Source organism: Enhydra lutris, unplaced genomic scaffold, assembly GCF_002288905.1.
Source record: "Enhydra lutris kenyoni isolate GAN:26980312 unplaced genomic scaffold, ASM228890v2 scaffoldscaffold8, whole genome shotgun sequence".
In the NCBI taxonomy this organism is placed as follows: Eukaryota; Metazoa; Chordata; class Mammalia; order Carnivora; family Mustelidae; genus Enhydra; species Enhydra lutris.
In genome coordinates this window covers 6218993-6291081 of record NW_019154092.1, presented here as the reverse complement: position 1 = coordinate 6291081, position 72089 = coordinate 6218993, and the positions used below count along the sequence as shown (strand labels likewise).

General features: G+C 40.2%; 1 protein-coding gene across 1 annotated transcript; it reads right to left on the bottom strand.

The window, feature by feature from the left end:
* Positions 1 to 34308: 34308 nt before the first annotated feature.
* Positions 34309 to 69537, bottom strand: LOC111142677 (eukaryotic translation initiation factor 3 subunit H-like). Its single transcript, XM_022495978.1, has 4 exons — positions 69440 to 69537; positions 68047 to 68137; positions 64383 to 64543; positions 34309 to 34892 (listed from the first exon to the last, which is right to left on the bottom strand). The coding sequence occupies exons 1-4, from the start codon at positions 69535 to 69537 to the stop codon at positions 34436 to 34438; spliced, it is 807 nt and encodes a 268-aa protein (XP_022351686.1). The 3' UTR covers positions 34309 to 34435.
* Between the last annotated feature and the right edge of the window lie 2552 nt (positions 69538 to 72089).

Genomic DNA, 72089 nt, shown 5'->3' with positions numbered 1-72089 from the left:
CCACCAATCTAAACAATTAATGGCAGGAAAGAATTGTCAAAGAGTATTTCTAATCATCCTTCTGAAGAACAAACTTTCATTGGTTTGTCGCTCAACATTCCTGTTGCCATTCACCTAAACATGTTTCATAAACCTATTTTCTATATGTAGAATATAAAGGAAAATTTACTGCTAGAAAGATGGTATAAATATCTGAATATATACAAATAAAATACCTCCAACTGATTGAAAATGAAATTTTTTTCTATTTCTTATAAAAATTCAAATCAAAACACTAATATTTAGCTTAATTTGTGAGTCATACCTCTACAGTTTTACTATGGCAATTATAACTGGAGATCCCAGGTCCATTTTGATCATCACTGTCACTTCTTCCCAGGTAGGTTCTGGCCTCCGTAAGTGAATAGTTCTACTCTGATCCCATCCTTAAAGTTGTTCAGGCAAGCCCAACCGCCTGTATTCCACAACTAATAAATCTCCCAGAGTTCATGGAAACTCCATCTACAAAGCATCTCATCTCTAAAGCTGGACTGCAGATAAATTTTTTTATTTGCAATTAATTGTCTCCAGCTGTTGGAGAGCAAAGAAAGAACACTCCAACTTAAAGCATCAAATGAATATTTTTCCTGCCCTATCGGGTACAAAGTTCATTTTGCTCATGTGAGCCCCACAGAATGGGAAACGGCATTAAAAAACATTTATTGTAACACTTTTAGCTCTATGGGAGAAGAGTGAGGCTCAGATAGTGTGAGTTCTATACCCAAGGTCAAATTTTTAATAAGTGGTTGATCCAGAATGTACTCTGAGACTAGAGATTTTGTATAGTATATTTTTCAAACATTAACATTTTTCTACTTTCTTAAGGAGGAATCCTAAATACTATGACCTACCCTCAACTGTACATTGCAAAGAAATGTGTGTATGTGTGTTGGGTGGGCACAGGGAAAAGTAGGAGAGGGAGGAGGGAAAGAATAAAACAAGAGCAGCATGAATAAAGCTAAACTCTAAGAAGCATGTTAGCCAATAGGTATGTGTTCTATCAAATTATTTACCAGAGCTACTAAAGGAGAAAACAACATGGCCACTTTGTTCTTCCTGCTCTCACTGCAACCTCCTATGGAAATGATGTCATGCGATGAATCGGACAAAGGATGAGCAGCTGGAGGGAAAAACAAGAGAGAGAAAGAGATTGGAATCCATAAAGTGCAGCCCCTCAATTATTGAGCATTGACTGCAGGATTACATTTGGAGAGTACTGGAATGCCATCAAACTTTTAGTTGATAGAGTCAGGAATTAATAATGTAAGCATTTTGCTCACTATCATAATCATAAGGTACCAGGTAACAACTAACCTTGTCTCAGGAAACCCTTTTAGGGTACTGAGACACACCCTCTCATTAAGAATCACGAATAAGTGGAGACACCCACCAAAACCATGGGATCACTGCAGGTCACTTTGTATACAGTAAGAAGCATTGTTCCTTCCATTTATAGCCTTATCTCTTTCTTCCAGCCACTTGGCAGCAGCACAGTTGAGCCAATTGATTACTTGAAGGGATCAAAGGCAAATCCCCACACTGCTCTCCAGCACAGAACCACTGTGAAATTATGGTAAATTATGTCAGCACCTCTCCGTGTTTTTCCAAGTTCTCATCTGTAAAATGTTAACTGTAATCTGTGAAATGCAAACCCTGCATTTCCTTGTGTTTTAGAACATAGTGACGATGTGTGAGATCATGGCTACCCACATGGCACGGTGATTGTGGTGCCTCTGGTTGGGAATCTGTCATCCTGGCCAGTGGTGATAAGGCCTGTGGCTCTTGAGAGGATCCCCAGTCCTAGCCCTCCACAACTCTTGCTGGCAGAGACTGCCTGAAGGCCCATAAGTGATCACACACACACACACACACACACACACCCCAGACTGAGCATTGTACACATGCTGAAATAGCCTGTGTGTTACCTCTGAGACTTCACACATGCTGCTGCCTTTACTTCCCATGCTCTCCCTTCATTCAGGCCCTGGATGATTCCTCATCATCTTCTAGAATTCATGTCAGAGCCAAACTCTCCATTAGGCCTGCTCTGTTCCCTCCAGAGCTTAACTGGGGCTTTCTTAAGGCCTTTTGTAGAATCTTTATGCATAAGTCTCTAAGCCCTTAACTTTTGTATTGAAATTAGATGTTTATGTGTCTGTTGTCTTCACTACATTGTCGTTATCTCAAGAATCTAGCACTTAATTGGTACCCAGTGAATGAAATAATAAATGAATGGTGAGTGAGTGAGTGGATTTGGCACGGAAACAATTACTTGAGGAGAGATATTGTATAAATTTGGGATAGGCTGACTTTAATCAGAAAATTCCCAGATTTGATGCTTTGAACAGTTTTTTTTAAATAGTATTTATTTGTTTTAGAGAAAGTTGGTGGGGGATGCACAGGAGAGGGAGAGAAAGTCTTAAGCAGACTCCTCACTGAACATGGAGCCCAAGGTGGGGCTCGATCCCATGACCCTGAGATCACCACCTGAGCCGAAACAAAGAGTCGGATGCTCAACTCACCGCACAACCATCCTTTGAACAATTTATCCACCATCTAGTGAAAACAGCAAGCTTTGGTGAAATTGACACCTACATGCTTATTAGCATGTGGAACCCACACACCCTTATACAACACACATACATCCCGTTTCCTGGGACGCCCTGTATGGTTATCAGCAGTCTTTGCTTTTATACACATGTCCACAGACCACACAACTACTGTGAAGTATGTAACACACAGATGGACTTATAAGTAGCAAAATGAATTGGAATTACCCTCACCCCACAGCCTGGGGAGCCACTACTTTTGAGCTGAAATCTGTGGCCCTCTTCTTTCACATTGTCCACACTTTTCTTCATTCTGAAGAAATCTCTTACTCTGCTTCCTTGCTTGAGAATTTACTTTTAGTTTCAGAGCTCCTCATATGAAGTCTTAACTGAGGGTTTTTTAATTCTACTTTCTTGGCAAACCTGCTTCTTTTGCAAAATGCTTACTTATCGGGTCCAAGAAACCCTTTAGCCAAGAATCATAAATTTTCAGTATTTCTTGGGCTCTTTTTTGTTAAGATACCAGAGAATTCACTTCCCATTTTCATCATTCTTATACAGGAGGCCCTGCCCTGCTCCAGGCAATTTCAAATTATGGATTTTCTTACATGTGAGAACATTTAGGAGTCCCCCCCCCCTTTTTTTGCTTAGTGTGATCATTTGGTACAAATGGTGGCCAAATGGAATAAATACAAGCGTGACAATAACTGACGTGTTGATTTCCCCCACCTTCCCAGGAGAGTACCCACTCACTTCTGGCTGCCCCCCTCTCACCATGGTCTAAAAATAGCTAGGAGATCAAGATCACATTCTTTCACCTCTGAAAGTATACCCATTAGTTAAGACTCCCATTTTTTCAATAAGACAAACTCACTTCTGACTCTATGAAGCAAAACAGCATGCTTATGATTAAGATATTAGGGTCAGAGACTGAGGAAAGGACTGTGGTTAAGCTTCAGGCTCAACTGGGACCAGACTCATCTGACGTCAGGATTTTCTCTCCTTCTCATCTCTCTACATTTTGGTGTGTCTGGATTATTCATTCTGTCCACAGTCATCCCCCTCTGCTTCTTTGGTCAGCTTAACCCTCATCTGTCCCTGACCTTTGTATCATAAATTGAAGGCACCCAAAAGAGGCTGATTTATTCTTTTCTTTTTTTCTTCTAAAATTCTTGAGGGTTTTTTTTTTTTTTTCAATTAACCTTGAATCTCATGTCCACCTGTGGTCAAATAAATGATGGCCTCAAAGTGGGGTCACCTTACTAATAGTCATATGAACAGAGATTGAGGAGGGCAATTTTTAAAGGGATGCTGAATTCAGATTCCTGCTGGTCTTCATTATAGTAGTTGTCGATATATCTTGGACAAAACACTGTCTATCTCTGTGTGTCTCAGATATAACTAAAGTATATTGTTAGTTATATTTTATCTTTCTCCCTTGACCTTGCTTATACCTAGCCTATTCTTCCCCCCACACACACATACACACACACTTGACGCACAAAGAATCCATTCCCATATACAGGCTGGAGAGCACGTCTTAGGAAATTATTGATCTGGATCATGAGATAAATGTTATCAAGTGAAATTTTTTTCCTAAAAATGTGAGCAAATGAAGTTCGTTTGGGAATGTTAATCCTTGATCTCTAGGCTAGCTGAATATTTTGTTTAAAACTTCATTACGATCTCATCTTGCCTCCAAAGCTGACTTCATTATTTCTTTTGTCAAATATGCCTAAAAGCTGATAGAATAGTGTTTGTGATTTCTGGAATCTTCTCTCAATATTCTTGTTTCTTCTCTCAATATTTTCTGTCGCTGGAACAACTTCCATTAAGTCTTCTCTGTGCACAGTTTACCCAACCAGAGTTAGAGATAGGTGTGGCAGAATATTTGCTACCACAGCAGAACCACCAGTGAATAATGTTTTATGTTAAGGGTGGGCTTACGTTGGTGACATATTCCATTATTCTCAAGTAGATCATTTGTGAATATAGGAATACAACTTTTATTATAATTCAGGTCCTCTCATAAGACAATAGTTCACATGGGAAAGCATGGAGGATATTCAGGGGTTGAGAGAGTTGTGTTGGAAGCAGGGAGAAAAACAATGGTACTCAGCCAGGCAAGGGAGAGATGTAGATCTAATAATGTGATACTTACAGTAATTTTTCCTGCTGTTCTATTTGTGGCTAAGACCCCAAAGTCTGAGATCATTACATTAGATGCCAAGTCTGATCACATGATGAGAGGCCACTAGACCACCTGCAAGTCTCTCACTTAGAGAATGCTCAATGAGTTCTTTACAGGGCTAGCCCACCACCCGCCTCCAGACAGTGCGAGATGGTAAATCACTCACCATGGAGCCTGAAGAAAGAGCAATTAAGAATCCTTTGAAGATCAACGTGACTGGACCCTCTGTTTTCCTCCCCTAATAGGCACAGGGATATGCTCCATGTGAAGGTGGAGCTTCCAGAGAGCTACAGCTTGTACCTGCTCCCTAGAATCTGAAAGACCTAGGACTTGTGTCTAGCTCAGATCACTGAACTGTGAAGGTAGCTGTCTGGATGGCTGCCTCAAGATGGCAGAGGAGGAGAGGTGGAAACTCTGTGATGGCAGAGTTAAGAGGAAAGGTAGTGCAGGTTCTATGAGCCTGATGAGAACCCTACCATGGAGATCCAGGCTGAGATCTTGAGAGAAACTCTACCCAAGAGGACTACTTGAAAGGTGAGTTGAATTCAAAAAGGGGTGAATCACAAGAAATAAGAGTCAAACAAGGAAATCATAAGCAACCAACTGGAGAAGGAAGGTCACACCTAAGATAAGAGAACCCCATTGATGGGTTCAGTCTTCGAAAAGAATCCACAGGGTACCCTAAGAAAGTAAGAGTCAGCTCTTGGAATCCATGAGACCCAAAAGGCAATTTTACCAGATAAGGAAAACAGTGCTTGTTCCTCACCTTTCTTCTCAACTTCTTAACTAGAATTTTGTATAGTTACCAAAATAACAACCATTGAGGAAGTAGGCAGAAAGAGAAAACAATCAATGGTGCCCCTTCCTACAGAGGCTTCCCTGAGTCTGGCTCAATGTGTGAATGAAATCAAGATCCGAGGGTTGACATTACACTGACCTGGAATTTGGTACTTGGAAAACAGAAACCATTTTGTTTTTCACCTAGTAGCAATTAGAAAATACTAAGAACTGCCTGAAATTGCATCCAGGAAATGGGTGTGAAGGGATAGTGATGAGAAAGAACAGTTTCTACTTGTCTCTTCCCCAGTTCTGTCCAGTTAATTGGTTACACTGCAGATGACTTATTCATCCCCTGCCTGCATTTTTATAGTCTCCTACAGCTCTTCAAGGACGTTCTAGGAGTTGTGCTTGCACTCCTATGGCTTATCCCCTACATGCAGAAAAGGATGGAGGTGTCTCCCTAATAATTGTTTGGAAAGTAGCAAATACTAAATAATATCAGGAAGCAATTTCAGAATACCTCCATTAAGAAATTATCTCAAGTTGTCACCTATGTGACAGTGTCACAATCTGGATTTCCAGTGTCACAATCTAAATAATCTTTGAAAGATCAATTTAAAATTGACCACCAAAAAAACTTCATTCCAGATTTTCCAATGCTCTGTTTGAACCATCTTGAAGTTAAAGGGGGACTACACCCCGACCCATTCATGACTCAATAGTTTAATTAACATCACCTAAATTTGCATGATCTTTGGGGACAGTCACATCACACTACTGACGTGGAGCTAAGACCTTTAATCCTTTTTCACAAGTGACTTTACTGAACAGAGTAAGCCCCATTTGAGAGCACAAATGCTTATCTTCGTATTTGGTTCTCTTAAATGCTACTTTCTTGGCTCAGTACAGTCACAACTTTTGCCTCTTAATTATGACTTAATTTCTCTTTAGAATACACTAATGCCCAAGAAGAGAAGCATTTAACCCCTGTCTCAGCCTGTCCTTAATTCACCTCTAAGATAAAGGGTGATTGTCGAGTTAGTGAATAGGAAGCACACCCAAGAATGGACCTATCTAGCTCAAAACTTCACTAGCTGTGCAACCATGGGCAAGGTACTCAATCTCTCTGGGTTTTTCTTCCTCATCTGAAAAAGAGGAATAGTGTGTACCTCACAGTGTTCCTGTCAAGATCAAGGAAGGTGCTACATGGGCAGCAATAAGCTACCACTTGGCCTTTTACTATGAAACTCTCTCTTCATCCAAAGGACTGGGCACCAATTTCAAGGATTTTATTTATTCATTCATTCATTCATTCATTCATTCATTAGAGAGAAAGAGAGTGCAAGCAGGGTGAGGAACAGAGGGAGAGAATCTCAAGCAGACTCCCCACTGAGCATGGACCCCCCCCCCCCCCCCCCCCCCCCCCCCCCCCCCGCCCAACACAGGACTCAATCTCCTGACCCTGAGATCATGACCTGGGCCAAAATCAGGAGTCAGATGCTTAACCAACTGCACCACCCAAGCACTCCTAGGCACAATTTTAAAATTTAATTTTAATTTCATTTGGAGAATCTGCCAATTTAAATTTGGGCCTCAGAAATTCTGGTAATGAAGTTCTTGAATTTTGTAATGATTTCCCTATTCCCTGAGGTAGCATGTTGACTTCTCAGAGGTTGTCAGGGAGCTCCAGTGTGCATATATCTCAGACTCTTCTATCTCTTTTATGACTCCTGATGGCCAGATCACCAAGACCTGAGTCATGTGAAACATGAGGAGAGGGGATCTGGGATTTCCAAATTGCCATTCCCAGGAATGGCATTCCCAGGAATGCCAGGAATTCCCAGGAATTCCCTCTTGTCTTTCTGATGCCCATGGTCTTAGGTGTGGAGACTAGATGCTCGGCCCTGTTCCTGTTCTTGAGCTTTGGTGATTCCAAGAGCACTACTTCTTTTATTTTTCTTAAGTAAAGGAGTAAAAAAAAAGAAAAGAAAGAAGGAAAAAGAGGGAGAATGAGGTTATTGCATTTCTCCACATCTACCAAAGCAAAACCAATGAGTCCCCTTCAAGCATTTCTCAAATGCCCCAAGGCTAATTCACAAGAACTCACAGGAAGTTTTTGCACTCTCTGCTCTTTCTGATTCAGCACTCTCACCCTCAGGGAGGACTCCTAACCTCTTCCCTGCCTCCCACAACCCCCCCAGGCAGTACCTCCATTCTTGTGGTTTTCCACTCCTCTGGTCTGATCCTCCCACTCAGGCCCTGAAGCTAGGATGTGCATACTCTGCCCACTCAGTGAGGCTCTAGGGTCCTTGCATTGCCCAAAGAGCCATATGTTCTCTGGTAACCGGAGCAAATGTCCTTTACTCCAGGTTGAGGTAGAAGCAGTTTTACCTTATATTTAACGAAAATGGTTCTTCTGTTTTTACGCACATTATCTTCCTCCCTAAAACTTACAGTGAACTCATGATTACAGACCCAAGGAAAATCATCAGATGCCATGTTTTAATGAGAATCCCTTCATTAAGATTTTGCAGTGGAGTCATTATACCTGGATACAATAATAGGACCTACTTTGCTGGGTTGTAGGTGATATGGGTTAGCACTCAGGTCTTGGCACAGAGTGAGTGCTCAATAAATCTTACTATTGTTATTATTTTTTATTACTATCATAACCTCCCTTATGTTTTCTCCTAAAAAATTCCTCTTGTCCCCAGCAAGTTAACTTCTGTGGCCTGCCTCCCTGATTTTTCCAGATGTCTCTGAGTGGCTCTGGTAAATTGTCCTCCGCTTCCCTGCCCCAGCCCGGAACAAATGAGGCATAAGTCCAAGATGGGGGCAAATGGAGATCCAGAATATTTTTTTTTATTACAGATAAAGGCTATGTTAGACGATGTATCTAAAGGTGAGAAAAGAATGGACTCTTCACTCCAGACTATGGGCACCGTGTGCATTGATGATGACAATGACAATGACATTGATGGTGATAATGACAGTGATGGTGACCACAGAGGTTTAAGTGTGGAAGCAGCTATCTCTTGATACTACTTTATGAACCATGTTGGCACGCAGTTTAAATGCTTTTAAATATATGTTCCCTGTAGGAGATTAGAAAACCTATTTATTTATTTTTAAAAATATTTCATTTATTTATTTGACAGAGAGAGAGATCACAAGTAGGCAGAGAGCAGGCTCCCCACTGAACAGAGCCCGACGCGGGGCTCGATCCCAGGACCCCGAGACCATGACCCGAGCTGAAGGGAGAGGCCCAACCCACTGAGCCACACAGGCGCCCCTAGAAAACCTATTTATAAGATACAGTTCTTAATATCAAGAATCTTAGAGTATAGTAGATAAGACACAGCAAGGAAATAAATCACTACCTAACAGGGTAAAAGGGGTCAAGTTCTAAAGCAGTGTAGCTAAAATGTTAAGAGAATCCAGAGGAAGGAGTAAGTACTTCTTGCCCAGAGTTTGAGGATAGACTTCAGTGAGGAGCAGAACATTAGCCAAATCTTAAAGTGTGGGTAAAATTTGGAAGTTTATAGAGTGGTAAGGTGGTAAGTGGTAGATGGTAAATGGTAAGGTGCATCCCAGAGAAGGGAGGTGTTTCAACCAAATAATGGGAAAAGAAGTCCTGGGCAGAGTCCCAGGTGTGGAGTGTCCAGACTTACAGGAGCAGCACAGAGTGAGGAGTGGTGCTCTGATGGTTTCACTGTTGTTCATCTCAGGCTGTGCATGGGCTGTGGGCTCTTTCCACCATACCAGACACTGTCACCACTCTGGACAAACCAAAAGCACACCATGTGAGCCTTTTAATGGGTCCTCACTGAAAGTCTGCATGTCAAGAGTGCAATTTCATGAGGAAACAATGAACTAGAACAAGGCCCAAGACCTTTACTATCTCCTACTGAACCACAACCAGACAATCCCACTAGAATCTCAGTACTAATAAGAAAAGGGTCCAGTTTACTGTGTGCCCTAGAGGGTGTTCAGGTGATATATCTAATTATAAAAAGTCCCAATTTCATAAATAATATTGTCATTATTCATTTTAGAGTCCATGGTATTATTAACTATACTGTATATAATGCACACTAAATTATATATATGTATAAAACTAGGTATAAATATTACGGTTAGCCATATTTAATCATCTTGCAGTCATAAATCATCTAAAATCCCTAGGATTTTTGAGAATGCTAAAGTAATTACTGCAAATGTCCATGCATTTATCTGAAGTCATTAAATGTTTACCTTTATCCATTTAATTTCTAAAAAACTAATGCAGATTCAAGATCTATGGTAAGTATTTGGCTATTTTTTATAGTAAAATACTCATGATGATGACTAACTCAGAAGATATGACACATTTCACCAAATCTAAGACACTTCATGGTTTCAGAGATAATAAAATGAGAAAAAAATGTATCTTAGAATCAATAAAATGAGATCTGATATCTTCTTCATGTATGAGAAAGAAAATCAATTTTTTTTTCATGAAAAGGATCTGTATCCTGATACTGTTATTTCTAATGGAAAAAAAATACTTCGAAGTCAATTATTTTCTTTAAAAATAATACTATTGTACTTAAAGTGTCCCTTCAAGTGAACAACCAAGTAGTAGGGGTTTAAAAAAAGGCAGTAATAGAATAATTGCCAACAAAATATATAACGGGATGCTGGTAAATTGGGTTTTTTACTATTTATCAATACATCCATCTATCTTCCGGAAGTGTAGACAAGAGTCATGTTGAAGAGATTCTCTTCATTTTGAGGAAAGCTCTACCTTAGGTGTACCCTGAGGGAACATGAGAAGTCAGTCTTTATGTTTAGATTTGTGCTGTAACATCATCTCTCTGGTGGAACAGAGGTGTCCTTCATCTGACATGGAACTTTCTGGAGGACAGTTAGATTGGTATGCACAGGAAGGGATTGAAACTTCCTATTAGTTGTTTACAAACCTTTGAAGTTAAGACTACCAGTCCACATGGACCATGCAACCGTTGCTGCCCGTGTACCAGACCAGAGGCTCCCATGGCAATTTCTTCATTACTGATGGAGAAGTGAGAATATTCTTATTCTACATATTATTAATTCAGTCTTAACTCCCTGAAAATACAATCAGTGCTTCAGAGGGGAATTCAAATTGAAAACAAAAAGGGCATTTGAGTTGTTGAATGGAGTTCAAAAACACTATAGACCGGCAGGAGCAAGCTAGTCTCATGCATGCAGGTAAGTTTGGAAGCCTCAGTCTCCCACCACCAACCATCCCATGGCCATGGTCATCTGTGGCAGTGATGGTGAAACTCCTGCAATAAAACAAAGAAATAGTCGGAGTCAAGATGGCGGAGAAGTAGCAGGCTGAGACAACATCAGGAAGCAGGAGGTCAGCTAGATAGCTTATCTAACCATTGCGAACACCTACAAATCCAATGGGAAATCGAAGAGAAGAAGAGCAACAATTCTAGAAACAGAAAATCGATCACTTTCTGAAAGGTAGGACCTGCAGAGAAGTGAATCCAAAACGACGAGAAGATAGACCGCAGGGGGAGGGGCCAGCTCCCGGCAAGCAGCAGAGCAACAGAGCACAAAATCAGGACTTTTAAAAGTCTGCTCCACTGAGGGACATCGCTCCAGAGGCTAAACCGGGGGGAAGCCCACGCGGGGTCAGCATAACCCCACGTCCCACGGGGTCACAGAAGGACCGGGGGTGTCTGAGTGTCGCAGAGTTTGCAGGTATTAGAGTGGGAAAGCCAGCTACAGTGACATAGCCGAGGAGTGAGCTCTCAGCTCACGGTTGCCTTGAACTGGTTGCAGGCTGGGTGAGCTCGGAGCGCAGCCAGAGGCCACGAAGACGGAAGCAACCGGGCACTTTTCTCCAAGTGCGACCAATTGAGCCCTTTCCTTCAAGCGCGACCAGAGGCCACGGAGACGGCGGCAGTTGGTCGCTTTTCTCTGAGGGCGCACTGAGGAGCGGGACCCCGAGCTCTCGGCTCCTCCGGGCCGGAAACTGGGAGGCCGCCATCTTCATTCCCATCCACCGGAGCTCTGCTGAAAGTGCTCAGGGAACAAAAGCTCCCGAAAGCAAACCCGAGTGGATTACTTAGCCCAGCCCCTGGTAAGGGCAGTGCAATTCCGCCTGGGGCAAAGACACTTGACAATCACTACAACAGGCCCCTCCCTCAGAAGATCAACAAGAAACCCAGCTAAGACCAACTTCACTCACCAAGGAGAACAGCGGAATTCCAGAGGAGGAGAAAGCAAATCTTATCTGGACAAAATGACAAGGCAGAAAAACTCACCACAGAAAAAAGAACAAGAGCCAGTACCGAAGGCTGGGGACCTAAACAATACAGACATTGCTAATATGACAGATCTAGAGTTCAGAATAATGATTCTCAAGGTTCTAGCCAGGCTCGAAAAAGGCATAGAAGATACTAGAGAAACACTCTCCGGAGAAATAAAAGCCCTTTCTGGAGAAATAAAAGAACTAAAATCTAACCAAATTGAAATCAAAAAAGCTATTAACGAGGTGCAATAAAAAATGGAGGCTCTTACTGCTAGGATAAATGAGGCAGAAGAAAGAATAAGTGACATAGAAGACCAAATGACAGAGAATAAAGAAGCTGAGCAAAAGAGAGACAAACAAATACTGGACCACGAGGAGAGAATTCAAGAGATAAGTGACACCATAAGACGACACATTAGAATAATTGGGATTCCAGAAGAAGAAGAAAGAGGGGAGCAGAAGGTATATTGGAGAGAATTATTGTAGAGAATTTCCCTAATATGGCAAAGGGAACAAACATCAAAATCGAGGAGATGCTAAGAGTGCCCCTCAAAATCAATAAAAATAGGTCCAAACCTCGTCACCTGATAGTAAAATTTACAAGTCTTAGTGACAAAGAGAAAATCATGAAAGCAGCCCGGGAAAAGAAGTCTGTAACATACAATGGTAAAAACATTAGATTGGCAGCGGACCTATCCACAGAGACCTGGCGGGCCAGAAAGAACTGGCACGATATATTCAGAGCACTAAACGAGAAAAACATGCAGCCAAGAATACTGTATCCAGCTAGGCTATCGTTGAAAATAGAAGGAGAGATAAAAAGCTTCCTGGACAAACAAAAACTGAAAGAATTTGCAAACACCAAACCAGCTCTACAGGAAATATTGAAAGGGTCTTCTAAGCAAAGAGAGATACTAAAAGTAGTAGATCAGAAAGAAACAGAGACAATATACAGTAACAGTCACCTTACAGGCAATACAATGGCACTAAATTCATATCTCTCAATAGTTACCCTGAATGTTAATGGGCTAAATGCCCCAATCAAAAGACACAGGGTATCAGAATGGATTAAAAAAACAAAACCCATCAATATGCTGCCTACAAGAAACTCATTTTAGACCCAAAGACACCTCCAGATTTAAAGTGAGGGGGTGGAAAACAATGTACCATGCTAATGGACATCAGAAGAAAGCTGGGGTGGCAATCCTTATATCAGATCAATTAGATTTTAAGCCAAAGACTATAATAAGAGATGAGGAAGGACACTATATCATACTCAAAGGGTCTGTCCAACAAGAAGACCTAACAATTTTAAATATCTATGCCCCTAACATGGGAGCAGCCAACTATATACACCAATTAATAACAAAATCAAAGAAACACATTGACAATAATACAATAATAGTAGGGGACTTTAATACTCCCCTCACTGAAATGGACAGATCATCCAAGCAAAAGATCAACAAGGAAATAAAGGCCTTAAATGACACACTGGACCAGATGGACATCACAGATATATTCAGAACATTTCATCCCAAAGCAACAGAATACACATTCTTCTCTAGTGCACATGGAACATTCTCCAGAATAGATCACATACTCGGTCCTAAATCAGGTCTCAACCGGTATCAAAAGATTGGGATCATTCCCTGCATATTTTCAGACCACAATGCTCTGAAGCTAGAATTCAATCACAAAAGGAAATTTGGAAAGAACCCAAATACATGGAGACTAAACAGAATCCTTCTAAAAAATGAATGGGTCAACCAGGAAATTAAAGAAGAATTGAAAAAATTCATGGAAACAAATGATAATGAAAACACAACGGTTCAAAATCTGTGGGACACAACAAAGGCAGTTCTGAGAGGAAAATATATAGTGGTACAAGCCCTTCTCAGGAAACAAGAAAGGTCTCAAATACACGACCTAACCCTACACTTAAAGGAGCTGGAGAAAGAACAACAAAGAAAGCCTAAACCCAGCAGGAGAAGAGAAATCATAAAGATCAGAGCAGAAATCAATGAAATAGAAACTAAAAAAAAAAAAAACAATAGAACAAATCAACGAAACTAGGGGCTGGTTCTTTGAAAGAATTAATAAGATTGACAAACCCCTGGCCAGACTTAACAAAAAGAAAAGAGAAAGGACCCAAATAAATAAAATCATGAATGAAAGAGGAGAAGTCACAACCAACACCAAAGAAATACAAACAATTATAAGAACATACATACTATGAGCAACTCTACGCCAACAAATTTGACAATCTGGAAGAAATGGATACATTTCTAGAGACATATAAACTACCACAACTGAACCAGAAAGAAATAGAAAGCCTGAACAGACCCATAACCAGTAAGGAGATTGAAACATTCATCAAAAATCTCCAAACAATCAAAAGTCCAGGGCCAGATGGCTTCCCAGGGGAATTCTACCAAACATTTAAAGAAGAATTAATTTCTATTCTCCTGAAACTGTTCCAAAAAATAGAAATGGAAGGAAAACTTCCACACTTATTTTATGAGGCCAGCATCACCTTGATCCCAAAACCAGACAAGGATCCCATCAAAAAAGAGAATTACAGACCAATATCCTTGATGAACACAGATGCGAAAATTCTCATCAAAATACTGGCCAATAGGATCCAACAGTACATTAAAAGGATTATTCACCACGACCAAGTGGGATTTATTCCAGGGCTGGAAGGTTGGTTCAACATCCACAAGTCAATCAATGTGATACAATACATTAATAAAAGAAAGAACAAGAACCATACGATACTCTCAATAGATGCTGAAAAAGCATTTGACAAAGTACAGCATCCCTTCCTGATCAAAACTCTTCAAAGTGTAGGGATAAAGGGCACATACCTCAATATTATCAAAGCCATCTATGAAAAACCCACTGCAAATATAATTCTCAATGGAGAAAAACTGAAAGCTTTTCCGCTAAGGTCAGGAACACAGCAGGGATGTCCGTTATCACCACTGCTATTCAACATAGTACTAGAAGTCCTAGCCTCAGCAATCAGACAGCATAAAGAAATTAAAGGCATCCAAATTGGCAAAGAAGAAGTCAAACTATCACTCTTTGCAGATGATATGATACTATATGTGGAAAACCCAAAAGGCTCTACTCCAAAACTGCTAGAACCTGTACAGGAATTCAGTAAAGTGTCAGGATATAAAGTCAATGCAGAGAAATCAGTTGCATTTCTTTACACTAACAACAAGACAGAAGAAAGAGAAATTAAGGAGTCAATCCCATTTACAATTGCACCCAAAACCATAAGATACCTAGGAATAAACCTAACCAAAGAGGCAAAGAATCTATACTCAGAAAACTATAAAGTACTCATGAAAGAAATTGAGGAAGACACAAAGAAATGGAAAAATGTTCCATGCTCATGGATTGGAAGAACAAATATTGTGAAAATGTCTATGCTACCTAAAGCAATCTACACATTTAATGCAATTCCTATCAAAATCCCACCCATTTTTTTCAAAGAAATAGAACAAACAATCCTAAAATTTATATGGAACCAGAAAAGACCTCGAATAGCCAAAGGAATATTGAAAAAGAAAGCCAAAGTTGGTGGCACCACAATTCTGGATTTCAAGCTCTATTACAAAGCTGTCATCATCAAGACAGCATGGTACTGGCAGAAAAACAGACACATAGATCAATGGAACAGAATAGAGAGCCCAGAAATAGACCATCAACTCTATGGTCAACAAAGCAGGAAGGAATGTCCAATGGAAAAAAGACAGCCTCTTCAACAAATGGTGCTGGGAAAATTGGACAGCCACATGCAGAAAAATTAAATTGGACTATTTCCTTACACCATACACGAAAATAGACTCAAAATGGATGAAGGACCTCAATGTGAGAAAGGAATCCATCAAAATTCTTGAGGAGAACACAGGCAGCAACCTCTTCGACCTCAACCGCAGCAACTTCTTCCTAGAACATCGCCAAAGACAACAGAAGCAAGGGCAAAAAACTATTGGGATTTCATTAAGATCAAAAGCTTTTGCACAGCAAAGGAAACAGTTAACCAAACAAAAAGACAACTGACAGAATGGGAGAAGATATTTGCAAATGACATATCAGTAAAGGGCTAGTGTCCAAAATCTATAAAGAACTTAGCAAACTCAACACCCAAAGAACAAATAATCCAATCAAGAAATGGGCAGAGGACATAAACAGACATTTCTGTAAAGAAGACATCCAGATGGCCAACAGACACATGAAAAAATGCTCCACATCACTTGGCATCAGGAAATGCAGATCAAAACCACAATGAGATACCACCTCACACCAGTCAGAATGGCTAAAATTAACAAGTCAAGAAATGACAGATGCTGGTGAGAATGTGGAGAGAGGGGAACCCTCCTACACTGTTGGTGGGAATGCAAGCTGGTGCAACCACTCTGGAAAACCATGTGGAGGTTCCTCAAAAAACTGAAAATAGAGCTACCCTATGACCCAGCGATTGCACTACTGGGTATATATCCTAAAGATAAAAATGTGTGCTCCGAAGGGGCACATGCACCCGAATGTTTATAGCAGCAATGTCCACAATAACCAAATTATGGAAAGAACCTAGATGTCCATCAACAGATGAATGGATAAAGAAGATGTGGTATATATAAACAATGGAATACTATGCAGCCATCAAAAGAAATGAAATCTTGCCATTTGCGACAAGGTGGATGGAACTGGAGGGTATTATGCTTAGCAAAATAAGTCAATTGGAGAAAGACAACTATCATATGATCTCCCTGATATGAAGAAGTGGAGATGCAATGTGGGGGGGTTGGGGAGTAGGAAAAGAAAAAATGAAAGAAGGTGGGATTGGGAGAGAGACAAACCATAAAAGACTCAATCTCAAAAAACAGGCTGAGGGTTGCTGGGGGGAGGGGGGACGGGAGAGAGTGGTGGGGATATGGACATTGGGGAGGGTATGTGCTATGATGAGTGCTGTGAAATGTGTAAACCTGGCGATTCACAGACCTGTTCCTCTGGGGATAAAAATACATTATATGCTTATTTTAAAAAAATAAATTTAATTAAAAAAGAACCAAAAAACAAATATTTTTTAACGGAGAACAATAAGTAGAAAATCTGCTTTAGTTTCCATTTGACTTTGAAGAGAAGAGAGAGGATAAAATGGCAGAAATAATCCCGGCGGTGACTTTAAACAAAAGAGAATATTAATACTGTCTCTGTCAGCACTTGAGCAGATTTGCCTGAACAAGAGGAGAAGAGGTCTTGGATTGACTCTTTTCGGGGGGGAGGGGCGTGGAGAAACAGAAACAAACAAACAAACTATAATTTGAAAATTAAGCCAGTATATACAAGACAAATATTTGATACTATCACATCCTAAAGAGTCTGTCATAAACAGTGTTGGTGTGTGTAGAGCCTCTTGTCCAATGGCTGCCAGAGAGATTCCTTGGTGACCCTAGGCCATCCAGAAATGTCTAAATGTTTCTTAGGAATTCTGTAGTTGCTGTATTTTATAAAATAACTCTCACTTAGGGAAATGACTGCACTTTTATAGTTTGTTATACATTCTTGGGCCACCCAGAACCAGAAAGAATTATGTTGACAAAGGTGGTCAAAGAAATACTTTTGGGGGGGAAAGAAAGGAGTATCTTCAACTCCAAACTGAGGGCCCACTACCCATGAATTTCTAGGATGCATTAAAGTTGTTTGAAAACATTGTTTTCATGTTAATATTAGCATCAATAGATGCATATCTCCTGCACAGAGTTAAAAAATACATTTTATAAAAGTGAAATTTGGCCATTTTATCAGTAACAGCCCCCCCATCAGAATCATGATCCTCCCACATGTCAGTAGATCCCTCGTTGCTATCTTGACATCCTAGCTGATGCCCTCAGAGAACCTGAGACAGGAGAAGAAGGGGACATGAGCAGCCTGGGACAGACATCAAGGACAGGGCAAAGATGATTACCTTGTATTCTGATAACTGTGCTTCTACATGATTTTCATTCTTTAAAAATAGATATCAACCATCTTTGTTGCACTGTACATCCCAGAATCACCTAAGAGCACAGGCCATTCAGTAAGGAATTGCCTTATGAGGACTTGACATATTGGCCCATGTTGAATTAGATATCCTTTGAAAGCACTTGGATTTTATTTCATCATGGTGTAAGTCAAATTTGTTATAAGGATTTATTCCTGTGATTAAAAATCTGCCCATTGTGTTACCAAAAAAATTGATCAAGAAGACAGTGACAGGGGCGCCTGGGTGGCTCAGTGGGTTAAGCCTCTGCCTTCGGCTCAGGTCATGATCCCAGGGTCCTGGGATCGAGCCCCACATCGGGCTCTCTGCTCAGCGGGGAGTCTGCTTCCCCCTCTCTCTCTGCCTGCTGCTCTGCCTACTTGTGATCTCTGTCTGTCAAATAAATAAATAAAAAATCTTTAAAAAAAAAAAAAAAAAAAATAAAAAGAAGACAGTGACAAAGTTTATGATGTCTTAGCCAGAAAGATGATAGTAGCTGATGAAGTTGGAGCATTATGATTTTCTTCCAAGACACCATATCATCACAGTCTGACTGGCAACCTCTTCTACCTCCCACCAGTAAAATGTAAAATAGGGCCCCTGGGTGTCTCAGTCAGTTAAGCGTCTGCCTTTGGCTCAAGGTGAGATCCCAGGGCCCTGAGATCAAGCCCCACAGTAGGCTCCCTCTCAGCCGGAAGCCAGCTTCTCCCTCTCTCTGCCCTTCCCCCGACTCACGCACACACTCTGTCTCTCTCTCTTTTTGTTTTTTTTTTCAAGATTTTATTTATTTATTTGACAGACAGTGATCACAAGTAGGCAGAGAGGCAGATGGAGAGAGAGAGTGAGAAGCAGGCTCCCCGCTGAGCAGAGAGCCCAACACGGGGCTCAATCCCAGCACCCTGAGATGACTACCTGAGCTGAAGGTGGAGGCCCAACCCACTAAGCCACCCAGGCGCCCCCTTTCTGTCTCTCTTAAATAAATAAAATCTTTTTTTAAATAAAGTAAAATGTAAGATAATGTAAAATGTCAAGGACAAATGTTGATTCTGTATCAGAATGATATTTCTGGAACAAAATGGAATGGAATCCACAAAATCAAAGAAAGGAACCAAAAAGTGTTCACTAAATAAATTATTTGTAGTTTTCCTTTACATTAAGCCTTTATTCTTCATTTACATCCTTGACAACTGAGTGCCTCACCCCAGTGATACAATGAAACGTGGATATTGTCTTCCCTCAGAGGGATTCATTGCACCGAGATCCCTACAAGATTTTTCTGGACATTCCTGGTTTTTGAGATATGAGAAATGGCTCAGTTGAAACCCATCAGGAGAAGAACAGTGGGCAGGGGTTGCCAGTCTTAGAGTAAAATGTACCTTCATGACTTGATGGCAGCAGAATAAATGTTTCATACAAAATGGTAAGATTTGAGTACTTATTTGCACCTATTTTTAAAATGACCAGTGAAAATAAGGTGTATGAATCTGTTGGCAGGCACAGACCACACTCTTGCCCATGGAGTCCCTCGATCTGAACCACTCTGCCAAAGCTGAGTGGTGTCATCCCCTCCTGGCTCAAAAGAAGAATGTGAAAACCTGATGCAATCACACCATGTTCAGAAAGTGGTCACATCATGTCCAGAAAGTGGCCATAGCATGTCCAGAAAGGATGCCTGGCTGGTAGCTTTTCAGTTGTCACCAACTGTGCCATCCTTAAAGGTTCTGGTTGTGAGAAATGGAAATTGGATTTAACCAGTTATGATGCTGTTATAAGAATAGGGAATGTCACAAAAGAATGTTGCAAAGCAGCGTCACCAAAGGTATGATGAAAACACCATTTCAACTGAGACGTCTATTCAGAGGTAGTGCAATGAGTTCTAAGATGAAGCAAATTAATCACCAAGCATGGCCCAGTCCAAGAGGGATGTGGAAGGAGGCATCCCTGCCCAAGAGTCTCCTGCTATCCTGTAGTGGTCATTGGCCAGGGTGAGTGTGGATCCACAACCACTCCTCTAAAATACCCTCAGTCCAAATGGTAGGAATAAGGAAGCTGGCATTAGATCAGTCCATGTGCTAGAGACACTTCTGGGGATAGTAGAATCAGAAGAGAAGGCAGTTGACTACATATTTGTGGTTTAAGAGCCGAGATTATATGGGAATTTTTACTTCTGATGGCCAATAAGGATACATCTTCAATCATAGATATTTTTTTAATTATAATTCTTTACATTATAAGAAGATCTTTTGGAATATTGAGCTTTTCAGTAATTTACAATGGTTTTTTTCCTAGTCTTAAAATATTTAAAGACCTTTTGAAATATTGAGATTAAAGGCATTAGAATTTTTTTTAAAGCCCTTCTTAACACATACGTGTGGTTTGTCAATACATACCTGTCAGAGCAACTTGAACCAATGTTATGGGTATTATCGGCACACACAAGGGTTGTCCCTAGGATCTGATCCCGGGCCCCCTTGAAACAGACACTGGAAATATCTGCCATCTTTACACATTGTTTCTCAAGCATAGAGCCAACAAGAGGAAAAGCTGAGAATTGGAAAGTGTGTCTTTAGCACCCTTCCACCTCTTCCATCAGTGCCCTGTTCTCCCCCGGATGTGTGTGTGGCCTTACTCTCCACCTCCTCCCCAGGTGACACACCAAGACTTTTCCTTCTGAGCCACTACACAATGTTCCTTGCTGCAATTACTCTATCTCCCTCTCCATTTGGGGAAGGTGATCTTGTTCATTGGTCTATCCTCCCTGTATATCTGGAGCATGTCCACGGTGCATTTATCCTTGGTACACGCTGCAGAGAGGCCCAGTAGATGCCCAGCAAGGTTTTATTAAGGCCTGGAGGCCGCCATGACACTGCTTTCTCTTACACCAGCACCAAATATTAAACATGGGCTCCTTGGCCACTTGCAATGCCCTACCTTAAATTGCCCCCTTCAGTTTACACACTTGCTCTACAAGTCATGCCTGCCATGCCTGGTCCTGCTCCCTCTCCATCTCTCTCTCTTGCTCTCTCCCCCTTCCCCCATGTCACTCAGATCAACATATTGACTATTTTCCTCCATCAGCATCCCTAAGCAAATATACAATATATATAACTCTAAATTCACCTTCCCTTTGAGACTTTTGGACATGAAAAAGAGCAAATGTACCACTCTGCAGTGATGCAAAGTCATAGCTAGATCCATGCAAAGGACCTTTGGGAAATAAACTGAAGATTCGCTGAATTGATGCGTGAGTAAAGTGAGCTAGAATCCAGCAAGTACAGAAAGAAACCATAACTACTAGGCATTTCAACTGCAGTTAGATGGGAACTTGATTTCTGCAAAGTAGAAAGAAAACAAGAAACAGAGCAGGATACGGTTGGAGAGAGAAAACCTCACAGAGATGAAATCTTGGACGATGGCTCGTTTCCACCCAGAATTTACTGGCTAGTGCTCTTGAGAAAGCCTAAGCCAAATTAGAAGCAGAGCATGCACTGGGAAGAGTTTCCGCTGTGCTTTTTCTGTACCTGACAATATCAAAAGTCCAGTTTTCAAATGGCTGCTTCTGGTCATAGTTCTCACTGCTGTGAGCCCCTTCCAGGCTTCTAACTGCCACATCTCCAGACTCTTCACATTCGTTTTAATATTTCATTGCTCTCTTGAAAGAGGGAGGAGCAGTATCTGTGCATGTTCCTTTTAATCAATTTGTTATGGCAATTATTATTATTATTATTTTGTACTCCAGAGGCTGCTAAAGAGACTGCTACTCCCTCGAAAGGGAGGGTTTCAGAAGCGTGTGTTATGCAACTGTCATTCCCCTTGTGCCACGTGCGGGGTATTCCCGAGGGATTCTCCTGTGTTTGCACAAAGCCTTGAGTTTAATTTCTAAGACCTGTTTTAGGATGAGGCAGTCATCATCCTCTGGTGGACACATTGTCAGGTCTGCCCACTAGTGATTGAATAATATCTTAGGAAAGAGTATAGGACCACAGGTTTCCCTCAAGAGAAAGTCCTAGATAAGACCAGATTCCATGAACATGGCCTTGGGGCTTCCCATCATTCCCGACTAAAACCCCTACAGAGCACTGACTCTCTATCCCTGTCTTATGAACAGCCAATGAGCTATTCGTCATGTACATCTAATGTTTTCTTGAAGCTTGTGCTTCCAGATTTGGAAACACTTGTTTCAAGTAATGCCGATTAATTTCACATTGTTACATTCTTGCAATTTCATAAATCCAATGCGGTAATAATATGCAAAGTAGAATCCATTGATTAACTGAAAAAATATCAGATGGCGTTATACTAAACCGAACAACCTAGCAAGTATTTCTCCCTCTCTCCCTTCCTTCCTTCTTCCCTTCCTTCCTTCCTTTTGCTTTCTTTCATTTGTACTCCATTGATAAAAATAATTAATTTATTCATAAATATTAAGCATCTCTCATGTGATGGGCACTATCTGGGTACTAGAAATAAAACTGAAAGCGAAACAGATTAGGAAACAAGGAAGTAGACTGTGTCCATATCTGAGGAACAGAATTCCAGGCAGACGGAACAGTAAAGGCTCCAAGGAGGTGAGTGTGAGCTTGACAGGGTATAAGGAGGTGAAGAGGCCCATGGCCAGTGGGGTAGAGTGGATGGGGTCTGAGAGGCCACTCTAAGGGCTTTGCCTCTCACTCCAAGTGAAATAGGAAGCTGTTGACAGTCTTGGAACAGCAAAGTAACATGACATGACTTGGGTTAACAGGGTACCATGGTCGCTATGAGGAGACAAAACCAGACAGGACTGTTCCCATCACATGTTGTAACTGTCCTCATTGTCTAAACTTGAATATACCACCTATGTCGAAACGCATAGTCATATCCTGTGGACAATATCTGAAATGATACAAAGTCTAGTCTCACTGAAGAAAGTGGTGACTAAAAACAAAACCATGAATTCTCTATAAAAACAAAATGGCCACTTTCTGGGGTACAAAGTACAGCAAAGTTTTGATTAGCCTTGAGGAATGCAGTGTGCTGATTGTTCTCTGATTAACTGACAGGTTAATCTGATGGGAAAATAAGTGAGAAGGAAAACTATCAAATTTCCCTGCCCTATTAGGCAAAGCATATCAAAAATAGTGAGGTCACTTTGGGGACAATATCTCATACTTCCAGTCATGGTCAGAAATACCTCAAGCTGCAGATGGCGCTGAGCTGGGGCACTGAGAAGGTAGGCATGGGGGCAGGAAGGGAATTCCGGGCAGGAAAGACCCTGGAGGGAGCTGAGGGGAGAGTAGGAGACACAGCAAATAGCAAAGATGCTTGATGACCAATGTACCGCAGAGTCAATGCCTTTAACTGAGCTAAGTAAAAGGGATTCCGGACCTCATCAGCATGAAAGGAGATACACTTCCATGGAAGTATCCAGACTCAAGATCCTCAGCCAGCCTCGTGGGCACAGGAATAGGGTAGACACTACTCCCTGGTGTTCTTATAGGCCCTGCCTTTTACAAATCAGTGGACATCCTGGCCTGCGCCATTTTACCTGCACTGACCCATATCCCTTATCTGTTATTACCCGTCTCCTGAGCTTACTCACAGAATAAACTTGTTCTCGGCAAAAGGTTTTAGACTGTTGGCCAAATCACCCGCAAACATAGGTTGATCTTTCCCAGAACTCCTGTTATTTTAATAATTTAAGTCTCATCAGAGAGCACTGTCGGACCCTGAAAGCATTTGAAATGTTTTGTTTTGTTTTCCCAAGTGATTGAGTTGCTTCTCTGCTCCCCACAGTCCCCCAGCAGGGCAGGCTGCTGAATCCTGGGATTTAGACCCTGGAATAACATTCCTTAGCTTAGCAGCAGCTAGGGCATCCACAGAGGAACGTGGCCAATCGTCCCCTTCGCCTTTTAGAAGCAAGGGGTGTGAGCACATGAACTTGGGCTGTTGATTAGATGGACATGACTATGAATATCTCAATGACAAGCTATAAAGGCATTCACACGTGGTTCTGGAATAAGCTAACACTTTTTTCTGTCCGTTTAAGAGATCTGGGCACTGGAGCGGGAGGGATATGCGTTAAAATAGGTGTGAATGAGCAGCACAAGTATCAAATGTGTATTCACGGCCCCCAACTTCCAGCCCTCGTGGGGCTAGGGAGAGAGGCTGCCTCTGATGACACAACAAACAGTCTGCAATCTGTTAGCTTTGGGGCCCCAGTACACACAACCAGGACCAGAATACCAAGATTATCTTTTGTCATTTTTCTTACTTTAAGGTTTTTAGCTAGAAATGGGCCATTCATTCATACCTTCAACAATCACTTCCGAAACATCCATATAGAGAGAAATGCTGAGAAGTCCCAGTCATGAGAGGCACAGGAATCCTGAGGGCCCAGAAAGGGAAGAGGCCGGTGTGGGGAAAGTGCCCTTCCCCTGACCGACATCCTTTACTTTCCAGTAACGGAGCTGGGGGACATGAACACTGGGCTTGGCTGAGAATGAAGACAGCACAATAAAAATGACATGAGGGGATATTTTGACATCTGCCCACATCCCTGCCCTTATCATGTGGATTTTCTGCTCTGAATAATGTTCTGTTTATTTCCAAAAGTTAAAGAGATTGTATTACATTCTGGCTAAATGTATCTTCATGATCTGAAAGACCGACGTGATTAAGTAAGTCACAGACCTTAGGGCATAATGTTTGCTATTGTTTCTCAGATACCTTCGACAAGGCAAATGCTATGCAAGTATATCTTCATACATGTTATGTAAACATAAAAAGGCAGGAGAATGTTGTAGCTAATAGCACAGGCTCTGTGGACAAATGCCAGCTCTGTCACTTCATAGCTGTATGACCTCATCTCACTGTGCCCCACTTTCTCATTTTTAAATTGGGGATTATAATAAAACATCTACCTTGAAGGATGTCATCAGAGGTTAAATCAAGGAACATACGTAAAGCAGTTAAGAGCAGAAGACACATGAAAAATCCCAGTAAAGGGTAAGGATTGTGTACGATTGGATTTTATCATTAACAATCATCCTGTCATCAATAATCCTCACAAAAAGTATGGAGTATTATCAGCTTTTACAAATGAAGAAATGGAAGCCAGGGCTGTTACATAACATAGAGCATGAATTCATCTCCAGACAGTCTGACTTCATGGCTCGAGTTTATATAATTACACCAGTATGCTTACCCCTCAGAGTGTCCTTCAATAATAAGTTGTATTCGTAACTATTAAGATCAACTCAGCAGGCATTTATCTAATATCTGCAATGTAGACATTTTGTACAGTTGCAAGATTATGGTCCCCAAAACTTACCTTGTTGGTGTTGGGATAGAAGGATAGAGTTGGAGAAAGATCATGGGTCCTGATATGTTAAAAACAAAATGAGAGGTGTATCCCAATGATATCACATTCACAATAGACCCTGAACCAAATTTGTTGAATTTAAAAGGTTGATGAAGAAATGGTTCTAATCAAATCAAATGTGACAAGTAGGATATAGGGACATAGGCAGAGAATAATTTCAGTATTTCACTTGGGTGTGCTTTGGGGAGGGTTGGGAAATGAATCAGGGGGTACCAGCAGAGAAAGTAACATTTATACTGGCCCACAAAGACTGCTACGATCTGGAAGGATGCGTAGACTGAGGTCAAGGGCATAACAAACAGAGAAAACAGTGTGAGCAAAGACCATGAGGCTGAAAAGTAATTATACTTTCAGAAAAGTTGTGTTCAGATGGTCAGAAAAGTTCAGGGTGCATGTACAGAAGAGTGAAATATAATAGGAAATGAGGAGTGAAACTAACAAGGGTTAGTTTGGCAGGATATCGAGGCAGTTGATTCTTATGACTGTTAGGGCCAAGAAGAGAGTGACCGGCTCCTGGTGGACCCGGCAAGGGAGCTCTGCCGCCTCAGTGAGACATGGGAAGGAAGCCGGGAGGTCGGAGACAGGGAGCAAGGAGCCATTGAGAGGAGAAGCAAAGAAGCCAGCTCTAGATAGAGCTACTCCAGAGGGAAATTAATCAGTAAAGAAGATATTATCAGAGTATCAGTACAATTTAGTGATTGGAAAGGGAATGAGGGGCACAGAGGATACAAAATGGCTAAGGTTTAGAGTTAAGTGGGAGAAGACGGACCCATGTCACTGAAAAAAGAGGCATTAAGAGGCAAAAATCTCTCCCTGGTTGTGAGTAGGGAGAGAAGCAGGTCCGGGAAATATCCTGAGTGCATCATGAGCCCACTGGGTTGATGTCCGCGGGGGCATCTGGATGCCAATGCCTGACAAGCAGCTGGAAAGGTGGGGGGGCATCCAGATTCCAGCAGAGTTTTGGGGAGTTCCATATCAGAGGTGACCGTCCACGCTATGGGAGAAGATAAACTGAGAATAGACTCTTATATATTAATGTGGAGCCAAAGAAGAAAAACCAGTAGAAGAAACTATCATGGAGACAAGAGTAGAGAAAAGCATCCCAGGGACCAGTGGAAGACTGCTGAGAACGGAGATGGAAAGTGGCCTGGGGAAGGGTGCGGGAGAGGAGGGTGGACCTATGGATGGCTAGGAAAAGGACTGAAGAGGTGCATGCACAAACAAAACATGTGAGGTATGTCAAGAAGGTTGAATTTTTTAAAAAAAATTTTTTAAATTAAAAATTTTTTTAAATCCTCCCATTGTATTAACTTAAGACAAAAACTGTCAAAAAGAGCTCCAGAAGCCTGCTTTAATTGCAAACAAATGCTTTTGGGGACATGTAAATAATTTTGAATGTCATCCTGTAACTCAAACGAATAACAATACAACGTGTTTAAAATTATAGATCAGATGAACCGGTCAGATCACTCTTTTTCTTTTTACGTCTCTTTCCCCATCAACACAGATGAATTTTTGCGCTAAGTGTCTATTCACACATTAACTTAATAACAACACGTATTTTCACCAATCTCCTGGCACCCACCGTTAAAACACCAAAAGAATAATCCTTCAATTTGTTTAGCCCACTGAATTTTGAAGAGACCGAAAGAGTAAAAAAAAAGTTGGCAGTTTGGCTGAAATAAGAGTGTGCTTTTAGAAAAGAAGAGGTTCCCCAGAGAACATTTTAATACTACCGAGCGTTTAGTAAGAAAAACATTCAGAAATAAGCAACATCCGTGGAATCGTGAAGCCTGCAAATCTGTCAGGAAGTTTCAAAGGAGAGGCAGGCTCACTCCGGCGGACGGTGCATTGTGGGAGAGGAAGATTGCCTTCCTAATCAACTTCACCATTTAAAAATGTAGACACATCATTATGAATTGCTTCTGATAGCCGAGCGTTCACAGCAGAGGGTTTGTTCTTAACTATTTTTCTAGTGCCAAGTCGTGCTCAATCGCAGCATTTTAAATTATGTGCTCGTTGATGAAATTGGATGCACTGCTTTTTAGGTTTTCATCCAGCTAAGATCATGTTTGGGGAGAAGCCAACTGTAGATGCAGTTTTCTGCCTCTGAGCTGGAAACTCCAAGTTCACTAAAGTTCAGGAAGTTCAGAAAGACGACAGGGGAAGGAGAGCCCTGCCTGTTTGGTGGCTCAGGACTTTCCCAGGACGCCCTCGCCGCCCTCACCAGGTCAAGTTCAGGTCCACACGCAGCATGGTAATGATGCATGATTTTCTCCTTTGCTCAGCTGCCCTCCGTTTCCTTTCTCATGGAAGACGCTCAACAGATATGTGCGAATTTGGTTTTGTCTTCTGAAGATAGGCCATGTTTTGTTTCCAGAAATCCTATTTAAAATAACACTCTGACTTGCAAAAAAAAAAAAAAAAAAAAAAAAAAAAATTCTCTTCCCCACATTTTTATCTCTCACTACAATGTAGACATGACTCCAGGGGACTCACCGACTCCAGTTGGCCTCCAGGCGCCCAAAGAAAGAGCATTTTAATACCGCCAGTGGCCTCCCAGCAGTATCAGGGGATGCGGGCTTCAGTCCAGACTTGCTGGCTCCATGAGGGTACACCCTCTCTTCATCCTGCATTCACCGCTGGAATGCAAACCTGCAGAGTCTGAATTCAGACTTGAAAACGGAAAGGAACTTGGAAAGCAAAACATAGTATAGAGAAGCCGAGAAACTGTGACGAAAAATCTCAAATAGGAGCTCTGAATCCAAAAGGCAAAAAGCTAACTTAAAAAATTAAGTGTTCTCCAAGGTGAGAGAATGTTTTCTGGCCCAGAAGACCTGTGCCCAAGTTGGCTGGATGGGAGGAGAGAGAATTACTCTCCCAGCACTGTGCCCTGCAGTTCAGTTCCAGGAACTGATGGCCTCTCTCGTCTGGTGGGTGGCAGACTGGTTTCTGTAAAGGGAAGGATCTCAGGCCTTGTGGGCCATGTGACAGCAACTCTTCCACCCTGCCCCTGTAAGTGGGAAAACAGCAGCAGAAACCATGTAAACAAACAAGCCTGACTGTATTCCAGAAAGTTTTCTTTGCAGAATCATGCCGGGGCGCCTGGGTGGCTCAGTGGGTTAAAGCCTCTGCCTTCGGCTCAGGTCATGATCCCAGGGTCCTGGGATCCAGCCCCGCATCGGGCTCTCTGCTCAGCAGGGAGCCTGCTTCCTCCTCTCTCTCTGCCTGCTTCTCTGCCTACTTGTGATCTCCGTCTGTCAAATAAGTAATTAAAAAATAAAAAAAAAATCTTAAAAAAAAAAAAGCAAACCCTCAATCTTTGCAGAATCATGCCGACCCCATCTTGTATGTCTACCAATAAACCATTTGGTCAAGCCTTTCATCTGGTAATCATTAATAGCGTCATCATCAAGAACACCTTGAACTGAATTCTGGAAAATCTTTGACTCGTTCAGCTTCATAAGGCCACAGCATCGGCCTAAGTCCTTATCAGAAGACCAAAAATGTTTGTGATTTTTAAAATTTCCCACTGAAATTCCAACCTTGGTCAGAGATCTCTCTAGAGAATATTTTTTTTTCCCCACTAAGAAGGAACTGCAATCCTAATTAGCCAGGATCAAAGATTCAAACACAACCGTGAAAGTGTCTCTGTTTTCAGACAATCTTCTAGCTCTGTCATTGCTACATCTAGCTGCTTGTTTTAGAACTCAACCAAATTTCCTCATGCACCGATCTCCAATATATGTATTCCTGGTTTTCCTAGGATATTACAAAGGTCTGAGTTCATTTACCAGGCGCTTCCGGGTTAGGGCAAACTTTTCTTACAGTAATTTAAAGACAAAGGAACAAATGAGTTCCAAATAGTCCCACTTGGGCTTCCAGTATGACCGGTGGTTCTTGCTATTTTATAATTTGGGGTTTATTTTTTTCCTACTATGCAGCTGTTTTGGATTTTTACAGTTGATATATTTCTGCACCCTTTAAATCTTACATTAAGAACAACTTAAATACTTCTTGCTAGAAAATGAGAATTCAAAATCAAGAACAATTTTGAAATTAAGAGTCTGACGTTCTTCAACAGCTACCTGATGGTGATCTGTTTGGCTAAACGCAGTTATTCTTAGGAGCTCATATACACAAAACAAAAAGTTTCAGACTATGAAATGAGGTTCCCAGCATTTTAGAAATCACCTGGATTACTGACTCCCACTGCTTGTTTTTATGAGAAATTAAATTTATCAAGAAAAGCACAAACTTGCCTTGCCTTATTTAATCTGTATTTGAGAAGTTCCCGTTTACTTCCGTTTTAATGAATCTACTTGAATTGGCTTCTGGTTTGTATCAGATGTTGCTTTGGAATGTTTTGCAAGGAAGTTATATTTTTTGAAGAAAAACAGTCTTTGTTAAATACCGTAATATCACTAAATCAGGCAGTTTATCTCCAACAAGTAACAGACTCAGACAATTTAAAACATCCTAAGTAAAGGCCTTTCTGTAAAACTTTGAAAAACACAGAAAGGTGTTTGTAAGAATGTATCAGTGTTAAAATTTATGGTATACCTTGTAACTTGATCTTTCTTATAGTTTAAACTATAGTCTTTTTAAGGATTGAAATACGAGAATAAGTTCTCAGAAGGTTGTTATTAAATAATTTGAGGAGATAATCCTAATGTATGTTTAATCCATCTCACATCCCTGTTTACAACACATGTGTCTAGAGTCCCCATGAGGAACCTCCCATGACAGAGGGACCAACAAAATTCCTTTGTTTTGTTGACTGATTCCTTCCTATATGAACTTCTTTCTTCTCTGGGATATTTTTCTTTTGACCATGGTGACAGAACAAAATTATATGCATGACAGAAAGTGGTGGCACAGAAGGATCCCAATAATAGAGCCACTGGGAGGTGGGCAAAGGCACTGCAGTCGGACAGTGTTTTAAGCCTGCTCCGCAGACTCTTCTTACTTAGAACCAAATTTAACTACTACCGCCTTTGCACCTGTTTGTTCATCTGTGAAATAAAGATAAGAATATCCACCTTGAAGAGTCAGAACCACATTCATTTAAAAAGTAATTACCATTTTCTCCCAGATGCCCTGGCTCTACCGCTTCGCTGTGCCATCTTTAGCAGGTTACTTCACTTCTCTGTGCTTTTTCCCCCCCTCATCTGTAAAATGAGGCTGTTACTATAGCTCTCTCTCATTGAGAGAGAGGATTAAGAGACCTATATGCAGTTTCAGAACAATACATAGGACATGGTAAGTGCACAATAAATATTTCATACTGTTCCGATAGTCATTTTTAAAGCAGTATTAATGGTGGCCAGTAAACAATTATGTATTGGGCTTACAGGCCAGCAGGGGAGAGAGCCCCCAAATACCAACAATGTTGTCTGACAGGAGCTATCACAGAGAAGAAAAGGGAAGGCGAGGGAAATATGGAGGGCCCTGTGTAAACCTGAAACACTTGCCGCACTGAAGCCCTGGGCTGAGCAAGAGGGAGGTGGCTGAGCATGGTTGGGACTCGGGACCACAGGCGGGAAGAAAGACAACAGGGAGCCTTTGAAATGCTAAGTTCAAGGACAAGGGGAGGGGAAAAGTGAAACCAGAGGGTCAGATAGAAGAAAGCCCACAGATCGCCCTGCAAACCTTGCTGGGATTTGCGATGATTTTAACCTGACAAGCCTGAAAAGAGATTTAAGTGGGAAACAGAAGAGTTTCCTTTGCGAGGCGTGGGCCTTTGAAAGACTCCATTGAAGAGGCAGGACTGGAGGCTGGCGACCCGGTAGGAGTCTGCAGCGAGAAACCAGGTCCAGAGGGGCGGGACTTGGCCCGGGTCTTGGTAATGAAGAGGGGCGTGGGGAAGAGGAGGTGTCTTTGTGAACTGTGGAGGGGCTGACTTCACATACCAGCTAAGTGTATTGGTGTTGTGGACATACTCATTTATTCGATCCTCTAAATTAGGTTGTAATAAAATTGGGCCAGCAGTGGAGGAGTGTCCATAAAGTAGCAAAATATTTACTTGACATATGAAGAGCCTGTGAAAGATGCTGTGTGTCCTTGATGCCTTTGCTGAAATTAACTAACAAGAAGATGCTCACAGGCCCTGAGGGGGATCCTGGGGCAGAGGCTCCATTTGCAGGACCTGAGGGGCAGAAGGTCCAGGACTGCCAGCACTGCCAAGAGAAGGAAGCCTAGGAGTCCCCCAGATCTCGTGGTGTCAAGCTGACTTCCCAACCCAGACTTGCTTCGCCTGTCCCCATGTCTTGCCTTTTCCCATATTATGTTTGTTGTTTGTTTTATTCCATTTATCAGTGATGCGTCATTGACATACAGTGTTAAATTAGGTGTACAGCATAGGGATTCAACAATTATATCCATTACTCAGTGCTCACCATGGTTAAGTGCAGTTACCATCTGTCACCTTATGAAGTTATTATTACTGTATCATTGACTATATTCCCCATGCTGTTTTTTCCATCTCTGTGACTTATTTATTTTATAACTGGAGGTTTGTACTTTCCTACAGTATTCTGATGACAAGCACATCACTTAGGGTGTTTTAGGTCACACAGACCAGAACACTTACTTCTAATGGCTTTTAAAAAGGAGAAATTGTTATTTCATGTAACAAAAAGTCTGTAGGGCAATTGTTTTTGTTTAGTGGAGTGTCTCTACAGCTTTCCCAGCAACATGGGTTCATACTTTTCTACCTTCAGCTTTCCTCCTCAAGCTGATCCCCTCGTGATTGCCAGCTCCAAATATCCTGTCCTTGCATAGCAACATCTGAGGAGAGAGAGATAGAATGACCAGTTTTTTTGGCACTTGTTTAGAGTGGAAAAACCTTCCCCCAACACTGTGCTGCCGTTCCCCTTACTTCTCATGGACCAGAACATCATCTCATGCCGATGTCCCAAATTAGTCTGGCAGGTGAATAAGTCTTCGGAAGCTGGGGCAGAGTTGGGTCCAGGCTCTGCCACAGTGCTTGGCAGCCAACACCTGAAGGGAATCCAAGCGCTGGAATTAAGAAGGGGATAGACCAAGAGCAGGGAGTGCCACAGCAGGCCTGATGATAAGGTGGCTACTGGCTGAGGTTAGACCACAAGTCCTGTTTGACCCAGACTTGAGAGTTGTAAAGAAGATTTCTTTTGTGGTCTAACAGCACAACTTGAATGGTTGTACTTATGCTTTCTAGATCAAAAAAATGCCTTCTCTTTTCCTTGGTGGTGCTTAATCCTGGGGAGTTAATAACCACAGTTGGATCCATTGAGACCTCTGGGTCCTCTGCCCCCAAGGAAAAAGCACTCATGAATTCAGACATACAGAATTTTACTTATGATTTTAGGGGGTTGTGAACTTCCTGAAGCTCACTCACAGCCCAGCTGGAGGCGTTCTGGTCAGGACCCTTCAGGGCCCACTAAGCCCTTTGCAGTCATTGAAATGGAAACAAAGCTGCTGGCTGAGACCCAGTCATTCCTGATACCCACATCCCTGTAAGAGGCTTATCCATTGAGGCAACTATTCAAGTTAGACCCCTAAATTGCACAAGATAATAACTTTTTCACCTTTTTAGTGGGTACTTAAAGCATTTTCATACTCCCTCCATCAATGTTATGAATGCTCTTTCCAGAAATGTGTTAAGTGAAATGACCTCTATCTCCTGACAAAATGCCAATAGAAACAATTTAGATGTAACAAACAAGCAAAAATTCCTCAAAGCCCCTTTACTCAAGGTTCTCTAACTTCTACAGATGAATCAACTTGTGTTTACAGAAAGCTATATTGATAGGTCACACTCACCAGGCTCACAGTGTACTTCAACATGTTAGTTTTGGATTTATACCCTTGGCTTTTAATGAGCCTCATCTGGCTGGTTGACCATCTGATGACTTAAATTCATTATCTGTCACCCTGAGGTGCTGGAAGCTCAGGGAACCAGTACAGGAAAATATAGGTTTCCCTGATAGTCCTACTGCAGTAAAGTCCTTTGTCTCTGACCCAGCCATCTTGTGTCTTCTGTCAGTATGCATGACACTGACTGGATGAGTTGTTAGCCTCTGAGCAGGGAAAAATCTCAAAGTTTTCACAATTTTTGACTAGTACTCTTCATTTGGGGAGCCACGTATGATCAGAGAATTTGTTGCCTGTGAAAAACTATCCTTTCAATCAACTGGTAAATGCTGGTATGAAAAGTCCATTTTCTTCTGGTAAGTGCTAAATGAATTAATAGCCCAAAATGTGGCTAACATGGACTATTATGGTGTCTAACCACTATAAATAATTATTTCTTTTAAAAGATGTAACCCAAATGCTATAGGCTCTGTCTTTTCAGAACAGGAGTTCAGTGCAGCTAGGGTCTTCAGGGAATCTACAAAATAGGGCTTGGGGGAGTCCTCCTATGGCAGCAGCTTTGGAGCACTCCTCATGTAGTTGGTTCACTGAGAATTCTCACAAACAAGGTTTACATGACTCCTCAGGTAGTTGGTTTACTGAGAATTCTCACAAACAAGGCTTACATGACTCCTTGAAAGAAAGACCTAGGTCCTGGTGAAGTGCCAGGCATAGATCCAAGATGTGGGAATGATGAGGGCAGAAACTCAGAAGGCAAAGAATATCAAATATGGACTCCAACAATGGGGCACCAGCAAACGTTCCAGCTGTACAGACTTCTATAGAAGCAGAGGCTAGACAAGGTTGTGAGTGTGTCTGATTTAAGAAATTTCTGTTCAGAAAAACTCTGTGAGGGAAGGAGGGAAGGAGGGAAGCAGGATGAGGTTGAGGGAAAGAACCAAGAAAGGTGTGGTCTTGGTTTAAGTCTATCCTTGGTCTGATCTTTGGCAAGGGAATGGGTGGATTGCCTCCAATGAGGCAAGTGTGCTGGCTTTGGTGAGGAGGACATGTAGGACACATACTTGCCCCCTTTCGGGTAATATGGCTCCCATTGGCTGAGGGGCAGTTCTCTAGAGAACCATAGCAGTGAGCTGTTGGGAACAACCAACATACCCCCAGCAGGTTGGGGAGATATATAGATATATATAGATATATATATCTATTTTGTTATTGTTGTTTTATTTTTATTTCATTATTAGCTAGAAAGACTTTCCAATTGGCAAGTGTAATTTCTTCCAAGAATTGCCCCAACGTGATCTCAAAAGTCCATGTTAACTCCTTTTCTGGAAACTTCCTTTTCTCAGTTGTTGTATTCCTGAAGAGCCTGGGCCATGAAAAGTTTGCCTAAGTTTTGGGCAGTGAACTCCTTGATGTTCTGGCAGTAAGTGTTAATCTGGCCTGCAATGAGCAGAGAATCCATCCTGGCAGGCGGCTGAGGGGGTTTGAAAAGTTTGGACAGATCCTCCTCAGGCAGCGGGGGTTCCCCTCTACTCTGGCGCTGCATGTTCTCCTGCTGGCGACGCTGCTGATACTGATGTTTCTGCTGCTGCTGTTTACTCGTGTTCCTCATGTATGTGTTATATTTAACTATATCTTGGCTCATTTCATCCACTCTGTCCATCAGCAACTGTAGATTCTTCCCCAAATGGTTGCTGCTAGCAAGACTAAGCAATTCATGTTTATCTGCTACAGCTGACTTCTTCTCAAGCTCCCACATTAGGACGTTGATCAGATGTGAATATATATCTATATATCTCCTGGTAAAGGAGACAGCCAGTGAAGGGCACCAACAAAACCTACCATCTACTACAGCAATGATGATGTGTGAGGGGGTCAGCCAGTAGGGACTGGCAGGGGATAGGACAGCATGGAGTCTGTGAGGTCATACTGGAGTTACATGGTGATAGTAGATGATGGTGGGTCACTGCTGTGCTTGATATTGAGAACTGGGGGACTCTCTGTACTGACAGTATCTACAAATGGTCTCTTTCAGGATTAAAGTCAATTAGTACCTTATTCTACTTTGTTATGCTTTCTGCAACTCTGGAATTCTAACTTACATGGAATTGTGGTGTTCATGTCTCCCCATGTTCATTCAAAAGGAACATGAGTCAGCTGATCTCTACAGTCCAGGAGAACATGCACCCAGATCTTTTCTTAAGACTTAGCAATGTGGTTTACCATGGAACAAAGAAGATTGACTAGTGCCCAGCATCTTTTTCCTGCTGATGGGAAAAATACAAGTAAAGAAATGAAATTACCTGGTTACAAATTCAGCAAAAGTAGGACAGCATTGGGCTGAGCTTCTTGGCCACCGGTATATCTTTAAAATTTTGTACATAATGTAGCCACCACCATGTCTCTGGAGATACCATGTCCTTCTAGTCACCAAGTTTTCTTTTTTTTTTTTTTTTTAACAAATTCTCAAGTGAAACTTCATTCAATTTATACACACTGGGGTTTTGGGGAGTCTAAGAGAAGTATCATTTTGCATGTCACAGGTCAGAAGTGCCATGTGAAGAGGAGTTAAGAGTCAGCACCAAACCACATGAGCACAAACTTGCTGCTTTAGTTCCAGACATCTTTAGACCAGGAAATTGCAATGAATCCCATGGGGATTGAGTTCTTTTTGAGAAGTAATCATTCCCACTGCGCCACAAGAAGTCCCTAGTAATGGAATCTACTACTACTAAGTATGTACTAATTGCTCACTTGACATTCTGCAGAACAAGAAACTCATAGAAGATTTCAGCTTTTTTCTAGAGTAGAGTAACAATGGCCAGCACTATCCTCCACCTGCCACCCAACCTGGACCATTTGAAATTGGATCCAAATAATGTCCTATCTACAAGGAATCATCTCTACAATAAATGCAGTAGCCCTGAATGGTCATTAGAAAGTATCACTGGGGCTGAAAGGCAGCGAGGGAAATCCCAGGTCATGTGTAGAGAAAAGGATAGTTCTGAGTGATTTAAATTTGGGAGATTTCAAGTTGCAGGCTTGTATATCTCCCATGGTCTTTCGAACATACCTGTTCTCTCCTTGGCTGTATAAACACTTCTTCTCCCAGAAGAAGAGGGGATTTTACCATTGGGTGAGTAAATGTTAATTTAGTTCCTTGAAAATAAAAGACAAGTTATACCCTTAAGGGGTCTATCAAAGCAGCTGAATATTTTGGAAAGAAATTCCTTCTTTTTTTTTTTTTTACCTTATTCCTTATTTTCTTTAAAAAAATTATTATTGAAGTATAATGGACATACAATGTTATATTAGTTTCAGGTGTACAACATATTGATTTGATAATTCTATACATTCTTTAGTGCTCACAATGATAGTGTAGTTATATCTGTCACCATATATTATTGACTATATTCCCTAATCTGTACTTTTCATAAATGTGACTTATTTATCTTATAACTAGAAGTTTATATCTCTTTTTTTTTAAGCTTTTTTTTTCTTTCTTTCTTTTTCTTTTTTTAAGTAATCTCTACTTCCAACTGAGTCAGCCAAGTGCCTCTGGAAGTTTGTACCTCTTAATCTGCTTGATCAATTTCACCCATTCCCTGACCTGCCTCCTTTCTGGCAACCACCAGTTTACTCTCTGTATTTAAAAGTCGGCTTGGTATTTTGTTTGTTTGTTTAGTTGTTTTAGTTGTTTTGTTTTTTAGATTTCACATATAAGTGAAATCATATGGCATTTCTCTTTCTCTGATTTATTTCACTTAACATAATACCCTCTAGGTATATCTTTGCCACAAATAGCAAGATTTCATTACTTTTTATGGCTGAGTAATATTCGTGTGTGTGTGTGTGTGTGTGTGTGTGTGTGTGTGTGTGTATGCCACTTCTTCTTTATCCATTCATCTATCAATAGACACTTGGGCTGCTTCCATATCTTGGCCATTATAAATAATATTGCTATAAATATAGGGGTACCTATAACTTTCTGAATAAGTGTTTTCATTTTCTTTGGGTAAATACCTAGTAGTGGAATTATTGAATCATATGGTATTTCTATTTTTAACTTTTTGAGGAACTTCCATACTGTTTTCCACAGTGACTGTGTCAGTTTACATTGCCACAAATAGTATGTGAAGATTCCCTTTTCTCCACATCCTTGTCAATACTTGTTACTTCTTGTGTTTTGTTAACTAGCCATTCTGACTGGTGTGAGGTGATATCTTACAGTTTTAATTTGCCTTTCTCTGCTGATTGGTGATATTGTGCATCTTCTCATTGTCTGTTGGCCAGCTGTATGTCTCTTTTGGAAAAATGTCTATTCAGGTCATCTGTCCATTTTTAAAATCATATTTTTTGGTGTTGAGCTGTATAAATTCTTCATATATTTTCAATATTTACCATTTGTTGGTTGTATTGTTTGCAAGTATCTTCTTCCATTCACTAGGCTGCCTTTTTGATAGTTTCCTTTGCTAAGGAAACTTTTTATCTTGATGTAGTCCCAAGAGTTTATTTTTGCTTTTTATTTCTCTTTCCTGAGGAGACAGATCTAGAAATATGTTACTAAAGCCCATGTCGAAGAGATTACCACTTATGTTTTCATTTCGAAGTTTTATGGTTTCAGGTCTCACATTTAGGTCTTTAATCCATTTGAATTTATTTTTGTGTATGGTATGAGAAAGTGGTCCAGTTTCATTCTTTTGCATGTAGCTGTCCAATTTTTACAATTATTTATTGAAAAGATTTTTTCTTGATTGCATATTCTTGCCTCCATCATTATAGATAAATTAGCCACATAGACATGTGTTTATTTCTGGGTTCTCTACCTTGTTCTGTTGATCTATGTCTCTATTTTTGTGCTAATACCATACTGTTTTGATTACTATAGCTTTGTGGTGTATGTTGAAATCTGGCATTATGATACCTCCAGCTTTGTTCTTCTTTCTCAAGATAGCTTTGGCTATTCGTGGTCTTTTGTGATCCCATACAAATTTTAAGATTATTTATTCTAGTTTTGTGAAAAATTCTATTGGCATTTTAATAGGAATTGAATCTATAGGTGGCCTTGGGTATACTACTTCTCATTTTGGCAATATTAATTCTTCCAATCCATGAGCAGGACCTATCTTTCCATTTGGTGTCGTCTTCAATTTCTTTCCTTGGTGTCTTATAGTTTTCAGAGTATAGGACTTTCAGATCCTTGGTTAAATTTATTCCTAAGTATTTTATTCTTTTTGGTGCAATTATATATGGGATTATTTTCCTAATTTCTCTTTCTGCTACTTTGCTAGTATTGTATAGAAATGCAACAGATTTCTGTATATTAATCTTGTCTCTTGCAACTTTACTGAATTCACTTATTAGTTCGGGGAGGGTTTTTTCTTTGGTTGAGTCTTTAGGGTTTTCCATATATAGTATAAGTTATCTGCAAATAGTCAGTTTTACTTCTTCCTTACCAATTTAGATGTCTTTTGCTTCTTTTTATTGTCTGACTGCTGCAGCTAGGACTTCCAGGACTATGTTGTGTAAAAGTAATAGGAGTGGACATCCTTGTCTTTTCCTGACCTTAGGAGAAAAGCTCTCAGTTTTTCCCCATTAAGGATAATGTTCATTGTGGGTTTTTCATATCTGACCTTTATTATGCTGAGGTATGTTACCTCTAAGCCTACTTTGTTGAGAGGTTTGTTGTTGTTGTTGTTGTTTTTAAATCATGAATAGATGCCAAGTGCTTTTTCTTCATCTACTAAGGTGTCCATATAGTTCTTAGCCTTTCTCTTGTTAATAAGATGCATTGCATTGCTGATTTTGTGACTGTTGAATTACCTTTGCATCCATGGAATAAATCTCACTTGGTAATGGAGAACGATCCTTTTAATGTATGGCTGTATTCAGTTTTCTAATAATTTGTTGAGGACTTTTGCATCTCTGTTCATCTGAGATATTAGCCTGTAGTTCTCTTTTTTTGTTATGTCTATCTGGTTTTGGTGTCAGGGTAATGCTGGCCTCACAGAGTAAATTTGAAAGTTTTCCTTCTTCTTCTACTTTTGGGAGTAGTTTGAGAAGAATAGGTACTAACTCTTTAAATGTTTGGTAGAATTTACCTGTGAAGTCATCTGGTCCTTGACTTTTGTTGGTTGGGAGTTTTTGATTACCAATTCAATTTTGTTACTAATAACCAGTCTGTTCACATTTTGTGTTTCTGACTCATTCAATTTCAGAGATTTTATGTTTCTAGGAATTTATCATTTCTTCTAGGTTGTTCAATTTGTTGGCATATAATTTTTCAAAATATTTTCTTATAATCCCTTATAGTTCTGTGGAGTTGATTATTGCTTCTCTTTTGTTTCTGATTTTATTTATTTGGGTCCTCCTTTTTCTTGATGAATCTAGCTAAAGGTTTATCAATTTCGTTTATTTCCAAAGAAGCAGCTCTTGGTTTCATTGATCTGTTGTTCTACTTTTTAAAGTCTCTGTTTCATCTACTTCTGCTGTTCCTTCTACTAACTTTTGGCTCCTTCCTTTATTTTCTTTAAAGAAACAAACATTAATCAAATAATCAGCAAATAGAAAATGTAAATGGTGATGAGTGCTGTAAAGGAAAATGTAGGGAGCCACAGATGTATTTACCTAGGTTTGGAATCCAGTCTAGGAGTGTAAGGAAAGCTTCTGTAAGGAATGGCCAGCAAACTGAAATCAGAAGGATGAATGAAAGTTAAGTGGAGCAGAGCAGGAATTCAGCAAAGTCCCTGAGGCAAAAATGAAAAAATGAAAGCAAGTGCTTGGGTGGGAAGAGGGAGGAGGAGAAAGATTGCAACAAGGGAAGAAATATAAGAAGATCACATAAGTCCCTGTATAATTTTATCATTAACAATGGGACATAGTGAGTTGTAAGCAAGAAGAATACGTAATCATATTTGCTTTCACACAAGGGGCAGTTGGGAGACTGGAACATTAGGCAGAAAGAACAAATACAAAGATGGCTGTTTGCAAAAATGAAGCCAAAAATGGTAGTATTTGGACTCAGGTGGTGGCAATGAAGATGTGAAAAAAAAAAAAAAAAGCAATAGCAACAAAAAACAAAACCAACAGGGGCACCTGGGTGGCTCAGTGGGTTAAAGCCTCTGTCTTTGGCTTAGGTCACAATCCTGGGGTCCTGGGATCGAGCCCCACGTCGGGCTCTCTGCTCAGCAGAGAACCTGCTTCCCCTTCTCCTTCTCTGCCTGCCTCTGCTTACTTGTGATCTCTGTCAAATAAATAAATAAAATCTTAAAACAACAACAACAACAACAACCAGCTAGCAGATTCAAGAGCTGTGCTAAATTGAATCAATCCTCTCTCCAAGAATTATTCTTCCTTATCTGTGTAGCTATTTCTATTTTAGTATCGGTAACTCTCTTTTTCAAATTTTTTTATTTTAGTATAGCTGATGCACAATATTACATTAGTTCCAGGTGAACAACATAGTGATTCAATTTCTCTGTAGGTTATGCTATATTCACCACAAGTGTGGCTACCATCTGTCACCACATAGTGTTATTGCATTATCATTGACTATATTCCCTATGCAGTGTCTTTTATTCCTGTGACTTGCGTAGGTTCTTGTGAACTCATAAGTTTCCTGCACCTGGGACCCTGTATCTCCCTCTCCTTGCACCCATGTTTTTTCCCAGCTTTCCTTCACCCTTCCCTCTGGCAACCATCAGTCTGTTCTCTGTAGATCTGATTTTGCTTATTTATTCATTTGTTTTGTTTTTTAGATTCCACATATGAGTGAGAGCATATGGTACTTGCCTTTTTCGGTCTCACTTATTTCACTTAGTATAATACCCTCTAGCTCCATCCATGTTGTCACAAATGGCAAGATCTCATCCTTTTTATGGCTGTGCAATATTCCATTGTGTGTGTGTGTGTGTGTGTGCGCGTGCATGTGTGTGTATGTGTGTGTGTGTGTGTGTGTGTGTGTGTGTGTGTATGCATATCACATCTTCTCTATCCATCTATCAGTGGACACTTAGGTTCAACAACTCTTTAAAACACTTACTGCTTATATGTTTTTCTCCCTCTACTAGACAGTAAGCCACTCAAGGGTGAGTGTCATGTCCTTGCAGTTTGTATCCTCAGCACTTGACATGGGTAGAGCTCATCACCAGTCAGTCCCTCCGTAAAGGTATGTGGAATGATTGAAGACTAGTGAATCCAGATATTGGAAATGAGGGAGGGCGTGCTTCACAAAAAAAGAGTGACAAGCAGAGAACTGACATGGAGCTTATAGTCAGGCAAAGATATGAGCAAAAATGGTAGATGGGGAATGATTCCATGAAGAAGAAATCTTTCAAACTAAGGAGGCAGCAGTCACTCTATTTTTTTTTTCTGTGTTATGCTGTACTACACCCAGTGAACCTGATCATTCCAGTAATAGTCTGTAACAGTCCAGTAATAGTCCCTCTCAGTTAGTTACATCTTACAGCTACCCACTCACAATGGTGTATGTTCCCATTTGTGGACCTGGAGTAAAAATTCAGAAAAAAGTTGTCATGCCCTTTATTAACTATAAAATAAAAGATTCCTAATGTGACAGAAGTTCCCTCTCTTGTTCTCTCTGATACACTGGGGCTCCTCAAACAACACCTATGCCCCTGATACTCTGATACCACAGCTAGACTGCAGGGCTACACAGGCTGAGGGATTCAACACTCACCACCTCGTGTGGTTCTCACCCACCCCAGGTGGGGCATGTCAGCAACATCTAGGCTTCAGCACCAGCACCAGAGTGCTGGTGTAATGCGTGTAATTCCACTGCCAAAGGCCTCCCTGTACCCAAGGACACAGACAGAACTCAGCAAGAATTCCATTCATGTCATTAGTGCCAATGCAGCCATCCATGTCCCTTGCCAGGGTTATCATGGACAAGGTTACAACTGTTCCAGGGTTTTCCTGATGGAAATAAGGGTTGGGTGCCACTCAGCAGGGCCTATGCAGACTTCCCCACTCATTTTCTTCCTCCACAGTTGCCTTTCTCACCCCTTCCAAACACTTTCTACCCTGATTTCTGCAACATGAAAAATCTTGAAGCTCAAGCTTTCTTGGTCCCTACTATCCAGCCATTCCTGTAGCCTTCCAGCATTGAGTCTTCTGCACATTTTTCTTCACCCCTTCCCTCCACCCCTCCACTCCCTTTCCCTATCCCTCGTCCTTCCCTTCTGCTCCCTTTATACCAGTACTAACTCAGTGACTCAAGGTACTAGAGAATTTCTATATGGGAGTGACTCTGTAGGTGGGCATCCAGAGGGTAGGAACAGCACTGGACAAGAACACTTGAAGCCATGTCTGCAGAGGAAGGCTAGGGGTCTTACTCAAAGAATTCCCTGAATAGGGGCAGCTTGGGAAGCTTGATGTTCACTCCAAATGGCACAGCTGTTTGCTGAGCAACCCCTCTTTGCAGACACTTACATTTGGAGTAGTGTTGTGGTTCATATGTGCTCTATATTCTGGTAGGATTCCTATTTGAGTATCAGGCTGAAACTTCTAATTCCTAATGTGTACACTGGTAGCCAGCTTACCTGGCTGAAAGTTGGCCTAGATTCCACTTTCCTCTTCTCTTTTGTCCTCTATTGGAGTAGAGCTGGGCCCTGACCCCAGGTGCAGCCTACTGAGAGAAGGAGGCCGATAGATTGACTGCTTCATTCATTCACTTCCTTGGCAATCATTTATTGACTTCTTCCTTAAGGGAGTAGCTAGGAATACAATACTTAATAAGGCAAAATCCCTACTTCCTCAAGAAACTCTCAACCTAAATTTGCAGGGGGCAATAGTCAAGCAAAAGCATTTATTTGGGATCAAAGAATTGCAATTTGCAGTGCACCAGATTTGGGCAGCACCCCAAATCAGGGGTTTTTGAAGACAAAAAGGGAATGCTTGCATACAATTTTTACAAAGAATTTGATTGCTATTGACTGCAGAAAGGTAATCTTGGCTGAATATAATTGGTTGCTAAGGCTGTCATAAGCAAAAGTCTGTTATTATACAGGAAACACGCAGGTGTTTGTTCTGAATCCTTGGAGAATGTGTGGTTTGGCCCAATTCCAAAGTTCATGGTTCCACTAGTGAAGATGTGCATGAGGCCCACCACCGTTTTGGCCTCTGGGCTCCATTTTAAAACCCCTGGACACAAGTGACTCCATTTCATTTAATTTTTCACAGAATCAACAGTTTGACGGGAAAGAGACCAGTAAATAGGCAATTGTGACAGCATGAAATACACAGTCTGTGATGGGGGTGGTCACGGGGTGTTGAGGCACCTGATAGGTGAGGCCAGGCTCAGCTTTGGGAATGCAGAGAGGAAGGACGAACTCTCAGAGGTCAAGTCTTCCTCCTAGTACACCTCAGTGCCCTTCTTTATCTCCTAAGCCTCCACTTCTGGCATAAAATGGTCTTGCCTTGGAAAGGGATGCTTGCAAGGTTAGACCACAATCCGCTGTTTTCTTAGGTTCAGAAATTCATAAGGGGGTTCTCCAAGAGGTGCGCATGCACCCAGGGACACAAAATGGAGAGCTAACATTCATTTTTGTGTTTTCAAAAATATAGAAAAGGCTTGGGCTTTTTCACACTGAACGTGGACAGGCAGTTAGGTCCTCACCTAGTGTGAACATCAGCCACTGGCCAGAGGTGGCAGAGCACCTCTTTCTAGCTGGTTCAGTTTAGCTTCGTGTGATGATGCACTTCCAACTCTGTGTGCCCACAATTTAGTGATTATGTTATTTAGATTGAACTGACCCTCACATATTGAAGACGGTTCTTGCGATATGAGCTCAAAGGAACAAAGCTAACAGAGCTAACACTCTGAAAATGAACCATGTTTTCAGGAAAAAATAATTAATTCATGTTTATGTTAGCCTTTATAAAATTCTATTTCACTTAAAATGCACAGTGTACAAAAATAGGCCTATACAGTGTTCTCAAATCTATAAGTAAATACCTAAATTCACACTATGCTCAAAAAATGTTTCATTGATAGTGATTTTTCATTAAAAATGCTTATGGACTGGGGCAGTCAATTAAACATCTGACTCTTGATCCCTGCTCAGGTTGTGATCTCATGGCTGTGAGTTCAAGCCTCACATTGGGCTCCATGTTGAGTATGGAGCCTACTTAAAAAAAAAATACTTATGGACCATCGCTTTAGATTGCCAATCTCCGCCTCTAAGTAGGTAGTCCATCCGTCAGGTAGATCATTTTGTCCTCACCTAGCTAGTGTCAACTTTGTTCCACACCAGAAGTTCTGGCATATATATGGTTACAATAGTGGAACGTGGAAACAAAAACAATGCCATAAGTATATTGCAAAGTACAAGCCCAGAGAAACTCTTCCTGTTTCTTGGCCGACATCCCACACAGGTATGACAACAACAGAGAGCTCCTTCCCGGATGTGGCTGACCCCTGTCTTCTCTGGTGACAGGCGCGCTGCTCACCGTCTGCCTGGAGGTGCCACCAAGCTGCACAATGGCTTTATGAAGTCCTCTCTTTGATTTGGTTCCTGGTGGTTTGCTGTTTGAAGTCTTACCTTGTTCTGGATGGAAACCATGTAAAACTATCACATTCTATGTTGTTTCCATTCTCGACTATGAATTCATTGGTACCCATCCAAATCAAACCTTAGTCCTGATTTCCTCAATCTTTGGCTCGTATTTATAAGCCTCAGAGAACCTCCCAGCCAACCTGGCTTGAATCTGAAGCCTCTTTTACCCACATTTTACACAGCCCTGCTTTCAAACCCAGCAAGCCTGCAACCAACTGCTCAGGAATCCCACAGCTTCCTTCCAGTCGTGTTATATGGAACTTTGGTACTGGTTGTTTAAAAAAAGAAGCAGCAAGATCCTTTGGTGATGCAAATCAAGTTAGCTTAATAGAACTGTAATGATCTTGGCAATCATTTTTGAGGCAGCAGTAGCTAATCATTGTGGATCTAGCTGTATGTCCAGACAGACACATGGAGAATATTAATGGAAATCTTCCCACAAACTTTCTTTCAGAACAGGCCTGCAATTTGTTGAGGGCTCTTCTTCACTTTCTGTAGAAAAGGTCACATCCCCTTTTAAACAAATATTCTAACGCTTTTAACATATCACATTTGTAAAAAATACGTACTGGCAAAAATACATACGTGTGTACAAATATATTTGTAAAAGTGCATAGATGTGCGTGAAGTCCTAAAGAGTAGCATTTACATGTGATGACATGTCGCAGTCTGCCTCACTACACTGTAGAGTTAACACCACCTGTGAAAAATATTGGCTCTGTAATGAATGCTTATATTGTAAGTACAGTAGAAATACACCATGTGTATTACACCCTATAAATGTAATACAGGAAATTAACATAAAGGCATTTGCAAAGTCAACGTTTATATAGCTCTCTCCCACGGAGGGTCCCAAGACTTGACTTCATCCCCAAACTGCTGGGCAGGGATGCTTTATAAATTGATTCTTCATCAGTGATGTATACACTCCCAGATATGTGGAGAGAAAAAGGCTTCATTTATTTTCCTTTCCTAATATTTATTATAGCACCTGGGACATATAAGCAGGAGATGCAGACCTCTGGCCAAATTCAAAGACTCGCATAGGAAAGCACATGTGCCACTGCCCCCCCACCCATGCTGAGCCTGATAGAAAAGGATGTCGGGCACTCCTCCCAGGCTTTTTGCACATGCGCAGGCTTCCCGTTACATGCTGGGATTAATGCCTGCAGCTGAGATCAGCCTGTACTTCAGAATTACTGGGACAGGATAAACAGAAAGGAACAATGTGTTGTTTTCGGTAAGAAGCTGTATCTTAAGGCACATACAAGAAAAACAGGGAAGAGGCCACATTAACACATACGTTACAAGCTAAAAAAGAATCCCTCTTCCCTTTGAACTGAGGTTTAGAAACTGGGGTAGGAGATATACCCAGATTGTTTACATGAACACTGCCTCTCTCTAGGCACAACTGTCCATCTCATTTTGTGGGGTAAGAAACAGACAGAGTTCTGTGTGAAGTTCTTGTGACACCGGTGTCCTTAAGGCCTTTGTCCATGTTGAAACTGAGTTTCTCATTCACAAATCAAGCAGTAGGATGAAATACGGGTTCCTAAATTGAATGAGAGATTACTGCAGGGGCTCATCACCTAGAAGGTAAACTGGAATGTCTCCCCGTTAATTCATGGCCTTACCCGACGAACTTCATTTACTTAACAGCTCCTGTCATTCATCAAATCTAAGACACCACTGATTGCCACGTGTACCCTTACTTTATGTACCTCTAAGGAAAAGAATACACTTGGTGATAATGTCAGAGCCATCAACTGAAAGACACGCACTGATTTCAGAGGTATTAAGTGTGAAAATACACGTGACTAGGAATTCAGGAAGTAGTGTATTTCTGGTGCACTTATGAGATGTCAGGTACTATAGAGATTTTTTCTGTTATTCATGGAACTTGCTGCCCCTTCAGAGATGGGACAAAACCTCATCTGTAAGACCTTCAGTTCTTCCATAGGGATGACCGCAAAGAAGCCAGGCCGCCTCTCTTCACCATTTGACTTCAGCAGGACAAGTTAACCATTTACGCCTGCTGTGTTTGACAGCAGGTGAGCAAGTAAATAAAAGAAAATGGGAAGATAGTACAAATCTTCAAAATAGCAGGCACATGACTTCTACAGTGCTGGAAACCTTATAGAACCTAGTTTCGGTGAATCCCCATTGATTCATGTTTTGTTTGCAAATACGTTTCCTGTATTTATTCCTCGGGAATAAATAGTATGGACTAGTTCATTTTTAGAGAAACAAACATGTGCCGTTTCACAGGCAGTGGTACACTGGGGACAAAGAAAAGAGGATACGGTAGGCAGAACCCAGATGGAGAGCACACACTTTGAAGTCAGATTTTAAAAATAGATTGTTAATTGCCTACACTTCCCAGAGAGTTTTAACCTATCTTGCTGTACAGGTACAACCTGGAGGACAGTTCTGTTTTGACTGGATTTGGCTGTTATTTACCCACTGAGACCCACTTCCAAAAGTGATCACGACAAAGATTCAAGACAGGCAGGTAGGCTGTGTGCCTGTGTGGCCTGACTCCAGCCCACCACTCCTTGAGGGCTCCCCACTGCGTCTTTACTTGAACCCCTGTTCTGTCTGCTTGGTGTTTGAACCCCAAGTTATTGAAAACCCATCCAAAGAAAAGGAATCGATTTGTTCTTCACCTCCTCTGTTAAGAACACTTTCTCATACATGCAGATTGGAGCCTGACTTAATTCTTTGAAATTAATTATCTTCTTCATTTTGCTTCATAAAACAAAAATGTTCCGTTGAAACGGATGCATCTGATTGCTGCCCTATCCAGTCTTAAAGAAAACAGCTCTTTTGGAAAGGTCTCTGTAGTATTTTGAATAGTAACATGTGTAACTGTTACTGAATGTGTAACGTAAAAGAAATGTCACGTCAACGTCCTTACTGTAGTCAAAGCACTGGTTGGGGTAGCTGCTCTGGGCTATTTTAGTTTCATTTCAATTATTTAAGTTGTCATCATCATTGTTGTTTTTAATGTATTCAATGATACTGACATTTGTAGATTTGGACTTTTACTGGCTCTGTCTGTCCATAAAAATAGTTTGTTCCTTAGTTAGCCCAAGTACTTTTATTAACATTTCTGAAGATCAAGGCTGGCTACCTCATTGTATTCTTGTTCTTTCTCCTTACAATATAAATAAATAAAAATAAGTCTTATTCTTGTATAATGCTTTGCAGTTTCCAAGACACTTTATCATACACTATTATATTTGAAATTCACAAAAATCTTTGTTAAGTGACCAGCCAAAGCCTTTTATTTGTTTTTTAAGATTTTTTTATTTTTTTATTTTTATAAAATATTTATTAATTAAAATATTTATTAATTTATGTATTAATTAATTAAATTAATTATTAATTTAATTAATAAATTTAATTTAATTAATAAAAAAGAATTAATTATTAATTTAATTAAAATATTTATTTTTTATTTTTATTTTTATTTTTTATTTATTTACTTGAGAGAGCGTGAGAATACAGAGGCGGAGGGAGAAGCAGGCTTCCCACAGAGCAGAGCCAGATTACTGTCTCAGGGCTGATCCCAGGACCCTGAGATCATGACCTGAGCTGAAGGCATATACTTAACTGACTGAGCCACCCAGGTGCCCCCCAACCAAAGCCTTTTAGGCATGAAACTTTCATTCTTATAATCAGCCTTAGGGAGAGGAAGGGAACCTGGATTCATCAGTCTCCATTCCAGTGTTTTGTCAATTTTAACACTAAAAGATGTAGACAAAATAATCTTGAAACATAGACTTAAATAAAGATCATAGTCATGACATATTACAGAATAAGATCTTTTCTTCTCCTACCTATGTAAATAAATGAGAAAGATTCAATTCCATTCAAGTGTCTAAAAATAAAGTATTTAAACCCAAATTGGTGCTTACAGTTTGAACATGGTAGCATGAAGTTGATGTCCACATTTTCTTTACTTGGAAATCACCTAATTTCCATTAGAAGAATGGAAACTCCATTTGTAGTGAAACTCAGAGGCACCTGAAATCACAAACCATAACACAAAGAGATAACTTTACAGAAGGGGCAGATGGAGCCAGTGGGGGGTATGGAGGATGCAAGTCTCAGGAAAGTTAGGCTTCAAAGATAAGGAGTCCTTTGGGCAGTTGAGCAAAACTATCAACTCCTTTTCCACAGGAACTAACACCTACAGGGTTCTAAAGGAAAGGAAGTTTGTTCTAAGAAAATTTCTATCCATCCTTATTTAATGAAAGTATGAAGTAACAGAGGTTTTGCTCTTTTGAGAACTCAGAAAATACTGTCCCCATGGATTCCTCAAGAAGAATCCAAGAAGAGTACTAGAGCCACCGAGAGATGCTAAAGGTGGTGGTTGGGAAGGGGGCAGAAATATGGCGGAAAGACCAGCTTTGTGCCTGGACTTTGTTTAATTGGTGGGCTGACTGAAGGGACTTGGGGGATTGTGTTTTCAGAACAGAATAGAAATGTTATAAACCAGAAAAAACCAGACACATTAAAGCCAACAAAGAAAAGAAGGGAGATGTGGAGATAGTGTCAATTCGCTGATTTTCTTATCTTTACTAATTGTGAATTAACACTATTGCGAGGCTAAAAACCAAGGAATAGAGGTATAATTCCATTTAGCAGTGTAAACATGAATAGGAGCACTAAGGAGATGTCAAAATGTCTAAGTGGGTGGTGCAGAGAGATGGAAACGGAGATGAAGAGGAAATAAGAGGAAGCACAACTTCTTTACTCATAAAGGTAAAGGGATTAAACTTACCCTTAAGACTGTCAGATTGGATCATGAAACAGATTGAAGGAATGAATACGTGCAAAACTGAACTCAATCATTGGAAAACAAAGATTAAAGAAATCGTATTAAAAATAAATAGTAAAAAAATAGTAAATAGTAAAAAAAATAATTTAAAAAATTAAAGAGCTTGGTTTTTGAAAAAATAGGTAACTTTTACTTTCAAAAACCCTAGTATGTATAATTGAAAATGATGAAAAGAAAATGACCACTGACATGATTTAGTTAAAATAGTTAAAGTCAGGATAAGAAATTATTTTGCTTTATTCTGTATAAATAAATTTGAAACTTAGACAAAATATACACTTCCATAAGAAAATACAACATGCCGGGGTGCCTGGGTGGCTCAGTTGGTTATTAAGCACTTGGCTCTTGGTTTCGCTCAGGTCATGATCTCGGGGTCCTGAGATTGAGCCCCGCATCGAGCTCAGTGCTCAGTGAGGAGTCTGCTTCTCCCTCTCCCTCTGCTCCTCCCAACCCTCCAACTCATACTCTCTCTCTCTTAAATAAACAAATAAATAAAATATTAGAAAAACAAAAAGAAAACACAATATGCCAAGGTGAACTCTAATGAATCTTATCAGACTAATTACAATACATAAAGTTTTCTAAAGTTATCCTTTAAAAAGAATAAAAAACAAAAAAAGAAAAAAACACACTAGCCCCAAATGGCTTCACAGGGCATTTCCATCATATCTATAAAAATCGGGTAGCTGTAATGCCATTATGGATCATAGAAAAGAAAAAATTTCCTAAATTATTTTAAAGAAGGAATGTAAGGTTCACCAAAACCCAGAAAAGACCACATACACACACACAAATTATCCTAAGTAAAATAGTCACAGAAACCAGGAGTACATTAAAAATTATTATGTCATGACTAATTGGGGTTGATTTAAGGAATGATGATATCTTTTAAATCAGGAAAATTATTAATGCATTATACCATCTTAATAGCTGTAAGAAGAAAAATCATAAGATAACTCATAGATTCAGAAAATGTATGTAGTATGATAAAACAAACTTTCTTGAGGTAACCACTTCTACCAAGATAGAAGTTTTCTTTTATATGCTAAAATATCAATCTCATCCTAAACACTGGTTTCATGCTTAATGGGGAAAATAATCCTATAAAATATATTAATGTTGGGATGCCTGGGTGGCTCAGTCAGTTAAGTGTCTGTCTTCAGCTCAGGTCATTATCCCAGGGTCCCAGGATCGAGTCCCGCATCAGCTCCCTGCTCAGCGGGGAGTATGTTTCTCTCTCTCTGCCTGCCACTCTCACTACTTGTGCTCTGTATCTCTCTCTCTGACAGATAAATAAAATCTTTAAAAATTAAAAATAAAATATATTAATATCATAACTTTACACCATCCACAATTATATAACATTATTCTGGAGGGCCTACCTAATGCAACTGAATAGATAAAGAGGTTATTATATTGTTATAATAGTTAGAAGGGAGATGATAAAATATCATATATATATATTTTAAAGATGATATACTTGGAAGATCCAATATTATAATATGTATTACTACAAATGATAAAAATAATTCGATAATGTACCTAGGTACAAAATTAACATACAGAAAACAATGGCCTTCTTGTATACAATGATCAGAAGACACAATAGCAATAAAGACCGACTTATGACAACCCCGAAAGTAAAATATGCAGGCACCAATTCATCGAGAAATATCAAGATTCACATAAAGAAAAAAGATAAATGCTTAGAAGACAAACAAAAAGAAACTTGAAAAAATGAAAAAGCAGACCATGCAACGTGCATTACTTAATCCATTAGCCAACTGTTTACTAAGTACCATATGTCGCCCTTCTGAGATCCTCCAGAGATTGGCTTTTTGGTACAACAACCGGAATGCTAAACATGGCAGTGGCTTTGCCAGTCTGGGTCTTTGATCGCAATGGAAGATCCTCCTGCTAACTCATGGAGGATGCATATCATAAGAAATAAACCTCTGCCAGTGCCTGGGTGGCTCAGTCGGTTAAGTGTCTGCCTTCGCTCGGGTCATGATCCCAAGGTCATGGGATCAAATCCCACATCCAGCTCTCTGCCCAGCAGGGAGCCTGCTTCTCGCTCTCCCTCTACTTCTCCCTCTCCCTCTGCTTCTCCCCCTGCTTATGTTCTCTCTCTCTGTCAAATAAATAAATACAATCTTAAAAAAGAAAGAAAGAAAGAAAGAAAGAAAGAAAGAAAGAAAGAAAGAAAGAAAGAAGGAAAGAAACCTCTGTTATTTAAACTTTTGAGATATTAGGATATTTTGTGTTTCATCCTAACCTAGCCTCTCCCAACTAACACAATGTTCCGGTACATATTTTCCAAATGTGGGACTTTCTTATATACAGTATTTCCACCATCTTTGTTCACTGCATTTTTTAAAGTCTTATACACTTCCACCCATCTACTGGGTCCTATCCTTTCCTGTTGACGTGAGGATTTACTCCTGCACTTGACCTCTCTCTTCTTGTATTACATTTTTCTCCCTACTGGATCATTCATTAACATACAAATATACAAAAATTTTCCAAATTTAAAAATATGTTCCCTTGACCCAATTTCCTCATACCTCTGTGTCTTAGTCTGTTCAGGTTGTGTATAACAAAGTACCACAAACTGGGTGGCTTATAAATGATAGAAATGTATTTCTTGAAATTCTGGACCCTCAAAGTCTGAGATCAGGTGCCAACATGGTCAGGTGAGAGATCTCTTGCTGACTTTTTTTTTCTTTCTTACGAACTTCTTTTATCTTCATGTGGCCAAAGGGGTGAAGGATCTCTCTGGACTCTCTTTTATGAAAATTAATCCCAGGGATGAGGGTTCCACCTTCATGACTTAAGAGCATCTCCCAGACCCCACTTGCTAATATTATCCCCTTCGGGAATTCAGGTTTCAATATATGAATGGGGGTGGGGCACAGACATTTAATTCACAGCACACTGCCACCCTGTTTCTCTGCTATTAAAAACTTGAGAATCTACTTCTCCCCCAGTTCCCAAGCTGACCTCTTTAAATCCCGCTTTTGTCCCTACCATCCCAACACTGTTCCTACCAACCACCAATGGTGTTCATGTTACCAAAGTTAATGGTCAATAATGCACTTCAGAACCCCAGCTACGTTGAATGCATTTGCTCATTCTCTCTTCCTTTCCTTAGTCCCCGTGGCCTGTTTCCTTTATTTCCCTAAACTCTCAGCATTCCTCACATACTTGGAAGCCATCAATAGATAGATCATGTTTAACAGCATGGGAATGGAGGTCACCTATGGAGTGACCATGACAAGAGGGAAAAAGAAAGAAGTTTGGGTAAGATTTAATAATGGGAAGTATCAGTAGGTTAGCCTAGCAAACTCTGCATAAAGACATGGACCTTTTGGGGTCTCACCTTCTCCCTTGTTCTGACCGAATTTCTTCTTTCTGAGTGTTGGCATCACAGCTCATATTGTTCTTCCTCGGGACATCATTGCTTCCCTCTGTGTCCATTTTCTCTCTCATTTTCTCCCAATCTGATGACCTTCTCCCTAGTCTCTGAAATTTTTCTGAGGAATTTGCCTGGTTTAATAGCCATCACCCTAGTTGAGCAGAAATTTTCATGGCAGGTCACCTTAGTGGCAGCAGCCAGCTTAGAGACTCAGTGACCTTAGATCAGTGCCTGCATTTAGATGGATCAGCATCAGCCACTTCCTCAAAACACAGCCTGGGCTATGCCTTCCGCAGCTAGCTGGGGGAGGGACAGTGGGCCTTGCCAGGCACTTGGTCGAAGACCCTGGTGCTATCTGCATACTTGGCTATATGTAGATTGTAGATTAGAAAGCTTGAAAATATACAAGGGGCCACTACACCTCATGACCCATGTGCAGTTCTTTCTGTCCACCAGTCCTTTCCTTTTGCTTTAATAAAACCACCTTTTTGCACCAAGGGCGGGGGGCAGCGGTTAGAAAAAGAAAAAAGAAAAGAAAAAGGAAGAAAGAATTTTAAAATTTAGATGATTGACCTGAAAAACTTTTTTATTAATTCAAAATCCCTGAGAGTCTGTTGCCCATAATTTAAGAAACAGATTCCACCTAATTTTAGGCTGAGTGGTAATATTTGAATTATGTTCCTCATAAAATTCTATAATATCATAACAAAAACCTAACCAGACTTATTATGCTAGTCACAATTCATGTGCTTCTGTCCAGATGTGGGCCATATAATTTATCTCCAAGAAAGTTTGGAAAAGTGACCTTGCTGCTTAAGAAAGGCTCAATCTTGCTCCTATATTTAAATATGAAATTCTTTATTTTCAGCTCTGTTCCACTGACCTTATCACTATAGACACAGTAAATAAATTTTAAAAACAAAAAGCCAAAGGGATAGTTATAAAAGTAATATGAAAAATCATGAGGACTTGCTTTGTTTGAAGTCTGTACCTAGAGTAAATCTATTCAGCACGGTTGCTATTGTGTCTTACTGGACTCCAGTCTGCAGCAAAGTAAGTCGGTGCCTATGTGTGTGGGTGATATTGTAGTGAAGAGCATGGGTCAGGCTCCAGTCCTGGCTCTGTTGCTGGCCAGGTTTGCTACCTTGGGAGAGCTACTTGAACTCTCCCTTTTCCCCATTATGAAATGATAAAAATGTGATTAATAATAAATGCCTCTGAATTATTGTAAGAAGTAACTGAAATAATACATCAGAAAAGCTTCAAAGTAGGTCTTGAACTTAACAAAATCCTGTACATGTGTAATTTGTATTTATTTTAGAAATCTGTCTCCCAACCTATTCACTAAGGATGGCATTTCCTTTGGGCACATTTTCATTTAGTAAAATGTAATTATGACAAGACTCAGTAAATATCCCATTCTATTAACAATTAGAATAACCTAAACCTCAAGCAATTTGTAGCATATGGAAATGTAAACTATGGAAACACATTACAATGACTCAGTTTCTTTCATAAGTGGGTACTTCTCAAAATGTAATGTGTAGAGAACCACCTGGAGCTTTCACTAAAATGTAAATTCTGACTCAGTAGTCCTAGATGAAATCTGACATTTAAATGTCTAACAACTTCCCATATGACAGTGATGTCCTAGTCTCTGGACCACAGCTTGACTCCAAAAAAACTAGCTAAGAGTAGAAATTTAAACGTTACTGTGGTGTGTATAGCTTTGAACTGAAAATGTAAAGGTGTCAAATCACAACAAAATGTGAACAAAGCCAAATGGTATATGAACCCAGGGGTGTTTGCAAATCTAAATAAATGGCTTTTTGACAAAAACATGTTAGATTGTAGACTTTCACTCTTTTTCGCATTCTCAGTTCATACTTTACCAACAAGTGAGACCATACTTCTTGAACTGTGAAGACACGTGATGTGGATGATGATAACAGATGAAAATACTGGAAACGAGGACTATCCTAAAAATTTGACATGCCATGACCCCAGGTATCTGCTTTCAATGGTTGATACCCTTGCACAGTCCCACAGTGGAAACTCCGATTTCTGAATCTATATAAAAAAAAAAAACTTTAAATATATTTTTGGAAATCATATTTGCCTTCTCTTCCCAGAGTCCTGATAACTATGTAATGAAGCACACATTTCTTTTCTTTGACTTACCAAGGAGTCATTGTGATCTAAATCTAAAATGGAGACACCTCACACCCACGTGAGAAACTCCCCCTCACTACCACTCCTTCCAACAGGGTTGAAAAGTAGGGGGTGAGGGTGGGAAGATGGCTGGACAGGGTCTGGCAGGATTTCTCCACCAGAGGTCAGCATCAAAACTGCTGTCTTTAGGGTCAAGGGTAAGTGCGAGATCAAGATTTTCATTCAGTCTTTAAAGAGAAGATAAAACAAATCACCACCCCTGGGAGTGGACAGGCACTGAGTTAAATTTATCCTACATTACAAATGGATTATTACACCTTCCTTTACAAAAGCAAATGAAAGTAGTTCATATAAATACATACACATGGTAACAAAATGTAAAATAGAGGCAATGAGGAAATCACAGAGGAAGAAGCAATAAAGTGATCAAAGCAGCCCTAAAGCCAATATCGAGATCCATGCCTGTAGGCCTTTTATAGTAACAAGAAGTATTAAAAAAAAAAAAAGGTAGAGTTCTGAGTTTTTTGGCCACTGATTAAAAGAGTGAAATAATAGTTATGTGACTTGAAAAGGTAACACCACAAACAGTTGGTCGAGGACCACATGCTGTGAATGAGAGCAGTCCTTCTTCATGTAGAGGATGGGAAGAACAGAGACAACCCCCAGCTATCAGCACAGTTAAGACAGCCCCAAGCTGCTAGTCTGTCCACCCACACGCTCCAAAAGTGGGCACAGAGCAGCAGGACAAAGCAGGATTCAGTAACAGCAAGTTCACAGTTGGGTCCAGCATCCAGATTGCTATTAGCCAACATAATCCAGGAATAGATTTTATAGTATCCAGAAAAATGCATTGATTGGCAATTCTCCTGACAATCGCCTGTAAACATTTCTCCTGAAATATTTCCTTAGGTAAGAAAGAGCGGGTTCAAGTTTCCACTTCGGAGTAGAGTATACCGTGTGGGAACCATGTTGTTCTAATACAGAGCTGTAGCACTAGCTGAGTTAAGGGCTGAGGTAGGACTGTGGTCTTCCTGTGAGGAGAGCAGCACCCAGACACAAGACCACTTGGAGATGCAGTCCAGATGGGGACCACGGGGCTGCTTCTGAAGAGCTGGACATCTGTAGAAACAGTTCTGGTCCACTATGACAAGCTGCTGAAGGGCTATCTTGTCCCTAAAGTTCTGGGTCATAAAGCATGCTGTCAAGTGGTTGTAGCAATGAAACTCTCTATTCAAATAAAATCTTAGCTGAATGCCTAGTATCCCTCAAGGCAACAAGGGTGTCTGCCCCATTGAGGCAGGGGTAGCCCACCCCTCCAGTCTTGCGTGGACGACCCACAGTGGCCCCCTGAGGCACCTCAATAGCAGGTCAGAAAAGATAACCCCACATTCTACCAACAAGTTCCAGAAAGCCTTTCTGTTGAGGTTAACAAAAACAACCGGAAATCATTAAAATCAAGAAGAGTCAAACACCTACCTTGTAATTGGAAAAAAAAATCAATAAAGCTCTCATGGAATATTTAATACTAAGCAATAAAACTTCCTGATGCACTCACCAAGATTAAATAGTTGCAAAGTGCATGTCTGAGCAACTAAGCTTATTAACTCAAAGGCAATCAAATGTTGGTGGATGCCTAGCAAAAATTGTGTAATCTGACAATATTGTCAACTGACTCATACAGCCTGGTTAATAGCATGGAACTCACACCTGTTCAGCTTCACCTGAAAGAATGCTGTTGTCCTCTATGAGTAAGGAAGTCATTCAAAAGAGCTTTTGAAAAAAATTTCATTTTTGAAATGTTAAATGTTTAAAAGTCTAAATGTTAAGAAAATGCACATTAAAAAAATAAGTTTAAAGATTAAAAAGTATTTCAGAATAGATTGCCACTTCACTCCACAGAAAGTGCTTTTCTTATCCTTCAAAAATGGTGTCTGTCAAACTTGACCTTCAAGGTGATATAAAGGACAGATTCTGAATAAGGGCCAGAAACTAGAGAGTTGCACTGAGCTTCTTCAGCCAATTCCATTATAGACATATGTCTATTTTAATATATATATTAAATATATATGTACATATATTTATCTCCATAAAATTAAAATTAAGTGGGATGTAACAGTGTCAAGAATTGGACTAGACAAGCTTGAATTTCAGAAGTTCCTTGTTAGCCTGAGAAAAACCTTTTGCTTTTTTTTTTTAATTTGAGTATAATTGACACACACTGCTACATTAGTTTCAGATTACAACAGTGATTTGACAAAGTCATACACTATGCTATGTTCACAAGCATAGCTACCAATTGTCCCATTACATCCCTACCACATCACTGTGGTATCACTACCATATCACTGATGGTGTTCCTTATGCTATGTCTTTTATTCCCATGACTTACTCATTCCGTAACTAGAAGCCTGTATCTCCCACTTCTCTTCATCCATTTTCCTACCCCCACCCCCCTCCTCTCTGGTAACCACTAGTTTGTTCTCTGTATTTATAGGTCTGGTTCTACTTTTTATTTATTCATTTGTCTGTTTGTTTTTGGATCCCATTTATGAATGGAATCATACGGTATTTTTCTTTCTCTTCTGACTTATTTCACTTAGCATAATAGCACCTAGGTCCATCCAAGGAAAAAATGTTTTTAAGTCTAATTAAGAAAAAAGCTGCCATCATATGACTCATACAATATCACTTTCAGGGGGAAAAAAAGGGCGATCTTTTTAAAAATTGGGTAAACTGTGTATTGGATCCACCAGGTACAAACATGCTCATATAGTCATAAAATTGGTAAAATAAACAGAAATGGCCAAAAACAAATTGTACATTTCCAATTTGGCCTTAACTGTTTCAGAGGCAAGAAATTTTTTTCCAGTTTTGCTTTGTTCTGCTTTTAATTTGACTCAACCATACAATAGAAGAAAATGATTCATACAGTAACTTGAAGAGTATAAATTATTAAGGTCAGATTATTTCTGGGAAGATACTTGGGTCAGTAGACTACATGCCTGACCTTACGGGTGAAAGCGCGAGTGAGCACACAACTGTGTGCTGTCAGATGTGGAAAGCAGAGGCTGGGGAATGTGGACACAAATGTATCAAAGAAATTTTTTTTTTAAAAAAGACAAGAAAACGATTACATAAAGGATGCTATTACTCTGGTCACAAGTTTAATCTATTTATTATGAAATGCAATCCCAGCTAAAATTCCAGCATTATTTTTATAAAGTGTAAATATTAATTCTAAAGTGAATGTGTACACGTGTGTGTTTGTGTATAAAATAGGCAAACATAGTCTAAATGTGTTTGACAAAGAAGTAGACTTAATAAACAGTCAATAAACAGTCAATAAAACAGGCTGATGTCCAAAGACATGTGCATTTATATGGGAATGTGATGTATGATAACAGCATTTCACCCAATCATTGTGTAATATTATAAATCAAGTGTTCTTAATATGGCATGTCCACATGGAAAATAATAAATTGTGATCCCTAACTCACACCATATTAAAAAAAGAAAACTCTCAATGCATTGACTAGCTACCTGTAAAAACCCAAACTATAAAAACACTAGCAGAAAATATTGGAAAGTGTTTGTATAATCATGTGGTGGAGGAGCTTTTCCTAAGCCATACACCCTGAAACCTTAAAGAAGATTTGCATATGTTAAAATTTAAAGGTTTTGTACAGTAAAGATAACATTCAAAAAATTAAAAGACAGGAGCACCTGGGTGGCTCAGTGGGGAAAGCTTATGATTCTTGATCTTAGGTTCGTGAGTGTGAGCTCCATGATGGGTGTAGAGATACTTAAATATAATTAAAAAATTAAAAGACAAACAAGATGCCAGAAACTTGACACTTACAAAGAAAAGGTTAATTCTTATAAGACTTCTTAAAAATAAATTTTAAAAAGGTAAACATAGTAGAAAAGTAGACAAAAAACAAGAAAACATCACTTTGTCACATCACATTAGCACCAATTTACAAAATTTGACCATAAATATTGTTTATGAAATTGTATGGACAGAAATTCTCAAATCCTATATAAAGACATTGGGTTGAAGTAGCATGCTTCAGTGTAGTTTGGTGTATCTTACCTGCCCTAAGTTAAATGTTTTGTGCATCTTTATGGATCAAAATTATCATACCCAGAGCTATAACTTACATAAATAATATCCCTAATGTGTAAAGATATACATAATTTTGGTGAAACATTGTTTATCAATGAAAAGTTGGAAGCGGCTAAATGCCGCAAAGTGGACTAGACCTCCAACTCCATTCCCAGTATTATCAAGCAGGAAGAGGACAGGATTTTCAAGAAAAGCAAGCATTCCTGGTGACCCACCATCCACCTGGTGACCAGCTGTTCTGTCTCCAACTCCGGCTGGTGCTGGCCATGTTTCTGAGCCTCATTACCTGCAGTAAAGATGCCTTCCTAAAATAAATCCAGGAACCAGCTACATCTCTGGCATCCGAGGACCAGCATCGTCTGGAAGGAGTCTATGCCCTCTAGCTCCAAACCCCAAATCTCTAAAAGCAAATTCTAGCAGCCCCTGGAAATCCATACACATATACAAAAGTATGTATAAAAAATTACAGAACCAAAATAAACTAAAATCCTTTTCCTTGGTGGTACCCATTGTGTTAATCAAATCTCATCTAAAATAATGTATTCACAACCCCAGGCATAGGGAAGGAATTTAAATCCAGTAGTGATTTAGAATCAAAGAATAAACACCGGCATGTGTCTCTGGCATAAAGAGAAGCCTGGGGACAGGATGTGGCTGCGAAAGGAATATTTAACCTTTAAGCCATTGGTTTCATGGAGCCTTTGGTATGAAAATATGAGGAGGTGATTTTCATCGGAGGGCCTACATGAAAGTACTTTTAAACTTAAATAGTTAGCAAAGGTACTAAAGATTTGGGGATGCTTTGATTTGTTGGTTGTTATTAGGTGGAGTAAGATCAGGCTTATAGATGACCCACAAGGTAGGAAAGTAAGGTAATAATCTAACACTCTGTTATCCTTGCCCTGCATGAGACAACTCTTGGTCATTAGCATAACAAATAATGAAAAAGACACATGATCCCTCAAGGAATTTTTTTTATTAAGTTTCAGGACAGTAAATAGGTTAGAGAATAAAAATAACCCTAAGGAATAAATGTCTAGGCTTATACCTGAGCATATGTCAATTTACCGGAGTCTAAAGTAGGAAAGATGGGGAAGGAACAGATTAGGGAGCAGGGCAGAGAGGTAAAAAGGAAAAGTCTGTTTTGGATGTGTTTGGTTTCAGCCGCCTGTAGGAAACTCAACAAGTGTCATGTACAAAATTGTTTATACAAATTTAGAATCTGTAACAATTTGGTGCAGAGATATAAACATATGAGTTAACAGTATCTAAATAGTACCAAAGTCATGGGAGAAAATGTGGACAAAGACAAGCACTGGAGCACTGGAGGCAAAGGTCTGGGATTTCTTGGCAACATACCCACACAGGGCACTGTGAAAGAACAGTAAGCCTGTTTTGCTTATAAACGGTTTCCTGCCATCTTCAAAACAACAGATCGATCAACTGGCACCTCAGGACCCCTCACGATAGGCAATTAAACAGAATTTAATGGAAAGGTATTTACCAATATGTCATTAGGCTGAAAAGCAACAAGAGATGGCAAAGCATCCAAGATCATGTACACACTACCAGCCCAGCCCCGCCTGGCGTCAGCCCAGGGCACGGGGCACAGAAGCACACTGCCCCCCTCTGTCCTCCTGCAGCTACTGTGGACCAAGCCCAGTGGAGACCAGCACACAAGGCATTACTGAGACAGTCCGAGAAACCAGCTCCCAGGGACACAGGGCACGGGGAGTAGCAGGGAATGGTAGATGTAGAAGGGGAAACCAAGAATATCCACCCAGCACATCTCATCAACACAATTACAACTGACTGTGCAGGTTGTTGTCTACCTAAGACGTGTGTATGCCATTTGGACCTTGTCCTTCAAACTGCAAACTTTTCCGGCTGGAGTAGAATCGTCTAGTTCAGTTTTGCCTGTCACTAAATGACCTATAAGGCAGCATTTGCACCATTCCTTTAGTATTTTATTGACTATCCCATTCTTTGTTTTGTAAAATGATTGGAGAAAGGAAGTACAAAGACCGATGCTATTCATAGGACACATAAGCCTTAACAGTTGTATACTGTTAAACAAAAAATAAAGTCATAACGTACTAATCTGAAGCCAATCTTAGTTTTCAAACAGAAGGGCAGTGGGAAGGAAAAGCATAAAATTAAAGAAGTTGCATAAGATGCACAAAAATTGTGCCAGTAATATGTGTCTAAGTGGACAGATTTATTCAGGGATTTTAGTTATCTTTGGGCTTTCAGCAAATAGATTCCCTTTCATATATTATTTGACCTTTTTAAAGTTTTTTTCAAGAAAACATTCTCTGTGAAATTCAGTAGGAATGTATCCTCTTATTTTGAGGAGGTTTGATAATTACTAACTTTTCAAAGTCCTAACTCTTGCAGGCACTTATACCCACACTGTCCAATAGAACTTTCTGGAAATGTTCTGTATTTGTGCTACCCAATGGTAGCCACAAGCTACCTGTGGCAATGATCACTTGAAATGTGACTGGTGCAAATAAAGTGCCAAATTTTTAATATTATTTCATTTGTATTAATTTACATTTTAAAAGCCACCTGTGGTTGTTGGCTGCCCTACTGGGCCATGGAAGAAGCTAAGCATTTTGGGAATTTATCCTATGTATGCTTGTGTAACATATTCCACTGGAAATATGAACACACACATCTAGATAGGCAGATGAAACATAACACTAAGGTCCTAATTACTCATACTTGGAAATATCAGCACTAAAAGTCATCATCATTCAACTAATGAATCATTGAATACACATCAAAAACTAATGATGTACTATACATCATTAGTGACTAACTGAACATAATAAAAAATAAATTAAAAAATTATCATTCAACGAATAATTATTGAACTACAACTACATGCTCAGAAGTGGGATGAATGGGTACCGAGATGAATACAGTTCTTGACCCCAACACTGTCTCTCATCTGATAACTGAAGCAGGTGCTTATTTGGGGTTAGATGTGACAGAGCATTAACAAGGCATTCCATGTGTCATGCATGATGAGGAAGATGACGGGAAAACAGAATGCCAAGGAAGCCATGACAGGAGGCCCAGCCTTATCTAGGGAAGACAGGGATCTTTGGATGTGGCCCAGGGTGATCACACATCCCAGATGGCCCAGACACTCCTGACTGGCATCTACTATAGGGTATAATTAGTTCTCTTGCCCTTTTCCACTCTCAGATGTATCTCACTTTGGACTACAAATTACATGGTAGGCCCAGGTAGCCAATTGGAGATCTTTCTTTCCCTGGATAAAAGCAAGCTTCTTAAGGGCTTAGATAATTTTTCATGTTTCTTTATATTCCCAGGCAACCCCTAGGGCAGCTCTGGGGACTTCAAGGAGCCATAAGTACTCGGACAATTATACAGTGATGAATGTAGTGTCTCCTGTGTGCCAGGTGATTCCATTATGTCATTTCCATGTCTATGTCATGTCACATCACCCCTTTGAGAGACAAGGAATGGGAAGCAGAGAGGTTGAGCACTCATTCAAGTTCAGCCAGGTGGTGCCTGGCACAGCTGGACCCTGTCGCAAGTATCTCATGCTGCCTCTCACATTCATGTCCACCAGGACAACCCTGTATTTTACTATATAGTACTGCCTCACATGGAGCTTTGGGCAGAGGAGGGCCTAGAAGGTTCTGAGGGGTCATTGATCTTTTCTGCCCACATCACCTGGCTCTCCCACAGGACCTGCTTCTCTGGACGGTGTTTTTTTATCCTGCCTCATGACGAGGGACAGTAGACTCCTATGGATTTATTCAAGTTCAATGCCAAATGCCTGGGAAAAGCTAGGAAATCATAAGAATCTCCAAGGGTCCAAAGACTAAAAAAAGAACCTCACACAGACCCCTCTGCCACCCCCCAACCCCATGCTCCCTGAGCACCATGAAGAGTTATTTCCATCCTGCCCTTATCTTTCACAAAGTTGTTATAACTCTCATACTTCCATTTGTTTTTACAAGTCCTTCCGTGATATGTGGTATTTTTTTTTCCAAAAGATTGTGTGTGTGTCTGTTTTTTTTTTACTTTAAATCTGGTTTAAATTAAGTAGCCAGATGTGCCCATATTGGGCAGTGACGTTTACGACTTTCATACCTGTCCCAAGAAATTCTTGTATGTTTTTATGGAAAGAAGCCAACAATTACGTTGATCTTGCTGGGGTACCCTGCTGAGTGCTGTCACAGGGCTTACCCTGCTGAGTGCTTATCACAGTGGGTTTAGAACTCACCCCAGCTTTGTGACTAAAGAAAGTGAAGTTTGTTAAAATCACTCAGCTATTTAGTGACAGAGGTAGGATTTGAACCAGGCCCACTTAGTTTTAAAAGCTAAGTCTCTTTGTTCACTCTTCCTGGAGCTGCAGAAGAGGGTGGTAGTTGAGAGCTCCCTACAAGTGTAGCTTTGGGGTCAGGCGGATCTTGGGTCAAGTTCCAGTTCTACCAATAACTGGCTTGTAGCCTTGGGTTAGTTACCTAACTTCCCCAAAGCACACTTTCTTCATGTCCAAAGTGGAGGCAATAATAGCAGCTGCACTGCATATTATCCCCATTACATAATACTACAAAACATTCTAGGTGCGTTTCACGGTATTACACATGCACAACTCACTAACAATATTATTGTTACTTATATGCAAAAACTCCTTTTAAATCTTTTTTTAAAAGATTTTATGTATTTATTTGACATAGATCATAAGTAGGCAGAGAGGCAGGCAAAGAGAGAGAGGTGGGGAGGCAGGTTCCCTGCTGAGCAATCCCAGGACCCTGAGATCATGACCTGAGCCGAAGGCAGAGGCTCAACCCACTGAGCCACCCAGGCGTCCCTCAAATCATTTTTTAATGACTTAGTCACTAACACAGAATCCCAAAGACTTCAATCCAGTCACGCTTTCTTGGACTTCTTTGAGATAATGATTAAGTTGAAAGTATAACATGATATCCGTAATTTTTAAAAACTCAGACAAAGTGGGAACTAAAGGCCTCTTATTTCATCTAGCAAATTTTTTCCATTTTTTTTTTTAATATAGATGGTTTAGGGATTGTTTGGTTTTGCCTTCAGTAATAAGGACTGAAGAGAGTAAGATTTAAATAACTATCTGATACAGTGGTTAACATTTACCGGCATGCCAGCCCCTGACCAGTCCTGAGGAGCTGACCTTTGAGCGTCTGAAAGGGAGAGGCCATTGGAGCCATAGAGGTCTCCAGAGTCCACTTGAAACTACATGGCCTCAGAGTCCTAGTGTTGCTCCCAGTTTCCAAATCTTTCCCCGTGGAGCAATCCTGAAGGGAGGAAAAGAAATCATACTTTAAAAATTAGCCTTTCAATCCCTCTGCCCTGAGAGCCAAAGATGCAGGCACATAATTTTTTTTAAATATTTGGCCCTGTGCTACTGCTCTGTCAAATATCAGATGTTACCAATATTTTATATTGATTCTATTATTTTTTCCAGAGGATTGTATCATAGTTAGCCAGGTACAGATTCATAACAATACAAATTAATCTTGTTGACTATTATATTAAATTCTGGGGAATTGCTGACTGTCCTTCAGAAAGCCAAGAATTTTTCTCAGATGATGTTTTTCTAAACTCAAGCCAGATTTTTCACGGTTCATATGTCAGGCAGTTATGTTCATGGGGCAAGGATCAAATAGTCTACAATGCCTTCAGGTAGGTTGACATTTATAACTTTGAGGCAACTGTGAGGACAATGGGACATTGACAAGAGTGAGTGACAAGGGACAAGGCACAGTGCTGTACAGTCTAAAAACTCAAATTTCTCTTGGGAGTCTTTTTCCTTTTTTTCTTTTAAATTCAATTAGCCAACATGTAGTACATCATTAGTTTTTGATGTATTGTTCAAATAGTTGTGTATAACATCCAGTGCTCATCACATCTCTTGTGCGTTTCAAAGGATTGGCTGGCTCATGTGAGAAGTCCAGTGGGCTATAACAACCACAGAGATTGCAGAAATATTGTTAATTCAGAGCAAACCATGAAGTATAGAGTCTCTTCATTCCCCACCTATAGCATCCATGTGGAACAGGTGACAGTGGAGGGGAAGTCTTGGGTGTGACCCAAGCACCATGTTTGGTGCTCTTCTATCCAATCCCTGCTTCAGCTACTGGTGATTTTTCTTAGTGGAAACTATTCGTTTCTGCATAGTGACGTCAACTCCTTAATTTAAAACCAATGTTTGTGTAGTTCTGATTCAACTACTATGGTTCCTTGCGAAGCCTGAGACCTGCAGAGTAAATGGTGTGTTGCAATGACAAAATGACTAATGGCAAAGAGAGATCTTATTACTAATACAGCACATAGTGACCCAAGTAATGGATGAAGTTTTGCACATTGGCCTTAAATTTAACACATTTCCATCTGATAAGTTTTTAAACTTACTGCTGAGAATGGTTCCAGTCGCTTACGAGAAAAGTCAGAAAGATAGAAATTTTGTTTTTTTTTTAAAGTGGCGTTTAGCAAGGTGGATTCTCAAGGCAGAGCACAGACTGTTAGTAATAGATCGGAATGCCATGTGGGGTATCAGTTTCTCAGCACAGTCTTCTCATGGCAAAATGGGTCAAGTACTCTCAAGCTGTAGCCAAATGTAGGATGACTGTGCCGACTATAATTACTGCCAGGATTATACTGTTGGAAGGGACACTTCTGAAACTACTGCCATGTTAGCATGGCAGCTATTCCCAGTGACAGTGAAGAAGATATCACTGTGGAAAGAAACTAAAATATCATGGAAGGAATCTAGCAACGTTATTATATTGTGAATCCTTGTGGTGTTTTTTGTTTTGTTTTGTTTTTGCCAACTGGTTTTGGAACACATTCAGTCAATTTGGGATCTAGTACAGCACTGAGGAGATGCAATGGTTTTAGACTTGGGGAGACTTGGAGAGGGGTGAATACATTTTGCATGGGAGATGGACATGGATCCTTGGGTGCCAGTGGTTGGGTCATAGTAGACAAGGTGTCCATATTCTAATCACCAGAACCTATACCTATGTGACCTCGCATGGCAAAAGGGACCCTGCAGATGGGACCAATTTAAGGATTTTGAGGGAGGAAGATGACCCTGCATGATCTAGGTGGGCCCAATGGAAGCACAAGGATCCTTAGAGAGGTAGAAGGTTTGAGTGAGAGATGAGATGTGGAGACGAGATGTAGAGAGGTCTCTGTCTCTGTCTCAGTTTCTGTGTCTGACTTCTGCTTCTGTGTGTGATTTCTGCTCACGCTAGTGGGATTTCTATTAGCTGCATTACACAGCACGCCAGGAGAATGGCCTGAGGAATCGAAAGGTTCTTATTGCTCGTTTAGAACATTTTTTGTCCAGTATGTAATAGGAAGCCTGCTGATTTGGTGATTCCTCAATATTTCATTCCTTTACAATTTCACGTGAGGAAATTTGTTCATCTGTGATCTTCGTAGTAATTTTGTAACTTTGTTCATTGTGATCTTCATAGTAATTTATTGATTTGCTACTTGGTTACAAGTATTCATCTTAAAACACTTGTGGATTTCTGACTGGATGGTCATGTCATCAGCACATAAAGACTGGTTTTCTTCTTTCTATCTGGTTTTTATTCATTTTTTTAAAAGATTTTATTTATTTATTTGACAGAGAGAAAGAGAGCAGGCACAAGCAGGGGGAGCAGCAGGCAGAGGAAGAGGGAGAAGCAGGCTCCCCACTAAGCAGAGAGCCCGACATGGGGCTCAATCCCAGGACCCTGGGATCATGACCTGAGTCAACAGCAGATGCTTAACTGTCTGAGCCACCCAGGTGCCCCAAGGTTTTTATTTATTTTATAACTTTTATTTGCCTTATTGAACTCCCCGTACAATGTGATCACAGAAACTCTGAGAAAGAACATCCTTCACTTTTCTTCTATTTAGTAGAGTAACTAAAAGTTATAGAAGAGATCTATAGCTAATATCATACTCCATGTAATGTCATATATCATTTTTATTTTTTTAAAGATTTATTTGTTTGAGACAAAGATTGAGAGACCACACAAGCAGGAGGAGGGGCAGCAAGAGTGGGAGAGAATCTCAAGCAGGCTCTGACTCTGGAGCCTGATCTGGGGCTTGGTCTCACCACCCTGAGATCATGACCTGAGCCGAAATCAAGAGTTGGCTACTTAACCAACTAAGCCACCTATTATTTTTAAATTGTAGAAAAATACAACATTTTAAATCATATTTTAGTAGAAATAGGAAAGTATGAAGTATATGCAGTATAACATTAGCTGTAGATTTCCAATACATTTATTTTATCAGGTTTCAGAAGTGACCTTGTATTCCTTATTTTCAGGAAGTTTTTTAATTTGTTTTTTTTTTTCCTATCATGAATAGGTATTGAATCTTACCAAATAACTTTCCTACATGTAGTAAATGTTGATAGGGCTTTCCTCCTTTATGCTTTTTACATGGTGAATCACAATGATTAATTATCAGATATTAAATCAACCTTTAAGGCTTGTGACCATTTTTACGTACTACTGGATTTCATTTGCTGAAATTTTGTTAAAGCCATACTAGTCTGGAGTGATCATTTCTTGTGATACATTTTTTTGGGGTCTGGTTATCAAAATAATATTGTTCTCAAAAAAAAATTTTAATTTGTTCACTCCTTCTCTCTTTTCTTTCAAAGAGTCTTATAGAATATATATTACTTATCCCTTCCCTACTTCCCTGCTTAGTGTCCAGGCATGAGAAATGAGGTGAAAGAATCAGCAGCTGGAAAACCGTAACATGTCCTAAACTGAAGGACAGACCTTACTTTGAGTCCACATGGGTGCAACAACGTGTGAATTAGGCAGACTGCCGCGATCTTGGTATCACTGCTCCAGGGCAGGGGGCTCTGAGGGGGTCTGTACATATAAGATTGTCAGGATGGAGGAACAGAGAAAAATTCCTTCTTCCTGTAGAAAGCTTATTCCCAAAAGGAAAAAAAAAGAAAGAAAGAAAGAAAGAAAGAAAGAAAGAAAGAAAGAAAGAAAGAAAGAAGGAAAGAAACCTCTGTTATTTAAACTTTTGAGATATTAGGATATTTTGTGTTTCATCCTAACCTAGCCTCTCCCAACTAACACAATGTTCCGGTACATATTTTCCAAATGTGGGACTTTCTTATATACAGTATTTCCACCATCTTTGTTCACTGCATTTTTTAAAGTCTTATACACTTCCACCCATCTACTGGGTCCTATCCTTTCCTGTTGACGTGAGGATTTACTCCTGCACTTGACCTCTCTCTTCTTGTATTACATTTTTCTCCCTACTGGATCATTCATTAACATACAAATATACAAAAATTTTCCAAATTTAAAAATATGTTCCCTTGACCCAATTTCCTCATACCTCTGTGTCTTAGTCTGTTCAGGTTGTGTATAACAAAGTACCACAAACTGGGTGGCTTATAAATGATAGAAATGTATTTCTTGAAATTCTGGACCCTCAAAGTCTGAGATCAGGTGCCAACATGGTCAGGTGAGAGATCTCTTGCTGACTTTTTTTTTCTTTCTTACGAACTTCTTTTATCTTCATGTGGCCAAAGGGGTGAAGGATCTCTCTGGACTCTCTTTTATGAAAATTAATCCCAGGGATGAGGGTTCCACCTTCATGACTTAAGAGCATCTCCCAGACCCCACTTGCTAATATTATCCCCTTCGGGAATTCAGGTTTCAATATATGAATGGGGGTGGGGCACAGACATTTAATTCACAGCACACTGCCACCCTGTTTCTCTGCTATTAAAAACTTGAGAATCTACTTCTCCCCCAGTTCCCAAGCTGACCTCTTTAAATCCCGCTTTTGTCCCTACCATCCCAACACTGTTCCTACCAACCACCAATGGTGTTCATGTTACCAAAGTTAATGGTCAATAATGCACTTCAGAACCCCAGCTACGTTGAATGCATTTGCTCATTCTCTCTTCCTTTCCTTAGTCCCCGTGGCCTGTTTCCTTTATTTCCCTAAACTCTCAGCATTCCTCACATACTTGGAAGCCATCAATAGATAGATCATGTTTAACAGCATGGGAATGGAGGTCACCTATGGAGTGACCATGACAAGAGGGAAAAAGAAAGAAGTTTGGGTAAGATTTAATAATGGGAAGTATCAGTAGGTTAGCCTAGCAAACTCTGCATAAAGACATGGACCTTTTGGGGTCTCACCTTCTCCCTTGTTCTGACCGAATTTCTTCTTTCTGAGTGTTGGCATCACAGCTCATATTGTTCTTCCTCGGGACATCATTGCTTCCCTCTGTGTCCATTTTCTCTCTCATTTTCTCCCAATCTGATGACCTTCTCCCTAGTCTCTGAAATTTTTCTGAGGAATTTGCCTGGTTTAATAGCCATCACCCTAGTTGAGCAGAAATTTTCATGGCAGGTCACCTTAGTGGCAGCAGCCAGCTTAGAGACTCAGTGACCTTAGATCAGTGCCTGCATTTAGATGGATCAGCATCAGCCACTTCCTCAAAACACAGCCTGGGCTATGCCTTCCGCAGCTAGCTGGGGGAGGGACAGTGGGCCTTGCCAGGCACTTGGTCGAAGACCCTGGTGCTATCTGCATACTTGGCTATATGTAGATTGTAGATTAGAAAGCTTGAAAATATACAAGGGGCCACTACACCTCATGACCCATGTGCAGTTCTTTCTGTCCACCAGTCCTTTCCTTTTGCTTTAATAAAACCACCTTTTTGCACCAAGGGCGGGGGGCAGCGGTTAGAAAAAGAAAAAAGAAAAGAAAAAGGAAGAAAGAATTTTAAAATTTAGATGATTGACCTGAAAAACTTTTTTATTAATTCAAAATCCCTGAGAGTCTGTTGCCCATAATTTAAGAAACAGATTCCACCTAATTTTAGGCTGAGTGGTAATATTTGAATTATGTTCCTCATAAAATTCTATAATATCATAACAAAAACCTAACCAGACTTATTATGCTAGTCACAATTCATGTGCTTCTGTCCAGATGTGGGCCATATAATTTATCTCCAAGAAAGTTTGGAAAAGTGACCTTGCTGCTTAAGAAAGGCTCAATCTTGCTCCTATATTTAAATATGAAATTCTTTATTTTCAGCTCTGTTCCACTGACCTTATCACTATAGACACAGTAAATAAATTTTAAAAACAAAAAGCCAAAGGGATAGTTATAAAAGTAATATGAAAAATCATGAGGACTTGCTTTGTTTGAAGTCTGTACCTAGAGTAAATCTATTCAGCACGGTTGCTATTGTGTCTTACTGGACTCCAGTCTGCAGCAAAGTAAGTCGGTGCCTATGTGTGTGGGTGATATTGTAGTGAAGAGCATGGGTCAGGCTCCAGTCCTGGCTCTGTTGCTGGCCAGGTTTGCTACCTTGGGAGAGCTACTTGAACTCTCCCTTTTCCCCATTATGAAATGATAAAAATGTGATTAATAATAAATGCCTCTGAATTATTGTAAGAAGTAACTGAAATAATACATCAGAAAAGCTTCAAAGTAGGTCTTGAACTTAACAAAATCCTGTACATGTGTAATTTGTATTTATTTTAGAAATCTGTCTCCCAACCTATTCACTAAGGATGGCATTTCCTTTGGGCACATTTTCATTTAGTAAAATGTAATTATGACAAGACTCAGTAAATATCCCATTCTATTAACAATTAGAATAACCTAAACCTCAAGCAATTTGTAGCATATGGAAATGTAAACTATGGAAACACATTACAATGACTCAGTTTCTTTCATAAGTGGGTACTTCTCAAAATGTAATGTGTAGAGAACCACCTGGAGCTTTCACTAAAATGTAAATTCTGACTCAGTAGTCCTAGATGAAATCTGACATTTAAATGTCTAACAACTTCCCATATGACAGTGATGTCCTAGTCTCTGGACCACAGCTTGACTCCAAAAAAACTAGCTAAGAGTAGAAATTTAAACGTTACTGTGGTGTGTATAGCTTTGAACTGAAAATGTAAAGGTGTCAAATCACAACAAAATGTGAACAAAGCCAAATGGTATATGAACCCAGGGGTGTTTGCAAATCTAAATAAATGGCTTTTTGACAAAAACATGTTAGATTGTAGACTTTCACTCTTTTTCGCATTCTCAGTTCATACTTTACCAACAAGTGAGACCATACTTCTTGAACTGTGAAGACACGTGATGTGGATGATGATAACAGATGAAAATACTGGAAACGAGGACTATCCTAAAAATTTGACATGCCATGACCCCAGGTATCTGCTTTCAATGGTTGATACCCTTGCACAGTCCCACAGTGGAAACTCCGATTTCTGAATCTATATAAAAAAAAAAAACTTTAAATATATTTTTGGAAATCATATTTGCCTTCTCTTCCCAGAGTCCTGATAACTATGTAATGAAGCACACATTTCTTTTCTTTGACTTACCAAGGAGTCATTGTGATCTAAATCTAAAATGGAGACACCTCACACCCACGTGAGAAACTCCCCCTCACTACCACTCCTTCCAACAGGGTTGAAAAGTAGGGGGTGAGGGTGGGAAGATGGCTGGACAGGGTCTGGCAGGATTTCTCCACCAGAGGTCAGCATCAAAACTGCTGTCTTTAGGGTCAAGGGTAAGTGCGAGATCAAGATTTTCATTCAGTCTTTAAAGAGAAGATAAAACAAATCACCACCCCTGGGAGTGGACAGGCACTGAGTTAAATTTATCCTACATTACAAATGGATTATTACACCTTCCTTTACAAAAGCAAATGAAAGTAGTTCATATAAATACATACACATGGTAACAAAATGTAAAATAGAGGCAATGAGGAAATCACAGAGGAAGAAGCAATAAAGTGATCAAAGCAGCCCTAAA

Excerpts from the sequence above, each read along its gene's own strand:
- LOC111142677 (XM_022495978.1), bottom strand. The coding sequence starts at position 69,537 with ATGGACACAGAGGGAAGCAATGATGTCCCGAGGAAGAACAATATGAGC. Across the intron at positions 64,544-68,046 it reads TGCACCCATGTGGACTCAAA|GATTGCTCCACGGGGAAAGA; the intron begins GTAAGGTCTGTC and ends TCCTCCCTTCAG. Across the intron at positions 34,893-64,382 it reads GGTCAGGGGCTGGCATGCCG|GAGATATATAGATATATATT; the intron begins GTAAATGTTAAC and ends CTCCTTTACCAG.